The sequence below is a fragment of the Oncorhynchus mykiss genome, chromosome Y (genome assembly GCF_013265735.2).
Source record: "Oncorhynchus mykiss isolate Arlee chromosome Y, USDA_OmykA_1.1, whole genome shotgun sequence".
NCBI lineage: Eukaryota > Metazoa > Chordata > Actinopteri > Salmoniformes > Salmonidae > Oncorhynchus > Oncorhynchus mykiss.
The window spans coordinates 44,719,584-44,791,672 of NC_048593.1; positions in this window are offsets into that span (position 1 = coordinate 44,719,584).

Sequence of the window (72,089 nt, forward strand, 5' to 3'; positions counted from 1 at the left end):
TGATTTGCCACACAGTCATGAGTGAATAGGGAATACATGAGGGGACTAAGTACACACCCCTGAGGGGCCCCAGTGTTAAGGATCAGTGTGGCAGTGTGCCTACTCTTACCACCTGGGGGGGCATTCAGGAAGCCCCGGATCCAGTTGCAGAGGGAGATGTTTAGTCCCAGAGTCCCAGAGTAATTAGCTTAGTGATGAGCTTCGTGGGCACTATGGTGTTGAACGCTGAGCTACTGCATTCTCACATAGGTGTTCCTTTTGTCCAGGTGAGAAAGGGCAGTGTGGAGAGCAATTGAGATTGCGTCATCTGTGGATCTGTTGGGGTGGTATGTGAATTGGAGTGAGTCTAGGGTGTCCGGGAGGATGCTGTTGATGTGAGCCATGACCAGCCTTTCAAAGCACTTCATGGCCGCCGACGTGAGTACTACGGGGCGGTAATCAGTTAGGCATGTTACCTTCAATGAAGACACCAAACCAGTTGGTCCGCACATGACTTGGGTATACGTCTTGGTAATCCGTCTGGCCCATCGACTTTGTGAATGTTGACCTGTTTAACGTCTTGATACTCCGCATGCGGGAGCGTAACCATAGCCTCAAACTAATTAGCATAACGCAGCGGCCATAAATATCCCTAGAAAATGTTCCTATTCATAAAAATCACAAATGAAATATATTGAGACACAGCTTAGCCTGTTGTTAATCACACTGTCATCTCAGATTTTCCAAATATGCTTTACAGCCAACGCTAGACAAGCATTTGTGTGAGTTTATCATGGCATAATGCTATGGCTAGGCTCTGCTACCAGCAGGAAACATTTTCACGAAAATAAGAAAAGCAATCCAAATAAATAATTTACCTTTGAAGAACTTCGGATGTTTTCACTCAGGAGACTCCCAGTTAGATAGCAAATGTTCCTTTTTTCCAAAAATATTATTTTTGTAGGCGAAATAGCTCCGTTTGTTCTTCACGTTTGGCTGAGAAATCGACCGGAAAATGCAGTCACTACAACGGAAAACTTTTTTCCAAATTAGCTCCATAATATCGACAGAAACATGGCAAACGTTGTTTAGAATCAATCCTCAAGGTGTTTTTCACATATCTATTCAGTAAAATATCCACCGGGACAATTGGTTTCTCATAAGAAGCGATTGGAAAAATGGCTACTTGTGTACTTTACGCAAGGTTTTCTGCAGGAGCCATCATGTGACCACTTGCTCAATGTGGTCCCTTACGGCTATTCTTCAACATAAATGCGTAAAAAGACGTCACAATGCTGTAGACACCTTGGGGAATACGTAGAAAGTGTAAGCTCATTCGTAGCCAATTCACAGCCATATAAGGAGTCATTGGCATGCAGGGCTTTCAAAATATGGGGCACTTCCTGGTTGGATTTTTATCTGGGTTTCGCCTGTAACATCAGTTCTGTTGCACTCAGACAATATCTTTGCAGTTTTGGAAACGTCAGAGTGCTTTCTATCCAAAGCTGTCAATGATATGCATAGTCGAGCATCTTGTCGTGACAAAATATCCCGTTTAAAACGGGAACGTTTTTTATCCAAAAATGAAAATACTGCCCCCTAGTTACAAAAGGTTAAAGGTTTTGTTCACATCGGCTACTGAGAGCGTTATCACATAGTCATCCAGAACAGCTGGTGCTCTCGTGCATGATTCAGTGTTGCTTGCTTCGAAGCGAGAATAAAATACATTTAGTTTGTCTGGTAGGCTCGCGTCACTGGGCAGCTCGCGTCTGGGTTTCCCTTTGTAGTCCGTAATAGTTTTCAAGCCCTTGTAATGGTTTTCCTCCTCTTCGTCTGAAGAGGAGAGGCGAGAAGGATCGGAGGACCAATATGCGGCGTGGTAATTGTCCATGGTTATTTATTTAAACACATAAACTGAACACTCCATGCAAAAACAATAAACGTAACGTGAATAACCAAAAACAGTACCGTGTGGTGAACAAACACAGACACGGAAACAACCACCCACAAACCACCCACAAACACAAAACAAGCTACCTAAATATGGTTCTCAATCAGAGACAATGACTAACACCTGCCTCTGATTGAGAACCATATCAGGCCATACATAGAAACGGACAAACTAGACACACAACATTGAATGCCCACCCAGCTCACGTCCTGACCAACACTAAAACAAGGAAAACACAAAAGAACTATGGTCAGAACGTGACAGCCCTGCCACATCCAACGAGCATCAGAGCTGTAGTAGGATTCAGATTTCTTATAAGCATCCAGATTAGTCTCCCGCTCCTTGAAAGCGGCAGCTCTAGCCTTTAGCTCGATGCGGATGTTGCCTGTAATCCATGGCTTCTGGTTGTGATATGTACGTATGGTCACTGTGGGGACGACGTCATCGATGCACTTATTGATGAAGCCGATGACTGACGTGGTGTACTCCTCAATGCCATTGGCTAAATCCCATAACATATTCCAGTCTGTGTGCTAAAACAAGGTGAAGTGATGGTTCGGATGAGACTTGTGTTATTCTGTTTGCTACCCCTGTGCCTGTCTGAACATCGCATACTAAAATAAACTGCTGACATTGAATACATTGTAAAGACTGTTTGTACAAAATGTTTCTGTTAATTTAAAAATAAAACAATAAACAGTGGAGCCAGGTGGAGCCAGGTCAAACACTGACTGTTGCATTAATTGTAACTAGACATTCTACTGAAGTGTTCTGATCACACAAGGTTTGCACTGCAGGGAACGCTGTAGAAGGATCACATCCACGTGTTCACACACTTCAACGTTTTAAACATAACAATAGACCACTTAAACTGGTACAACACTTCCACTCACGGGTCGCCAAGAATAACTATGTGAAAGCCACGCCCACACTTAGCTACGCCTCCCATAGAATTTCCCACACTGGCTTTTCGAGTGAATTGTATAGTTACCACCCACAATTGTATTTCTTAGTGAACGAGAGATGGTAGTTTAATTTGTTTGTTATAAGTCCTGTGTGTCACGTTGTCTATTTCTATGTCTGGCCTGATATGGTTCTCAATCAGAGGCAGGTGTTAGTCATTGTCTCTGATTGGGAACCATATTTAGGTAGCTTGGGTTTCACTGTGTGTTTGTGGGTGATTGTTCCTGTCTCTGTGTTTGCACCAGATAGGACTGTTTAGGTTTTCACATTTCATTATTTTGTAGTTTATTCATGTATAGTTTTTTCCTTTTATTAAACAAACATGAATCATCACCACGCTGCGTTTTGGTCCGACTCTACTTCACCACAAGAGAACCGTTACACTGTGGGCTTGATCTAATGAGTTCTTACTGTAGGCAAATCTATCATTAACCTGACATGTTTAATGACAATACTTAAATCACTTGTCCTTTCTTTTGATGGCCTAGTTTCACCCTGTTAAAAAAAAATAATACAATGGTGTCTAAACCTCCTGGTTTACAAGCCACATCAGGTGTGCAAGTCAAACTATGCTGGTTGTTGGAATTTTTATTCACCCTCAACCTGCGTTCAGAATGACTGCCAGACTTGGGAACAAACATTTCAGTAATGGAGGCAGTAAATCTAACTAATTGATTGGATTAGTTTAGAAAAACGTATGTTATTCAGTTTTTGGTAGTATAATTTTAATCAATCAAATGTATATGTAAAAACAGATATTAAAAACAGTCCCCCAAACAGTCTAGCTGCAGTACAGCATTCTGGGATATCTGATAATGGTGGTGGTGGTGTTGATGGGAATGTTTAACTCTCCACAGAGTAAAATGTACACAATCACACTCTCATACTGGTTATTAACACCAAAACGGTGGTTCTTTTACACCACCGAGTGTTAATTTCACTACAACAGAGTGAATTAAACTCCTGCATCAACACTGAAAATGTTACACTGAAAAAAATCAACACTAGGTAACACTGGCCAATTTGCTGTGTACAATCAAAATGTGTGAATCAAAATGTGTGAATCTTTTGAACGTCTAACTCAATCGTTTGGCCATTTAAATAGTGTACACCCTATGGACAATCGTTTGGCCATTTAAACAGAGTGTACACCCTATGGACAATCGTTTGGCCATTTAAACAGAGTGTACACCCTATGGACAATCGTTTGGCCATTTAAACAGAGTGTACACCCTATGGACAATCGTTTGGCCATTTAAACAGTGTGTACACCCTATGGACAATCGTTTGGCCATTTAAACAGTGTGTACACCCTATGGACAATCGTTTGGCCATTTAAACAGAGTGTCCACCCTATGGACAATCGTTTGGCCATTTAAACAGTGTGTCCACCCTATGGACAATCGTTTGACCATTTAAACAGTGTCCACCCTATGGACAATCATTTGGCCATTTAAACAGTGTCCACCCTATGGACAATCGTTTGGCCATTTAAACAGAGTGTACACCCTATGGACAATCGTTTGGCCATTTAAACAGTGTGTCCACCCCACCCTATGGCCATTTGGACAAGGGGAGATGTGTTGGTTCTACCGATTTGCTCTTCTCCTAGAACAGTCATGTTATGTTGGTGTTGTAACTTTTAAAATGAAAATGAATGAAGTCATGTAAACATATTTATCAGTAACTACCAGTAAATATAATGCAGGCAATCGGGCACTGTAGTCATAAGAGTTTTGTAGTCCTCGCTCTGTTCCAAGTATCGCCTAAAAGGATGTCATTAAACCCAGCGTGAGTGACGATGGTGCCAAAATGAGATTAATTGCCCAGAACTGTGGGCAGGATGGATTTGGGGCTTCGAGCCAGGCTAGCCTGACTCCCCGCAGTGGATGGCATCCGGAGGTGTGCTAGGCTGGCGGTATGGACAGAGGTTGTGGCTAGTGTCCGGCTGCCGGCTATTTGTAAAATCCCAGGATCAAAGCTGACTCCCGGGGCTGGGTAGGTCTGCCTCCAGCAGGGCAAAACTGTTTGATAACCTGATCGGTTTTTCTAGGATAGATGGAGACCGACCAGACTGCCTTCTTCCCGACCTCCTGTGCTTGGCTAGTGACCAGTCTCCCAGGGGCATCTGTCCGCTGGACTGGAACAGATCAACGCCGCCCGACTCATTGACACCCTGGCTGTAGGAGGTGATGCAGCTATAGGTCGGTGAAGTTTGATAGCAGGTCCTGCTTCTGCCACAGCTGTGCTAACAACTGGAGAATCTGTTCCCGAAGCAACTAGATGCATTTGAAGCGTTTAGGGCAGATCAGTTTCACTCTTCCTCCTTCCTTCTGCGTGGAAATCATTTCGAAACCACCCACCGCATTTGTATAAAATAAAATAAAAGCCATTTATAAATGCATTGGTAGGCTAGCACTAGCCAGCGGGCTATGCTAATCCAAAATGCTAATCCAACATGCTAATCCAACATGCTAATCCAACATGCTAATCCAACATGCTAATCCAAAATGCTAATCCAACATGATAATCCAACATGCTAATCCAAGCACTAATGATATGAAGAAATAAAGGAGTCGTAGATTTAAAATGTAGACAAAATAAAACGGACTAAAACAAATAATTCACAAGGTAAATCAGGGCCGTCTAATACCTCCCTGTAATGAGATCTCCTCTCAGGTTTTATTAGCCTCTACTGGCCCCAAGTGTGTGTGTGTGTGTGTGTGTCCAGATATTTTGTGGTTTTCTGTTGGCCACACTGTCACTACAGCGAACACACATAAGCACACACACACACACACAAACACACACACACACACACACACACACACACACACACACACACACACACACACACACACACACACACACACACCAAAGAGATCACTCCAGATCCAAGGCTAAATTTGACGTTTGTGCAGGTCCTCAGGGCTTAGGGAGAGGGTGTCAAAACCGGCCATTCAGGGGCACGAAAAATAAACTGGGGTTGAACTCACAGATCTCAGATCCGGAGCTCGTGGCTTAGACCCCTCCGTCATCGATCCACAACAATTTAGCAAGACCAGTTGGAATTAATGACTAAAGCTTCTTCCCGTTCCCAATCCTTGACTTAACCAGTCAGAATTCATGTCTAGAGCTGTTTCTGTTTGCCTACATTTTGTGACGTTTGTCACAGAACCTCATGGGAGACTAAGTCAGTTTACTCGTCAAAAATATACGTTTGTCCACGGAGGTCGGGTCATGAAGTCAGACTGTAATATCTTGTTACCCACACACCACAAAAACTGTCACGTCACATCACAACAGAAAGATGGAAGGATAGTTTTTTTTCCTCAACAAATTTCATCTCAACAATCGATACCTTTATTTCCTCCAGCCACTGGTCATCATTTATTTCCTCCAGCCACTGGTCATCCCTTATTTTCTCCATCCACTGGTCATAATTTATTTCCTCCAGCCACTGGTCTTCCCTTATTTCCTCCATCCACTGGTCATCATTTATTTCCTCCAGCCACAGCTCATCCCTTATTTCCTCCAGCCACAGCTCATCCTTTATTTCCTCCAGCCACAGCTCATCCCTTATTTCCTCCAGCCACAGCTCATCCTTTATTTCCTCCAGCCACAGCTCATCCCTTATTTCCTCCAGCCACGGCTCATCCCTTATTTCCTCCAGCCACTACTCATCCCTTATTTCCTCCAGCCACTGCTCATCCCTTATTTCCTCCAGCCACTACTCATCCCTTATTTCCTCCAGCCACAGCTCATCCCTTATTTCCTCCAGCCACCATTCATCCCTTATTTCCTCCAGCCACAGCTCATCCCTTATTTCCTCCAGCCACTACTCATCCCTTATTTCCTCCAGCCACCACTCATCCCTTATTTCCTCCAGCCACAGCTCATCCTTTATTTCCTCCAGCCACAGCTCATCCCTTATTTCCTCCAGCCACAGCTCATCCCTTATTTTCTCCAGCCACAGCTCATCCCTTATATCCTCCAGCCACAGCTCATCCCTTATTTCCTCCAGCCACAACTCATCCCTTATTTCCTCCAGCCACAGCTCATCCCTTATATCCTCCAGCCACCATTCATCCCTTATTTCCTCCAGCCACAGCTCATCCCTTATTTCCTCCAGCCACAGCTCATCCCTTATATCCTCCAGCCACAGCTCATCCCTTATTTCCTCCAGCCACAGCTCATCCTTTATTTCCTCCAGCCACAGCTCATCCCTTATTTCCTCCAGCCACAGCTCATCCCTTATTTCCTCCAGCCACAGCTCATCCCTTATATCCTCCAGCCACAGCTCATCCCTTATTTCCTCCAGCCACTACTCATCCCTTATTTCCTCCAGCCACAGCTCATCCCTTATTTCCTCCAGCCACAGCTCATCCCTTATTTCCTCCAGCCACTGGTCATCCCTTATTTCCTCCAGCCACTGGTCATCATTTATTTCCTCCAGCCACAGCTCATCCCTTATTTCCTCCAGCCACAGCTCATCCCTTATTTCCTCCAGCCACAGCTCATCCCTTATTTCCTCCATCCACTACTCATCCCTTATTTCCTCCAGCCACAGATCATCCCTTATTTCCTCCAGCCACAGCTCATCCTTTATTTCCTCCAGCCACCACTCATCCCTTATTTCCTCCAGCCACAGATCATCCCTTATTTCCTCCAGCCACAGCTCATCCCTTATTTCCTCCAGCCACAGCTCATCCCTTATTTCCTCCAGCCACAGCTCATCCCTTATTTCCTCCAGCCACCACTCATCCCTTATTTCCTCCAGCCACAGCTCATCCCTTATTTCCTCCAGCCACAGCTCATCCCTTATTTCCTCCAGCCACCACTCATCCCTTATTTCCTCCAGCCACAGCTCATCCCTTATTTCCTCCAGCCACTGCTCATCCCTTATTTCCTCCAGCCACTGCTCAACATTGTCTGTCTCTTGCTTTCCTTTGTCAAGTTCATCCCCCTCTCTCTTCATCTCTTCATCTGTGAGGTAATCCATCCATTGTTGTCAAGTTCATCCCCTTCTCTTCATCTGTGAGGTAATCCATCCATTGTTGTTGTGATCAGGTCTATCTGTTTGTCTGTCTGTGTCTGTCTGACTGCCTGCCTGCCTGCTTTCCCACCTGTCTGTCTATCTGTCTGAGAGAAAGGAAGAGAGATAAAGAGAGAGCGAGAGAGAGAAAGAGAGGGGATTGACATGTCAATTGTAACCAATAAGCCATGTTTCCGGAAAGATGATTGTCCACAAAGAAAGAGAAGAAGAAATTTAGGAGAAGACGTAGAAAGTCTGAAAGGACCACAGCCCAAAGTGAATTGAGAGCTTAGCTTTGATCAGATTTGTGTGTGTGTGTGTGTGTGTTCTCTCTTGAACCCCGTGTGAATGTTTTTTACCCTTGTACCTCTCTACTTCTCATCACTTTTCAACTTTTAAACGGCCCTATCTCTCACCAGACAGCATTCAAATATATTTTCAAAGCCTTTTGACATTTTCTCATTCCGTGTAGCGTACTGGCTAAGCAAGATGGTCATCTTGTTTTGTCCATGGCGTTCTTTTGATGTAACCCTGAACTAACAATGAAACCATAATTGACAAAAGTCTAGACCTTCTCGATTGCACTTTGTTTTAAGTAAATTGAATTGTGTAAGACTTATTAATACCTAGAAAGACCTGGAGTCACGTCCTATTTCATAAATACACTGTCTAATTTCTTTCAAACTTTACATTTCTAGTTCGATTTTCTGGAGGGCTGTAGGTTTTCAGCTTGGGGACTCGATCCAGCAACCTTTCGGTTACTGGTCCAACGCTCTTACCCGCCAGACTGACACAGAAAGACTCACAGTCTTAGAGACTGATCCAGAAAGACTCACAGCTCGTAAAGACTGACCCAGAAAGACTCCCAGCTCTTAGAGACTGACCCAGAAAGACTCCCAGCTCTTAGAGACTGACCCAGAAAGACTCCCAGCTCTTAGAGACTGACCCAAAAAGACTCCCAGCTCTTAGAGACTGACCCAAAAAGACTCCCAGCTCTTAGAGACTGACCCAGAAAGACTCCCAGCTCTTAGAGACTGACCCAAAAAGACTCCCAGCTCTTAGAGACTGACCCAGAAAGACTCCCAGCTCTTAGAGACTGACCCAGAAAGACTCACAGCTCTTAGAGAGACTGACCCAGAAAGACTCCCAGCTCTTAGAGAGACTGACCCAGAAAGACTCCCAGCTCTTAGAGACTGACCCAGAAAGACTCCCAGCTCTTAGAGACTGACCCAGAAAGACTCCCAGCTCTTAGAGAGACTGACCCAGAAAGACTCCCAGCTCTTAGAGACTGACCCAGAAAGACTCCCAGCTCTTAGAGACTGACCCAGAAAGACTCCCAGCTCTTAGAGACTGACCGGGAAAGACTCCCTGCTCTTAGAGACTGACCCAGAAAGACTCGGGCGGTTTGGACTAGTAACTGAAAGGTTTCTGGATTGAATCCCTGAGCTGTCAAGGTAAAAATCTGTCATTCTGCCCCTGAACAGGCAGTTTAACCCACTGTTCCCCTGAACAAGGCAGTTTAACCCACTGTTCCCCTGAACAGGCTGTTTAACCCACTGTTCCCCTGAACAAGGCAGTTTAACCCACTGTTCCCCTGAACAAGGCAGTTTAACCCACTGTTCCCCTGAACAAGCAGTTTACCCACTGTTCCCCTGAACAAGGCAGTTTAACCCACTGTTCCCCTGAACAAGCAGTTTACCCACTGTTCCCCTGAACAAGGCAGTTTAACCCACTGTTCCCCTGAACAGGCTGTTTAACCCACTGTTCCCCTGAACAGGCAGTTTAACCCCCTGTTCCCCTGAACAGGCAGTTTAACCCCCTGTTCCCCTGAACAGGCAGTTTAACCCCCTGTTCCCCTGAACAGGCAGTTTACCCACTGTTCCCCTGAACAGGCAGTTTACCCACTGTTCCCCTGAACAGGCAGTTTAACCCACTGTTCCCCTGAACAGGCAGTTTACCCACTGTTCCCCTGAACAGGCAGTTTAACCCACTGTTCCCCTGAACAGGCAGTTTACCCACTGTTCCCCTGAACAAGGCAGTTAACCCCACTGTTCCCCTGAACAGGCAGTTTAACCCACTGTTCCCCTGAACAGGCAGTTTAACCCCCTGTTCCCCTGAACAGGCAGTTTAACCCACTGTTCCCCTGAACAAGGCAGTTAACCCACTGTTCCCCTGAACAAGGCAGTTTAACCCACTGTTCCCCTGAACAGGCAGTTTAACCCCCTGTTCCCCTGAACATGCAGTTTAACCCCCTGTTCCCCTGAACAGGCAGTATAACCCACTGTTCCCCTGAACAGGCAGTATAACCCACTGTTCCCCTGAACAGGCAGTTTACCCACTGTTCCCCTGAACAGGCAGTTTAACCCACTGTTCCCCGGTAGGCCGTCATTGAAAATAATAATTTGTTCTTAACTGACTTGCCTAGTTAAAATAAAGGTAAAAACAAAAATCTATTCTCCTAGTTATTATTTATGTATGTAAGTTCTCCAGGCTTCTATCATTGTTCTAGGATAAACATGATTGTTACACTGTTTTAAACACAAAAAACAGAAGAACAAATAAAATGCATTATAATATATATTAAATACCAAGAAAAGAATAAAGAAATCTAAGATCTGTTTTTCAGAAATGCTAATGATATTTCTCACTAATGCTGTGTGTGTGTGTGTTAGTGTGTGCGTGTGCTTGTGCGTGTGCGTGTATGTGTGTGTGTGTGTGTATATGTGTGTCTGTGTGTGTGTGTGTGTTAGTGTCTGCGTGTGTGTGTGTGTGTGTATGTGTATGTGTGTGTGTGAACAAATATTAACACACTGCGTAGATTTAATTGACTTCTCTATATACACACACTGCCCTACGAGATTCCACATTTATTTGCCACAGGATACAACAAGTGTAAAACAGTGAAATTCTTACCTGGAGACCTCTTTCCAATCCACCGTTATAGTACAGCTAAAGTAGAATCAAAACAAAATGACAGAAGAACAAAGATGTGAATTAAAGAAACATGGGAATGAAAGTACAGGTCAGTGTCAGTACCTTAGTCAATGTCCTCAAATAAATTAAATATTATAAACAGTTCATGTACAATAGCCATAAGAAATCGATAACACAAAGTACACATTGATCCTTATTGGCGAAAGAGAAAAACAAGTTAACGAAAGTCTTTTAAAATTCATAGTGCGGAGCAATTAGTCATTTTCTGTGGTTAGTTTCAGTTCGAGTATTGCAAAAATTATCACGGTTTATCACGGTTTTCGAAGAAAAAAAATTACATTAAATGCACTTTGCATTTTGTGACTTGAATCCTGTGACACAGAGAAAAACAATTACTAAAAGTCCCATGATGCTATGTGTCACGAACTTCATTCATACTCGTACCAACGTGCAGCGTGATCTGGGTTCCACATCTTATTTATTGAAGTAACAAAACAATAAAGAACGTGATGATGTGGTGCACAAAACAATAACTACTTAAACTAAACATAAACAAGATCCCACCAACACAGATGGGAACAATAACTACTTAAATATGATCCCCAATTAGAGACAACAATTACCAGCTGCCTCTAATTGGGAATCATACAAATCCCCAACACAGAAATGTTAAACTAGAACCCCACATAGAAATAATAAACTAGAATACCCACCAGTCACGCCCTGACCTACTACACCATAGAGAAACAATGTCTCTCTATGGTCAGGGCGTGACAGTACCCCCCCCCCCCCCCCCCCCCCTTAAACCAAATGGGGAGGGGAGGGGGGTGATTAGTGTCTGTGGCGGATCCGGTGCGGGGCGAAGTACCCACTCAGCTCGCGGATCCACCAGCATCGGGGGAGGCTCTGGTGCGGGACGAAGAACCCGCTCATCCCACAGATTCAGCCATGGACCTGGGCTGAACACTGTGCCTGGACCTCGGTGTCAAAGAAGGCTCCTGCCATAGAGCGGGACTGGACGCCGTGCCTGGACTGGGCATCGGCGTAGAGGAAGACTCCTGCCATGGAGTGGGACTGGATGCCGTGCCTGGACTGGGCATCGGCGCAGAAGAAGACTCCGGCCATTGAGTGGGACTGGACGCCGTGTCTGGACTGGGCATCAGCGCAGAGGAGAGCTCCTGCCCTGGATCGGGACTGTGGACCATCGCAGGAGGTCCCGGACTGTGGACCGTCGCAGGAGGTCCCGGACTGTGGACCGTCGCAAGAGGTCCCGGACTGTGGACCGACGCAGGAGGTCCCGGACTGTGGACCGACGCAGGAGGTCCCGGACTGTGGACCGACGCAGGAGGTCCCGGACTGTGGACCGACGCAGGAGGTCCCGGACTGTGGACCGACGCAGGAGGTCCCGGACTGTGGACCGTCGCAGGAGGTCCCGGACTGTGGACCGTCGCAGGAGGTCCCGGACTGTGGACCGACGCAGGAGGTCCCGGACTGTGGACCGTCGCAGGAGGTCCCGGACTGTGGACCGTCGCAGGAGGTCCCGGACTGTGGACCGGATGGAGGTTCTGGACTGGGAATCGTCGCCGGAAGCTCTGAACTGTGAACCCTCGCTGGCGGCTCTGGACTGTAAATACGCACTGGAGGCCTGGTGCATGGAGCCGGTACAGGTGGACTGGTGACACGCTCCTCCAGAGTTTGCCATTCGGGTCGACCGGACCACCCCTTGTGCCTGCCTCCAAAAATATTGGGATTGTCCTGGGGCTTTCTGTGGCCTCGAACCCCGGCGTCGTTGCTGTCCTCCATCCTTAACTTCCATCTGCCGCCAAGGAAGGGTTTTGCCTCCTCCCATGACTTCTTCCCATGTCCAAAACTCGTGGTGAACACGCTGCTTGGTCCTGGTTTGGTGGGATATTCTGTCACGATCGTAGTTAGAATCATCGGACCAAGGTGCAGCGTGATATGATTTCCACATATTTATTTAGTGAAACGCACAAAACAATAAATAAAGAAAGAAAGAACGAACGAACGAACGAAACGTAAAGTCAATGAAGTGGATACAAGTAACTAAACATAAACAAGATCCCACCAACACAGGTGGGAACAATAACTACTTAAATATGATCACCAATTAGAGACAACAATTACCAGCTGCCTCTAAGTGGGAACCATACAAATCACCAACATAGACATTTTAAACTAGAACCCCAGATAGAAATAATAAACTAGACTACCCCCCCAGTCACTCCCTGACCTACTACACCACAGAGAAACAATATCTCTCTATGGTCAGGGCGTGACAGGTAGCGACGGTCCATTACTGCTTATCATTTATTAATTAACTAACCTCTCATTTATTCACGTTACTTTAATAAAATATTAAAGTGATTGTGTATATTACATCTGTTTTCTTTGATTACTAATATTTAAGTCATCTCATCTCTGTGGAGCCTGTGTGCTGTCTGACAAAATCACTATTTTAGCAGTAATTCAAAGTAAATAAGGCTTTTACTTTTATGACTGTTGAATGACAACTATTAATCACTTAGATGATGTGTTTTCAGTCATTCCGTGTCCCATGTCTGCTCGACACCTAACCTAACATAGCAGGTGTAAAAGAGACACTGGCCCGCAAAGGATTATGGTCATTGTAGTTAATTACTACGTTTTCTGCACTAACTATGTAGACATTCTTTCTTGTTGGAAACTACAATTTGCTACTACATGGCACAGTTCAGGCTTGATCTGATTCATCTCTGAGAAACTATTCAATATGCTCACTGAGATCACAAAAAAAAAAAAGGAAATGGAATTCAAATTATTCGACTAATGTAAAAAAAAAAATAACCAAAAAATAACCAACATGTCGGGTTAATTGCTCAGCACTACAAATTCATGAACATTTAGTATGCTTGTTATCAAACCAGACCGTACTATTCAAACCCAGACCATGATGTCAGTGTACCAGCAGACCGTAGATCTGATACAACAAGCCAGCAGACTGTAGATCTGATACAACAAGCCAGCAGACTGTACTATTCAAACCCAGACCATGATGTCAGTGTACCAGCAGACCGTAGATCTGATACAACAAGACAGCAGACAGCAACTGTTAGCTGTCCACACACACACACACACACGCACGCACGCACAGTTTGGTTAGTGGGAAATCAAACCACTCAGTGAGTGAGCCTGTCCTTCTACCAAAGGTACTGGGACAAATTCACTTCTATGTGTATTAAAGTAATACAAAGTTACATATTTGGTCCCATATTCAGGGCAACGACTACATCAAGCTTTTGATTGCATGAAAGTCAGTTCAAATTCTTCCATTTGAAAAAGGCTTCAAAATGTAGAATTCATACCTGAATTGATACAAGACTGACAATGAGAGTCAATCTGTTATCTACAGTATATAAAGGTCACAACATACAATTAGAAAAACACTGAAAAACACTTTATTTAACCAGGTAGGCCAGTTGAGAACAAGTTCTCATTTACAATTGCGACCTGGCCAAGATAAAGCAAAGCAGTTCGACACATACAACAACAACAGAGTCACACAGGAGAAAAATAAGTCTATATACAATGTGAGCAAATGAGGTGAGATAAGGGAGGTAAAGGCAAAAAAAAAGGCCATGGTGGCAAAGTAAATACAATATAGCAAGTAAAACACTGGAATGGTAGATTTGCAGTGGAAGAATGTGCAAAGTAGAGATAGAAATAATGGGGTGCAAAGGAGCAAAATAAATAAATAAATAAATACAGTAGGGGGAGAGGTAGTTGTTTGGTATATATTATAGATGGGCTATGTACAGGTGCAGTAATATGTGAGCTGCTCTGACAACTGGTGCTTAAAGCTAGTGAGGGAGATAAGTGTTACCAGTTTCAGAGATTTTTGTAGTTCGTTCCAGTCATTGGCAGCAGAGAACTGGAAGGAGAGGCAGCCAAAGGAAGAATTGGTTTTGGGGGTGGCCAGAGAGATATACCTGCTGGAGCGCGTGCTACAGGTGGGTGCTGCTATGGTGACCAGTGAGCTGAGATAGGGGAAACTTTACCTAGCAGGGTCTTATCGACGAGTATGAAGCGAGGGCCAGCCAACGAGAGCGTACAGGTCGCAGTGGTGGGTAGTGTATGGGGCTTTGGGGACAAAACGGATGGCACTGTGATAGACTGCATCCAATGTATTGAGCAGAGTTTTGGAGGCTATTTTGTAAATGACATCGCCGAAGTCGAGGATCAGGTAGGATGGTCAGTTTTATGAGGGTATGTTTGGCAGCATGAGTGAAGGAGGCTTTGTTGCGAAATCAGGAGCCAATTCTAGATTTAACTTTGGATTGATGTTTGATGTGAGTCTGGAAGGAGAGTTTAGAGTCTAACCAGACACCTAGGTATTTGTAGTAGTCCACATATTCTAAGTCAGAACCGTCCAGAGTAGTGATGTTGGACAGGCGGGCAGGTGCAGGCAGCGATCGGTTGAAGAGCATGCATTTAGTTTTACTTGTATTTAAGAGCAATTGGAGGCCACGGAAGGAGAGTTGTATGGCATTGAAGCTCATTTGGAGGTTTGTTAACACAGTGTCCAAAGAAGGGCCAGAAGTATACAGAATGGTGTCGTCTGCGTATTGGTGGAGCAGAGACTCAGTGATGTATACAGAGAAAAGAGTCGACCCAAGGATTGAACCCTGTGGCATAGAGACTGCCAGAAGCCCAGACAACACGCCCTCCGATTTGACACACTGAACTCTATCAGAGAAGTAGTTGGTGAACCAGGCGAGGCAATCATTTCTGAAACCAAGGCTATCGAGTCTGCCGATGAGGATGTGGTGATTGACAGAGTCGAAAGCCTTGGCCAGATCAATGAATACGGCTGCACAGTAATGTTTCTTATAGATGGCAGTTAAGATATAGTTTAGGACCTTGAGCGTGGCTGAGGTGCACCCATGACCAGCTCTGAAACCAGATTGCATAGCGGAGAAGGTATGGTGTGATTCGAAATGGTCAGTAATCTGTTTGTTGACTTGGCTTTCGAAGACCTTAGAAAGGCAGGTTAGGATAGATATAGGTCTGTAGCACTTTGGGTAAAGAGTGTCCCCCCGTTTGAAGAGGGGGATGACCGCAGCTGCTTTCCAATCTTTGGGAATCTCAGACGACACGAAAGAGAGGTTGAACAGGCTAGTCATAGGGGTTGCATCAATGTCGGGAGATACTTTTAGAAAGAAAGGGTCCAGATTGTCTAGCCCGGCTGATTTGTAGGGGTCCAGATTTTGCAGCTCTTTCAGAACATCAGCTGACTGGATTTGGGAGAAGGAGAAATGGGGAAGGAAGGATATGCAGTTGAAGTTGGAAGTTTACATACACCTTAGCCAAATACATTTAAACTCAGTTTTTCACAGTTCCTGACATTTAATACTAGAGAAAATTCCCTGTCTTAGGTCAGTTAGGATCACCACTTTATTTTAAGAATGTGAAATGTCAGAATAATTTTAGAGAGAATGATTTATTTGAGCTTTTATTTCTTTAATCACATTCCCAGTGGGTCAGAAGTTTACATACACTCAATTAGTATTTGGTAGCATTGCCTTTAAATTGTTTAACTTGGGTCAAATGTTTTGGGTTGCCTTCCACAAGCTTCCCACAATAAGTTGGGTGAATTCTGGCCCATTCCTCCTGACAGAGCTGGTGTAACTGAGTCAGGTTTGTAGGCCTCCTTGCTCGCACACACTTTTTCAGTTCTGCCCATAAATGTTCTATAGGATTGAGGTCAGGGCTTTGTGATGGCCACTCCAATACCTTGACTTTGTTGTCCTTAAGCCAATTTGCCACAACTTTGGCCGTATGCTTGGGTTCATTGTTCATTTGGAAGACCCATTTGCGACCAAGCTTTAGCTTCCTGACTGATGTCTTGAGATGTTGCTTCAATATATCCACATAACCCCCCCCCCCCCCCCCCCCCCCTATTCTATTTGACATAACACAATAGGACAAGCATTTCTATTCTACATAACGCAATAGGACAAGCATTTCTATTTGACATAACGCAATAGGACAAGCATTTCTATTTGACATAACGCAATAGGACAAGCATTTCTATTTGACATAAAACTGTGCCTATCAATAACAACTCCACGAGTAAAGTTCTCGCGCTGCTCTCATCGAGCTCTGGTGGTTGTGTCTAAGGCATGGTACCCCAGGCCGAAACATACTGCTGCAATTTTGATAGGCCTGAAATAGCTGAAAATGAGCTGGACTCCTTTGCTGGGAACAAGATTTGGCGTATTGCAGCTCTATCCAGAAAATAACTTCAGTCTTTAGCAACTTGACTCTTTTCTCACACTTGACTCTTTTCTCACACTTGACTCTTTTCTCACACTTGACTCTATTCTCACACTTGACTCTATTCTCACACTTGACTCTTTTCTCACACTCGACTCTTTTCTCACACTTGACTCTTTTCTCATACTTGACTCTGTTCTCACACTTGACTCTGTTCTCACACTCGACTCTTTTCTCACACTTGACTCTATTCTCACACTTGACTCTATTCTCACACTTGACTCTTTTCTCACACTTGACTCTTTTCTCACACTTGACTCTTTTCTCACACTTGACTCTTTTCTCATACTTGACTCTATTCTCACACTTGACTCTTTTCTCATACTTGACTCTGTTCTCACACTTGACTCTGTTCTCACACTCGACTCTTTTCTCACACTTGACTCTTTTCTCATACTATTATTATGAACACAACAAATAAAAAAATAAAAAATAAAAAAATATACAAACAAGAATTCATAACAAACAGATTCATGTTCAATATGTTAAATAGTTTTATGTTTTAGGCTTTTTTTTTTTTTTTTTTTACATTTACTGATCATTTCTAAATAATATTTCAATTCTAACTTAAATCATGTGAAGAGGGGTTTGTTCTTTGTCCACTTCATTTCATGGATAAAGAATCTTCCGTGAAAGATAAACAAATTGAACAATGAAAGTTAAATGAGCATACATATCATTTGAATCAAAATAAAACATAATATCAGTCAGTCAGAGGACTGGTTTGGTGATAAGGCAGTAACTTCAAAAAATATTCAGCTGAACCCCCACAATGAAGTGGGAACCCAGATTATCCCCAATTATTACACTTTACGGTATCGTTGTACACATTTCCCTCAAAAGAAAAGGCCATTTGCCTCCAAGTCACACAGTCTATTTTCCAGACTAAGCGATACCAATTGTATTTACTCAACAGTGGAACTATTGTGTGGGTGTACATTTCCAAAAAGGAAGTAGATTGGACTTGGTGCTTTTGTTTGGCAGACCCAAGAGGATTTGCCACCTCAAAGGCATCATGAAAGAGCATCGCTTTCAGAGCGTGTGGCTCTGATGCTAATAATGGATTTCATCCAGAACATCACTGAGAATGCCCTCTTTAGTGGGACGAGGGTTCAACATCTGGTGACATAATGATAGTGTATTTTTTTCTCATCTTTTTTTTCCACAAATGTGATTTTCAACAGGCTCAGTATAGTTGAAGTGAGTCTTGCAATACTGCGTTCTTCGACAGTGTGGTGGGTGGGACACAATGCAGGTAACCCGTGTCGTGTCTTTGGCTATGCCAGATTAAGTGATATGACATACTATTCTATAAAATAATTTATCCGTAATTAACATCACCTGATTGAGCTAATCATTTAAATGTAATTAACTAGAGAGTCAGGCACCACTAAATAATATTTATAGAGCAGTTATCTTCTGAATAAACTCTTAAAGACCTAGTAATATTTTACATCAATAGCAGTCAATATCAATCGTCATCATACTTCAGTCTCATCTGAAAGTTGTAAATTCTTGGTTATCTGCAAGAACCCTGGCTAAGAATTTGAATCAGCAATACAAAATGGGGTTTCATTATTTATTTACTAAATACCTAAATAATCACACAGAATTAACTTGATTACAAATGACGTCATAAAGGAAATCGTTCCTAGCGAGCGGAACAGATATGACAGCTTGTTACACAAAAGAAAAGGGGCTGGGTTTGAGTGAAAGAGCGGGAAGACTGAGGAACAAAGGGAAGAAGCTGTGCTATCGTAAATACAGCATCTTATGCATTCTAAATTACCACCCATTTGGAAAAGGTAAATGCGATGAATATTTACTCTGAGCTGCGCTTCAGTAGGTTGGTGGTAGATGGAAGGCCGTGTTGCCAAACCAAGTCCTTTGTCCTTTGAAGAATGTCTCTGGTGGTCAATTGGATACGTTGTAGTAACGTCGTTGTGTGATAGACGGGACACTCTGTCTGTTCCTAAACCTCGTTGCATCTGCTGTTGCTAACTCAACGGCAAGGAGGTATCACTTCTGCAGTGAATAAGAGTTCAAAGTTCATACCATTCGCAACCAAAGCTCACGCTGATGTTGGCTTCGTTCTGTAGTTATTATCTGAACCGTTCTGACATAGGACCGTCGTCCTACATCACCGGAACAACTTTTGCTCGTAGACCCAGATAAAAAGTTTAATTTTTAATTTTTAATATTGTGGCATTTGTCACAACAACCTCTTCCTGCATTGTGTCACCTGATCATTGACGTTCATGAGACCTGTGTTCCATCGAGATGACTCTGCCACTTCACTACGGGAAGTTACGGCTAACACTTGACAACCACAGCTGACGTAACCTGTCATAAACGTTTCATACTATGGTCATAACACATATATTTATACCTGTTGGGACATATATTGCGTTATTTTATGGCTGGTTATGACACCTACATAAGAGTGTCAAAACCCACAACAGTTGTTATTGTATGGCTGGTTATGACACCTACATAAAAGTGTCAAAGCCCACAAAACCGACCACACGAGGCAAAACATTCCATTCCACCATAGCCTACAGTATATTTATATAATATATGTTTGTATATTTTCTTATTGACCATATTCAATTATCATTGTATATTTGCTCACACATTGATGTCAGACATGCACCTGCCCCAGTGCTCTGTTGCTGATGACTGGGATGAATGTCGGAGCAGATTTCAGGAGCAGGACAAGACACCCTCTATGTGACTGATGACTGGGATGAATGTAGCAGCAGATTTCAGGATCAGGACAAGACACCCTCTATGTGACTGATGACTGACATAAGGACATGTACGTGATAGGCCTATCTGGCTTATATGATTATGATGGTCATAAGGCTTCTTGGCATAGTTCTTCATGACAGAAAGCTTAAATTCTTGTTAATCTGCACTGTCGAATTCACAGTAGCTATTACAGTGAAATAATACCATACTATTGATTGAGGAGAGTGCACAATGTTGAACATGAGAAGTTATTAATAAACAAATTAGGCACATTTGGGCAGTCTTGATACAAAATTTGGAGCAGAAATGCAATGGTTCATTGGATCAGTCTAAACCTTTCCACATACACTGCTGCCATCTAGTGGCCAAAATCTAAATTGCAGCTGGTCTGGAATAATACATTATGGCATTTCTATTGCATTTCAAAGTTGATGGTACAAACAAATTACAAAAGAACGGTTGTTTTTTTCTTTGTATTATCTTTTACCAGATCTAATGTGTTACATTCTCCTACATTCCTTTCACATTTCCACGAACTTCAACGTGTTTCCTTTCAAATGGTACCAAGGATATGCATATCCTTGCTTCAGGTCCTGAGCTCCAGGCAGTTAGATTTGGGTATGTTGTTATAGGGGAAAATTGAAAAAAGGGGGGGGGGGGGGGGGGGCGGATCCCTTAAAGGGATAGCCAATACAAAATATGGAGGGTAGTGGCTAGGGTCAACTGTATGGATGTCCTGGGGGATAGACACTCTATTTACTGAACTAATTCCGTTTAGCTGCTAAGCAGACTCTCTTCAGTTTTCAGAGGAAGATGAAGAGACAGAGGAGGAGGAGGATGGTGAGGGGGAGGAAGAGGAGGAAGGTGAAAAGGAGGAGGATGGTGAAGAAGAAGAGGAGGAAGTTGAAGGGGCAGAGGAGGAAGGTGAAGAGACAGAGGAGAAGGAAAGACAAGAGGAGGAAGGTGAGGAGGAGAAAGTTTAAGAGACTGAAGAGGAGGAAGGTGTGGAGGAGGAGGAGGAGGAGGAGGTGAAGAGACAGAGGATGGGGGAATGTAGGGAGGAGGAGGAGAAAGATGAAGAGGAGGGGAGGAGGAAGGTGAAGAGGAGGTAGAGGAGCAAGATGAAGAGACAGGTGAGGAGGAGGAGGAGGAGGAGGAGGAGGGTGAAGTGACCAAGTAGAGGTAAGGTGAAGAAGAGGAGGAGTAGGAAGGTGATGTGACAGAGGAGGGGGAAGGTGAGGAGGAGGAGGGTGAGGAGACCGAGGAAGGTGAGGAGGTGGAGAAGGAAGAGGAGGAGGATGAGGAGGGTGAAGAGACCGAGGAGGAAGGTGAAGAGGAAGAGGAAGAAGGTGAGGAGGAGGAGAAGGAAGAGGAGGAGGATCAAGGTGATGAGACAGAGGAGGAGGAAGGTGAAGAGGAGGAGAAGGAAGAGGAGGAGGAGGATGAAGAGGATGAGGAGGAGGGTGAAGAGACCGAGGAGGAGGAAGGTGAAGAGGAGGAGGAGGAAGGTGGAGAGACAGAGGAGGAAGAAGGTAGAGAATCATGAATAACATGGTATCAGTAGAGACCGTGGGAGGGAGGAGTGGGTTGGCTATGTGAACTCCATGAGCAAGGTCTACTAGAAATCAATATGAAGAATACAAAGACAAGAGAACCTTAGAAGATCCTCAAAGAGAGAGAGAGAACATACGTGAGATAATCTCAATGTCAGCTCATATGGATTTTCCTCATCTCCCTCCTCTCTCTCTCTCTCTCGCTTCCTGTTTCTTTCACTTTCTCTTGTTCTGTTTCTTTCACTCTCTCTTGTTCTGTTTCTTTCTCTCTCTCTCTCTCTCTTTATCTTTCTGTCTCTTTATCTCTTTCTCTCTCTCTCATTCTGTCTCTCTCTCATTCTGTCTCTCTCTCTCATTCTGTCTCTCTCTCGTTCTGTCTCTCTCTCATTCTGTCTCTCTCTCATTCTGTCTCTCTCTCATTCTGTCTCTCTCTCGTTCTGTCTCTCTCTCATTCTGTCTCTCTCTCATTCTGTCTCTCTCTCATTCTGTCTCTCTCTCTCATTCTGTCTCTCTCTCTCATTCTGTCTCTCTCTCTCTCTGTCTCTCTCTCTCATTCTGTCTCTCTCTCAATTCAATTCATTTCGCTTTATTGGCATGACGTAACAATGTACAATGCACACTCTTTTCCTGTCTCTCTCTCTCTCTATTTCTCTCTCTATTTCTCTCAATTCAATTCAAGGGGCTTCATTGGCATGGGAAACGTGTTAACATTGCAAAAGTAAGTGAGATAGATAATATATAAGTGAAATAAACAATAAAAATTAACAGTAAACATTACACATACAGAAGTTTCAAAAGAATAAAGACATTACAAATGTCATATTATATCTATATACAGTGTTGTACCGATGTACAAATGGTTAAAGTACAAAAGGGAGAATAAATGAATATAAATATGGGTTGTATTTACAATGGTGTTTGTTCTTCACTAGTTGCTCTTTTCTTGTGGCAACAGGTCACAAATCTTGCTGCTGTGATGGCACACTGTGGAATTTCACCCAAAATCGGGTTTGTTTTCAAATTCTTTGTGGATCTGTGTAATCTGAGGGAAATATGTGTCTCTAATATGGTCATACATTGGGTAGGAGGTAAGGAAGTGCAGCTCAGTTTCCACCTCATTTTGTGGGCAGTGAGCACATAGCCTGTCTTCGCTTGAGAATCAGGTCTGCCTACGGCAGCCTATCTCAATAGCAGGGCTATGCTCACTGAGTCTGTACATAGTCAAAGCTTTCCTTAAGTTTGGGTCAGTCACAGTGGTCAGGTATTCACTGTTTAAGGCCAAATAGCATTCTAGTTTACTCTGTTTTTTTGTTAGTTCTTTCCAATGTGTCAAGTAATTATCTTTTTGTTTTCTCATAATTTGGTTGGGTCTAATTGTGCTGCTGCCCTGGGGCTCTGTGGGGTCTGTTTGTGTTTGTGAACAGAGCCCTAGGACCAGCTTGCTTAGGGGACTCTTCTCCAGGTTAATCTCTCTGTAGGTGATGGCTTTGTTATGGAAGGTTTGGGAATCACTTCCTTTTAGGTGGTTGTAGAATTGAATGGTTATTTTCTGGATTTTGATCTTTAGTGGGAATCGGCCTAATTCTGCTCTGCATGCATTATTCGGTGTTCTACGTTGTACACAGAGGATATTTTGCAGAATTCTGCATGCAGAGTCTCAATTTGGTGTTTGTCCCATTTTGTGAATTCTTGCTTGGTGAGCGGACCCCGGACCTCACAATCATGAAGGGCAATGGGCTCTATAACTGATTCAAGTACTATTAGCCAGATCCTAATTGGTATGTTGAATTATATGTTATGATGGCATAGATGGCATTGATGATGGCGTAGAATGCCCTTCTTGCCTTGTCTCTCATATCGTTCACAGCTATATGGAAGTTACCTGTAGCGCTGATGTTTAGGCCGAGGTATGTATAGTTTTTTGTGTGCTCTAGGGAAACGGTGTCTAAATGGAATTTGTATTTGTGGTCCTGGCGACTGGACCTTTTTTGGAACACCATTATTTTGGTCTTACTGAGATTTACTGTCAGGGCCCAGGTCTGGCAGAATCTGTGCAGAATATCTAGGTGCTGCTGTAGGCCCTCCTTGGTTGGTGACAGAAGCACCAGATCATCAGCAAACAGTAGACATTTGTCTTCAGATTCTAGTAGGTTGAGGCCGTGTGCTGCAGACTGTTCTAGTGCCCTTACCAATTCATTGATATCTATGTTGAAGAGGTTGGGGCTTAAGCTGCATCCCTGTCTCACCTCACGGCCCTGTGGGAAGAAATATGTGTCTTTTTTGCCGATTTTAACCGCACACTTGTTGTTTGTGTACATGGATTTATAATGTCGTATGTTTTACCCCCAACACCACTTTCCATCAATTTGTATAGCAGACCCTCATGCCAAATTGAGTCGAAGGCTTTTTTGAAATCAACAAAGCATGAGAAGACTTTGCCTTTGTTTTGGTTTGTGTCACACCCTGACCATAGAGAGCTGTTCATTCTCTATGTTGGTTGGGACGTGATAATGACTAGGGTGGGTCATCTAGTTGATTCATGGTTTATGTTGGCCTGGTATGTTTCCCAATCAGAGACAGCTGTTTATCGTTGTCTCTGATTTTGGATCATATTTAGGTAGCCATTTGCCCCGTTGTGATTTGTGGGATCTTGTCTACAGATAGTTGCCTGTGTGTACACCAGTAGCGTCACGTTTCGGTTGGGTGTTCATATAAAATAAAGAAAATGTACGCCTACCAGGCTGCACCTTGGTCCAATCCTTTTGACAAGCGTGACAGTTTGTTAGGTTGTCAATTAGGATGTGCAGGATGAATACGTGGTCTGTTGTACGGTAATTTTGTAAATTGCCAATTTGACATTTGCTCAGTACATTGTTTTCACTGAGGAAATGTACGAGTCTGCTGTTAATGATAATGCAGAGGATTTTCCTAAGGTTGCTGTTGGGGTCAAATTTGTCTCCAATTTTGTGGATTGGGGTGATCAGTCCTTGGTTCCAAATATTGGGGAAGATGCCAGAGCTAAAGATGATGTTAAAGAGTTTTAGTATAGCTCTCTCTCTCTCTCTCGCAGTGCATGCTGGGAGTTTTTTGGAGTTGGAGTTTGATGTAGAGGGCTCTGTCCTTTATTTTTTTCTTGATTCTGTTCTTGGTCTTTTCTTTCTATTTTATTTTCTATGGTGGAGGGTTAATGCACTGTTTATGCATCTGTTTTAGCGGTATCCGCACGTTTTTTGAAAGTTAGGATGGAAAAGGACAGAGTTAATTTCCTGGGGTTTGGAAAGTGTGGTGTGCCCGATGGCTTCTCAGCCTAGGGTGGAGGAGGGGCTGTCAATACGGCATGGTTTCAGGTGTGTTTCTGAGAATGGAGTTAAGGTGGAGGAGGTTCTTCTCGCAGTCGGTGAACAGGTAGGAGCTGAATTTATACATTCTGCTTCCAGAATGAACAAAGCTGTGGTTGTGTTCATGAAAAGAGCAAATTTGGTTGGTAGGCTAATTGCTAGTGGAATATTTGTAAGGGGTGTGTTGGTGCCAATTTCGACTCTTTCTACCCCTTCAACAAGTTGTCGCAAATTTGCTTCCATTTATTATGGATGATCAAATCAGGAAAGAGCTGAGTCGTTTTTATAAGTTTGCTAGCGGTTTTCGTGTACCGTCGGCAGGTTTTCAGGCAGATGCCGTTAAGCACATTGTTTCGTTCCGGAGGCAAGTGTTTGTTTCTGAATAACAGTGAGCAACAGCTAAAAGTGCATTTTGAAGGGGGGCTCTACGCAGGGTTTGCCAGCACAGGTAGTCTACTGTGTGGGGATTTGGGGCATAAGAGCTTTGCGTACCCACATAAAGGCCGTAGACAAGGTGAGGGCACAAGCGCCAGTGGGGGAAATTGAGGTCAACATGCAAGGGGCAATGAGATGCAGACAGCAAAGGCTAGGCCTAGTCATGCCAGGGATGGTGGTGTAGATGAGGCTGGGCCTAGTCATGCCAGCGATGATGGTGTAGATGAGGCTGAGCCTAGTCAGGCTAGAGATGGTGGTGTAGATGAGGCTGGGCCTAGTCAGGCTAGAGATGGTGGTGTAGATGAGGCTGGGTCTAGTCAGGCTAGAGATGGTGGTGTAGATGAGGCTGGGTCTAGTCATGCCAGGTATGGTGGTGTAGATGAGGCTGGGCCTAGTCAGGCTAGAGATGGTGGTGTAGATGAGGCTGGGCCTAGTCAGGCTAGAGATGGTGGTGTAGATGAGGCTGGGTCTAGTCAGGCTAGAGGTGGTGGTGTAGATGAGGCTGGGTCTAGTCATGCCAGGTATGGTGGTGTAGATGAGGCTGGGTCTAGTCATGCTATGGATGGTGGTGTAGATGAGGCTGGGTCTAGTCATGCTATAGATGGTGTTGTAGATGAGGCTGGGTCTAGTCAGGTTATGCTAGTGGATGAGGAGAGTTTAGTGGGGAAGCAGCTAGGGACGGTGGAGGAGGGTGTCAAGCAGAAAAGGAAGAAGGGGGAGAAGAAAGGAGGTGGGAGGGGAGAGGCTGGTTTAGTTAAAGGCACCAAGGAACCTTTGCCAGGTGCTGGAGGGGGAGGAACTGACTAGAGAGGAAGGGCAGTTGGTCAGGATGGGAGATGGAGATGAGTAAGAAAGCGAGGAAGAAGCGAGGAAGAGGATGACAAGGTTTTTTTTTCAGCCTCCTCTTCAATGGGTCCGGAGCTGACAGCCAGTCAGGCAGAGGGGTCTAAGTACTCGTTGAGAGAATTGACAAGGTTCCTGAATGAGACCAAGCGGGGAAAAAAGTTCATCTTGGGGCCTTTTTTCTGATCTGAGACAGTTTGTAAGATCAGTACAACATGCTATGCAAAATAAGGGTATGGTGTCCTCTAACCAAGCAACTGGTTGAGGAAGTGGGTCACAACAGTGCGTAAGGGTCAACCTTCAGACGATGTTTAGATGAATAGTTTCTTTCTGGCACTGGGGCTTTTTGAGCTTTGCTATTGGTCTCTTTCTTTGCTGGCTTTTCTCCCACTTCTTATGGAGACTCTCAGGTAGGCTCGCTCAATATAAATGGCGGGAAAGAGGAGTGTGTTGGGTGAATATGTAAAACAAAAAAAAGTACAGGTGTTTCTGCAGGAGACGCATAGTGATGTGTTGAATGAAGTCGATTGGGGGCTCTGGTGGGAAGGGGCAAGTGTGTTGAGCCATGGGACAGATCTTAGTGCAGGGGTGGCAGTCCTTTTTGAACCGGGGCTGTCTGTGTGTTGATCCATGGGACAGATCTTAGTGCAGGGGTGGCAGGCCTTTAACACTGGGGCTGTCTGTGTGTTGAGCCATGGGACAGATCTTAGTGCAGGGGTGGCAGGCCTTTTTGAACCGGGGCTGTCTGTAAAACGTTGCTCCTCAAAGAAGGTGTGTAAAGGGAGGCTGCTTGTTGTAAAAGCAGAAATTAACAACATAGGTTTTGTCTTGTAAATGTGTATGCGCCTAACACAGGGAGAGAAAGAGGAGTTCTATTTGGGTGTCCTAGACAGGAACTCTCACAGGTAGCGCCTGAGGAGACTCTGGTGGTCGGAGGGGACTGGAACTCTCACAGGTAGCGCCTGAGGAGACGCTGGTGGTCGGCGGGGACTGGAACTGTACCATGGATTTTTACGAAAGACAGAAATGGGGAAGAGCCTCATTCAGTGTCAGTGGGACTGTTGAGGGACATCATTAATCAGTTCGACCTAGTGGATGTTTGGAGAACTAAACATCCCAACACAAGACAGTATACATGGGTGAAGGTTCTTGGGGCTAGGCTGAGTGCAGCCCGACTTGATCGGTTTTACATGTCCAGGATTCGGAGCAGTAGGCTGTTGGGCTCTACCATTCTCCCGGTGGGGTTTTCGGATCACCACATAACCATGGCTCGGCTGTATATTTCACCAGGGCCCCGGCAGGCGTCCTATTGGAAGTTTAATGTAAAGCTCGTACAAGATGCCACTTTTTGCTCAGGTTTCCAGACCTTTTGGGAAAGGTGGGGGAACGAAGAGAGGAGTATGAGTCTCTGAGTCAATGGTGGGATGTGGGGAAAGTCCAAATTCAGATTTTCTGTCAACAGTATACAGCTCTCTCATCCTCAGAGGCTAGGAGTGTATTGGGGGAACTAGAGCGTTGTATTAGTGAGATGAAGGTAGTGATGGTGAGGCAAGTGGAGGCACGCCTCCAGGCTAATTTAGCTGAATTACGTAGGGACCTGGGCAGTTTTTTTCAGGTTAAAGCAAAGGGAGCACTTGTAAGAGCTAGGTTCTCCATGATCAAGGAGATGGTCGCATCCAGCTCCTTATTCTTTGGTTTGGAAAGACAGAGCGGTGAAGCCAAGGGTATGCATTGTCTACGGCTGTCTGATGGGCGGGTGACCTCTGTGGTGGGGGAGATGTGGCAGCGGACTGTGGAGTTTTATACTGAGTTGTATAGGACAGAAGTGTGTGATCCTATGTGTGCTCAGGTCTTGTTCGCAGGACTCTCTAAGCTCTCTCTGGCACAGAGGGATGAAATGGACATTCCTCTGTTGTCCTGTGAACTGGCAGAGAACATAACCCAGATGCCCCCCGGTCGTGCACCGGGGGTCGATGGACTCCCAGTGGAGTTTTATTAAAAATTCTGGGGAATAATTGGACTGGACTTCTTTTGCATGTTGCCGTCGGGCAGCTCTGATTCTCCTGCTCAAAAAAGGGGACTTGTGTGAACTTAAAGAACTGGAGGCCTGTGGTATTGCTCTGTGCAGACGACAAGATATTTGCCAAAGTCCTCTCTAACAGACTGAAGTTCCATCTGGACTCGATAGTACATAAGGACTAAACATATTGTGTACCGGGACGCTCAATCATGGACAACTTGTTCTTAATTAGGGACATGTTGGACTTGTAGAGAGGTTCTATTGTGAACTTTGGACTGGTCTCTTTAGATCAAGAGAAGGATTTTGATAGAGTGGACCATGAGTATCTGTTTAATGTGATCCCTTTGAGACCGGTTCAGTCGGCCACCCTGCAGAGGCGACTGATGGAAGCGGGTTTACTAAGGCTGGGTGACCTGCGACCTCTGGGAGAGGAGAGGTGGAAAACCCAGGAAGTCCTGGCACAACAAACAGGAATAACGTCTCTTAGGCTGCTGGTGAGAATCCTGGAGTAGGTCCAGGAGGCACTGTCTGAGCCGGTAAGGGGGGTGTCTGAGCCGATACGGGGGTGTTTGAGCGGACAAAGTGGGAGGGGCCACCAATGTTTCCGCCACTGCAGGTGACGGCAGAGACTGGGGACTGGCGGACTTGTTAGATTTTAACACTCCGAGCCTGGGGGAGTTTGAGGATGTGGGAGGTAAAGCCCTCTACAACCTCTGCGTTAAGGTGAGGAACATTAGAAGCCTAACAGGAGTGAAGGCACATCAGTGGCAGGAGGTATGTGGGGAGGAGAGTATGGTGTGTTTTAGATGGAGGGGGCTTTACAAACCCCCAGTACCAAAGAGGTCAGGGGACCTCCAGTGGAATGTTCTTCATGGAGCCCTGGCCACTAACAGCTGGTTTGTACAGGTTGAACCGGGAGTCGGGCAAGGGTGTCTTTTCTGTGTCATGAGAGAAACTGTGATTCACTTTGGTGTTTTATTTTAAGGGGGGGGGGGGGGGGGGTGAAGTTTTAATGAAATGAGAATGTTTCATTAAAGAAAGATCAAGTTTTTAAAAAAACGTGTCTCTCTCTCTCTGTCTCTGTCTCTGGCTCTGGCTCTGTCTCTGTATCTGTCTCTCTCTCTGTCTCTGTCTCTCTCTCTCTCGCTCTCTCTCTCGCTCTCTCTCTCTCGCTCTCTCGCTCTCTCTCTCTCTCTCTCTCTCTCTCTCTCTGTCTCTCTCTCTGTCTCTCTCTCTGTCTCTCTCTCTGTCTCTCTCTGTCTCTCTCTGTCTCTCTCTGTCTCTCTCTCTGTCTCTCTCTCTGTCTCTCTCTCTCTCTCTCTCTCTCAATTCAGTTCAATTTGCTTTATTGGCAAATTAGCACTGCCTGTTAGCACTGCCAGTTAGCACTGCCAGTTATCACTGCCTGTTAGCACTGCCAGTTAGCACTGTGAGCACTGTGCTTGTGTTTCCCAATAAGCAATGTCGTTTTGTTGTAGTTTCTCTCTCTCTCTTCATATGATCAGATTAGAATTGCTATCAATTGAATAGCCTCTCTCATGAATGGGAACAACAATCAGACAATTATTGTGTGTGTGTGTGTGTGTGTGTGTGTGCGTGCAAGTGTGTGTGCTCACTGCTCAATGATTGTCTATATTGTAATTGTTTTTAATAACCTGCCCAGGGACTGCGGTTGAAAATTAGCCGGCTGGCTAAAACCGGCACTTTTACTGAAACGTTGATTAATGTGCACTGTCCCTGTAAAAAATAAAATAAAATCAAATAAAATCAAGTGTGTGTGATTAGTAATAAAGACAGTTTGACTAATTATAGATACTAATTATAGAAACTAATTAACCTGTTTCATCCACACTCCTTAACGACACGAATTAAAAGGCAAAACCCCAGCAGGTGTTCCATTTCTCTCTTTCCACTGTCTCCACACCTTTCCCTCTCTTTCCACTGTCTCCACACCTTCTTCTTTTCACTGTCTCCACACCTTCTTTTCACTGTCTCCACACCTTCTTCTTTTCACTGTCTCCACACCTTCTTCTTTTCACTGTCTCCACACCTTCTTCTTTTCACTGTCTCCACAACTTCTTCTTTTCACTGTCTCCACACCTTCTTCTTTTCACTGTCTCCACAACTTCTTCTTTTCACTGTCTCCACACCTTTCCCTCTCTTTTTCACTGTCTCCACACCTTTCCCTCTTCTTTCCACTGTCTCCACACCTTTCCATCTCTTTCCACTGTCTCCACACCTTTCCCTCTCTTTTCACTGTCTCCACCCCTTTCCCTCTCTTTTCACTGTCTCCACACCTTTCCCTCTCTTTTCACTGTCTCCACACCTTTCCCTCTCGTTTCACTGTCTCCACACCTTTCCCTCTCTTTTCACTGTCTCCACACCTTTCCCCCTCTTTTCACTGTCTCCACACCTTTCCCTCTCTTTTCATTGTCTCCACACCTTTCCCTCTCTTTTCACTGTCTCCACACCTTTCCTTCTTCTTTTCACTGTCTCCACAACTTTCCCTCTCTTTTCACTGTCTCCACACCTTTCCCTCTCTTTTCACTGTCTCCACACCTTTCCCTCTCTTTCACTGTCTCCACACCTTTCCCTCTCTTTTCACTGTCTCCACACCTTTCCCTCTCTTTTCACTGTCTCCACACCTTTCCTTCTTATTTTTACCGTCTCCACACCTCTCCTTCTTCTTTTCACCGTCTCCACACCTTTCCCTCTCTTTTCACTGTCTCCACACCTTTCCCTCTCTTTTCACTGTCTCCACACCTTTCCCTCTCTTTTCACTGTCTCCACACCTTTCCCTCTCTTTTCACTGTCTCCACACCTTTCCTTCTTCTTTCCACTGTCTCCACACCTTTCCCTCTCTTCCCACTGTCTCCACACCTTTCCCTCTCTTTTCTTTTCACTGTCTCCACACCTTTCCCTCTCTTTTCAATGTCTCCACCCCTTTCCCTCTCTTTTCACTGTCTCCACACCTTCTTCTTTTCACTGTCTCCACACCTTTCCCTCTCTTTCCACTGTCTCCACACCTTTCCTTCTTCTTTCCACTGTCTCCACACCTTTCCCTCTCTTTTCACTGTCTCCACACCTTTCCCTCTGTTTTCACTGTCTCCACACCTTTCCCTCTCTTTTCACTGTCTCCACACCTTTCCCTCTCTTTTCACTGTCTCCACACATTTCCTTCTTCTTTTCACTGTCTCCACACCTTTCCCTCTCTTTTCACTGTCTCCACACCTTTCCCTCTCTTTTCACTGTCTCCACACCTTTCCTTCTTCTTTTCACTGTCTCCACACCTTTCCCTCTCTTTTCACTGTCTCCACACCTTTCCTTCTTCTTTTCACTGTCTCCACACCTTTCCCTCTCTTTTCACTGTCTCCACACCTTTCCCTCTCTTTTCACTGTCTCCACACCTTTCCTTCTTCTTTTCACTGTCTCCACACCTTCTTCTTTTCACTGTCTCCACACCTTTCCTTCTTCTTTCCACTGTCTCCACACCTTTCCCTCTCTTTTCACTGTCTCCACACCTTTCCCTCTCTTTTCACTGTCTCCACACCTTTCCCTCTCTTTCCACTGTCTCCACACCTTTCCTTCTTCTTTCCACTGTCTCCACACCTTTCCCTCTCTTTTCACTGTCTCCACACCTTTCCCTCTCTTTTCACTTTCTCCACACCTTTCCCTCTCTTTTCTTTTCACTGTCTCCACACCTTTCCTTCTTCTTTTTACTGTCTCCACACCTTTCCCCCTCTTTTCACTGTCTCCACACCTTTCCCTCTCTTTTCACTGTCTCCACACCTTTCCCTCTCTTTTCACTGTCTCCACACCTTTCCTTCTTCTTTTCACTGTCTCCACACCTTTCCTTCTTCTTTTCACTGTCTCCACACCTTTCCCTCTCTTTTCACTGTCTCCACACCTTTCCCTCTCTTTTCACTGTCTCCACACGTTTCCCTCTCTTTTCACTGTCTCCACACCTTTCCCTCTCTTTTCACTGTCTCCACACCTTTCCCTCTCTTTTCACTGTCTCCACACCTTTCCCTCTCTTTTCACTGTCTCCACACCTTTCCCTCTCGTTTCACTGTCTCCACACCTTTCCCTCTCTTTTCACTGTCTCCACACCTTTCCCCCTCTTTTCACTGTCTCCACACCTTTCCCTCTCTTTTTACTGTCTCCACCCCTTTCCCTCTCTTTTCACTGTCTCCACACCTTTCCCTCTCTTTTCACTGTCTCCACACCTTTCCCTCTCGTTTCACTGTCTCCACACCTTTCCCTCTCTTTTCACTGTCTCCACACCTTTCCCCCTCTTTTCACTGTCTCCACACCTTTCCCTCTCTTTTCACTGTCTCCACACCTTTCCTTCTTCTTTCCATTGTCTCCACACCTTTCCCTCTCTTTTCACTGTCTCCACACCTTTCCTTCTTCTTTCCATTGTCTCCACACCTTTCCTCTCTTTTCACTGTCTCCACACCTTTCCCTCTCTTTTCACTGTCTCCACACCTTTCCCTCTCTTTTCACTGTCTCCACACCTTTCCCTCTCTTTTCACTGTCTCCACACCTTTCTCTCTCTTTTCACTGTCTCCACCCCTTTCCCTCTCTTTTCACTGTCTCCACACCTTTCCATCTTCTTTCCATTGTCTCCACACCTTTCCCTCTCTTTTCACTGTCTCCACACCTTACCCTCTCTTTCCACTGTCTCCACACCTTTCCCTCTCTTTCCACTGTCTCCACCCCTTTCCCTCTATTTCCACTGTCTCCACCCCTTTCCCTCTCTTTCCACTGTCTCCACAACTTTCCCTCTCTTTCCACTGTCTCCACACCTTTCCCTCTCTTTCCACTGTCTCCACACCTTTCCCTCTCTTTCCACTGTCTCCACACATTTCCCTCTCTTTTCACTGTCTCCACACCTTTCCCTCTCTTTTCACTGTCTCCACACCTTTCCCTCTCTTTTCACTGTCTCCACACCTTTCCCTCTCTTTCCACTGTCTCCACCCCTTTCCCTCTCTTTCCACTGTCTCCACCCCTTTCCCTCTCTTTCCACTGTCTCCACAACTTTCCCTCTCTTTCCACTGTCTCCACCCCTTTCCCTCTCTTTCCACTGTCTCCACCCCTTTCCCTCTCTTTCCACTGTCTCCACACCTTTCCCTCTTTTTCCACTGTCTCCACACCTTTCCCTCTCTTTCCACTGTCTCCACCCCTTTCCCTCTCTTTCCACTGTCTCCACACCTTTCCTTCTCTTTCCACTGTCTCCACACCTTTCCCTCTCTTTCCACTGTCTCCACCCCTTTCCTTCTTCTTTCCACTGTCTCCACACCTTTCCCTCTCTTTCCACTGTCTCCACACCTTTCCCTCTCTTTCCACTGTCTCCACCCCTTTCCTTCTTCTTTCCACTGTCTCCACCCCTTTCCTTCTTCTTTCCACTGTCTCCACACCTTTCCCTCTCTTTCCACTGTCTCCACACCTTTCCAGCTTGTTCTGATCTCAAACCAGACTTTTTCTTCAGTTATTTTATTTTGTTCTGTCGTTCTGCTGGGAGGGGGAGGGGGGGGGGGGGGTAGGGGGGGGGGTAGTCTGGAGACAGAGAGGAGTCACTAGAAGGCAGTGAGTCAGGCATGCAGGCTGTGGTCAGGAAGTGAGTCAGATATGCAGGCTGTTATCAAGAAGTGAGTCCGATGTAGGCTGTGGTCAGGAAGTGAGTCTGATGTAGGCTGTGGTCAAGAAGTGAGTCCGATGTAGGCTGTGGTCAGGAAGTGAGTCCGATGTAGGCTGTGGTCAGGAAGTGAGTCTGATGTAGGCTGTGGTCAGGAAGTGAGTCTGATGTAGGCTGTGGTCAGGAAGTGAGTCTGATGTAGGCTGTGGTCAGGAAGTGAGTCTGATGTAGGCTGTGGTCAGGAAGTGAGTGATGTAGGCTGTGGTCAGGAAGTGAGTCTGATGTAGGCTGTGGTCAGGAAGTGAGTCTGATGTAGGCTGTGGTCAGGAAGTGAGTCTGATGTAGGCTGTGGTCAAGGGATTGTGGGTTAGTTGCCGCAGGATGCAGCAAAGGATTGTGGTTAGTTTGATGTCAACTCGAGTCAATCATCCTCAGGGCGGCCAACTGTGTGTGTGTGTGTGTGTGTGTGTGTGTGTGTGAAGAGGCAGACAGTCTGTCAGGTGGAGGGTGTACATGCGTGGTTAACGACTTTTTAGCGAAGGGTGAAATGGCTGTGAGCTTTTAGTGCGTGTTCATTACCACCCATTCTCAGCTTAAACACACTCACACACACAAACAAACAAACACACAAACACACACACACACACGGCGGGTGACCCAACGACAGCTGTGGTTCTCACACCCCACTGCATGGAGAATGGACATCATTTACTGCTTGAATTAGCCCCCGTAAACACCATCCTCTCTCCTCCTCCTCCTCTCTTCTACTCATCCTTCTCCACGCATTTTCTATGCAATCACTGTCTCTCCCTTTCTCCCCTCATCTCACCTTCTCTATCCTCTCCCTCCTCTCTTCCTCAACCCCTCTATCTTCCTCCTCTCCCCTCATCTCACCTTCTCTATCCTCTCCCTCCTCTCTTCCTGCACCCCTCTTCTCTCTTTTCTCCACCCCTCCTCCACCCCTCCTCTCTCTCTTCTCCACCCCTCCTCTCTTCCTACACCACTCCTCTCTCTCTTCCTCCACCCCTCCTCTCCCTCTTCCTCCACCTCTCCTCTCGTTCTCCCTCCTCTCTCTTCTTCCACCCCTCCTCTCCCCTCCTCTCTCCTCCTCCACCTCTCCCCTCATCTCCTCCTCTCTCTCTTACTCCACCCGTCATCTCCTACACCACCCCGACTCTCCTTCTCCACCCCTCCTCTCCTCCTCTCTCTCCTCCTCCACCCCACCTCTCCTCCTCCACTCATCCTCTCCTCCTCCACCCCTCCTCTCCTCCTCTCTCTCCCACTCCACCCCTCCTCTCCTCCTCGATCTCCCACTCCACCCCTCCTCTCCTCCTCTCTCTCCCACTCCACCCCTCCTCTCTCTCCTCCTCTCCTCCTCTCTCTCCTCCTCCAACCCTCCTCTCTTCCTCCACCCCTCCTCTCCACCCCTCCCCTCCTCCTCCTCTCCACCCCTCCTCTCCTCTCCTTCCTCTCTCTCCACCCCTCCTCTCCTCCTCCACCCCTCCTCTACTCCTCCACCTCTCCTCTCAACCCCTCCTCTCCTCCTCCACCCCTCCACCACCCCTACTCCTCCAACCCTCCTCTCCTCCTGCACCCCTCCACTCCACCCCTCCCATCCTACTCCACCCCTCCTCTCCTCCTCCACCCCTCCACCACCCCTACTCCTCCAACCCTCCTCTCCTCCTGCAACCCTCCTCTCCACCCCTCCCCTCCTCCTCCACCCCTCCTCTCCCCTCTCCTCCTCCACCCCTCCTCTCTCTCCACTCCTCCTCTCTCTCCTCCTCCACCCCTCCTCTCCCCTCTCCTCCTCCACCCCTCCTCCTCTCCTCCTCCACCCCTCCTCTCCTCCTCCACCACTCCTCTCCTCCTCCACCCCTCCTCTCCTCCTCCTCTCCTCCTCCACCCCCTCTCCTCCACCACCCCTCCTCTCCTCCACCACCCCTCATCTCCTCCTCTCCTCCTCCACCCCTCCTCTCCTCCTCCACCCCTCCTCTCCTCCTCTCCACCCCTCCTCTCCTCCTCTCCACCCCTCCTCTTCTCCTCCACCCCTCCTCTCCTCCTCCACCCCTCCTCTCCTCCACCCCTCCTCTCCTCCTCCACCCATTCTCTCCTCCTGCACCCCTCCTCTCCTCCTCCACCCCTCCTCTCCTCCACCCCTCCTCTCCTCCTCCACCCCTCCTCTCCTCCACCCCTCCTCTCCTCCTTCACCCCTCCATCCCTCCTCTCCTCCTCCACCCCTTCTCTCCTCCTCCACCCCTCCACCACCCACGTCCTAAAGTACAGATTGATACGTGTCAAATGGCACCCTATACCCCTCCTCTCCTCCTCCACCCCCTCTTCTCTTCCTCCACCCCTCCACCCCTTCTCTCCTCCTCCACCCCTCCTCTCCTCCACCCCTCCTCTCCTCCTCCACCCCTCCTCTCCTCCTCCACCCCTCCTCTCCTCTTCCACCCCTCCTCTCCTCCTCCACCCCTCCTCTCCAACTCCACCCCTCCTCTCCTCCTCCACCCCTCCACCACCCACGTGTCAAATGGCACCCTATTCACTATATGGCGCACTACTTCTGAACAGAACATTATGAGCCCTGGTCAAAAGTATGGCACTATATAGGCAATATGGTTTGATTTGGGACGTAGATGATGTTTGTTTTCTATGTGGAGAGGGGTTATGCCAAGATTCACAAACAGGGATTTTGTGCTTTTAATGATTTCCAGTTTCTACCGTTTCAAGGCAATAAAAACCCCAAACTGTGTTCTTTCCTTTAGCATGTCAACATTCCTGACCTGTGTCTGACTCGCTGACGACTTGTCAACATTCCTGACCTGTGTCTGACTCGCTGACTCCCTATACTACTGGGTTCTACCTGTCTCTGTCTGGTCCCTATACTACTGGGTTCTACCTGTCTCTGTCTGGTCCCTATACTACTGGGTTCTACCTGTCTCTGTCTGGTCCCTATACTACTGGGTTCTACCTGTCTCTGTCTGGCCCCTATACTACTGGGTTCTACCTGTCTCTGCCTGGTCCCTATACTACTGGGTTCTACCTGTCTCTGCCTGGTCCCTATTCTACTGGGTTCTCCCTCTCTCTCCCAGGTCCACATACTACTGGGTTCTACCTGTTTCTGCCTGGTCCCTATACTACTGGGTTCCCCCTCTCTCTGCCGGGTCCCTATACTACTGGTTCTAAATGTCTCTGCCTGGTCCCTATACTACTGGGTTCTACCTGTCTCTGTCTGGTCCCTATACTACTGGGTTCTACCTGTCTCTGCCTGGTCCCTATTCTACTGGGTTCTACCTGTCTCTGTCTGGTCCCTATACTACTGGGTTCTACATGTCTCTGTCTGGTCCCTATACTACTGGGTTCCCCCTCTCTCTGCCGGGTCCCTATACTATTGGTTCTAAATGTCTCTGCCTGGTCCCTATACTACTGGGTTCCACCTGTCTCTGACTGGTCCCTATACTACTGGGTTCTACCTGTCTCTGCCTGGTCCCTATACTACTGGGTTCTACCTGTCTCTGCCTGGTCCATATTCTACTGGGTTCTACCTGTCTATGTCTGGTCCCTATACTACTGGGTTCTACCTGTCTCTGATTAGTCACTATACTACTGGGTTCTACCTGTCTCTGTCTGGTCCACATACTACTGGGTTCTACCTGTCTCTGCCTGGTCCCAATACTACTGGGTTCTACCTGTCTCTGCCTGGTCCCTATTCTACTGGGTTCTCCCTCTCTCTCCCAGGTCCACATACTACTGGGTTCTACCTGTTTCTGCCTGGTCCCTATACTACTGGGTTCCCCCTCTCTCTCCCTGGTCCACATACTACTGGGTTCTACCTGTCTGTGCCTGTTCCACATACTACTGGGTTCTACCTCTCTCTCCCTGGTCCACATACTACCGGGTTCTACCTGTCTCTGCCTGGTCCACATACTACTGGGTTCTACCTGTCTCTGTTAGGTCCCTATACTACTGGTTCTAAATGTCTCTGCCTGTTCCCTATACTACTGGGTTCTACCTGTTTCTGTCTGGTCCCTATACTACTGGGTTCTACCGGTCTCTGTCTGGTCCCTATACCACTGGGTTCTACCTGTCTCTGCCTGGTCCCTATACTACTGGGTTCTACCTGTCTCTGCCTAGTCCCTATACTACTGGGTTCTACCTGTCTCTGATTAGTCCCTATACTACTGGGTTCTACCTGTCTCTGCCTGGTCCCTATTCTACTGGGTTCTACATGTCTCTGTCTGGTCCCTATACTACTGGGTTCTACCTGTCTCTGATTAGTCACTATACTACTGGGTTCTACCTGTCTCTGCCTGGTCCCAATACTACTGGGTTCTACCTGTCTCTGCCTGGTCCCAATACTACTGGGTTCTACCTGTCTCTGCCTGGTCCCTATTCTACTGGGTTCTCCCTCTCTCTCCCAGGTCCACATACGACTTGGTTCTACCTCTTTCTGCCTGGTCCCTATACTACTGGGTTCCCCCTCTCTCTCCCTGGTCCACATACTACTGGGTTCTACCTGTCTCTGCCTGGTCCCTACACTACTGGGTTCTACCTGTCTCTGCCTGGTCCCTACACTACTGGGTTCTACCTGTCTCTCCCTGGTCCGTATACTACTGGGTTCTACCTGCATCTGCCTCATATTGGCTGCAAGCCAAAACATGGTGCCCTAATGATTATCATGGAGATACCATCTTCTTCTCTCCTTTCATCCTCCTCTTCCTCTCTCCTCCCCTACAGGACAGTATCTTCTCTCACTAGCCTGCAGACCTAGGCAATTACTATAGTCCAAGAATACAGAGAGGGGATCTCTCTTTCGCTCTCTCTCTCTCTGCCTCTCTCTCTATTTCTCTCTCTCTCTTTGTCTCTCTCTCTCTCTCTCTCTCTCTCTCTCTCTCTCTCTCTCTCTCTCTCTCTCTCTCTCTCTCTCTCTCTTTCTTTGTCTTTATTTCTCTCTCTCTCTCTCTCTCTCTCTCTCTCTCTCTCTCTCTCTCTCTCTCTCTCTCTCTCTCTTTCTTTGTCTTTATTTCTCTCTCGCTCTCTCTCTCTCTCTCTCTCTCTCTCTCTCTCTCTCTCTCATAAATAAACACATAAACACACCCCATCTCATCTCTTCTTTGAAGGCAGAACACTGTAAGACACATTGTGATTCTCATTAGAATATTAAGAGGGAAATGCATACAACCGCACTCTCAAAAAATGTTGGTTTAAAAACAACCCAATTTGAGTCCTTTTGGTAACCCAGAGTTGATTACATACTGGGAAGAACATATGCTGGGTTATTTTGACTCAGCCAATTAGGTTGCCAGAATAACCCAGCAAGTTTGGTTGTTAGCATTGCCAAAAACATTATAATATGTATTATAAACAATATTTAACCATAAGTTGGGTGTTTTATATTCATGGTTGGTTGACCTAGAAGGTATTTTTTAATGTAATCTTTAGGTTATTTTCAGGAGGCGAAGCTTATCATGGAAGTGGCTTTCAACTAGATCTAATTGGCCACCCGTGAGTGTAAATGTCATTGCTGTTCATGTTAAATGTCATGTTAAATGTTAAATGTATATGCTGCACATTATTTTTGTAATATGACATAACATGACATTACATGTTATAATTACGTATGCCACTTCATTGTTTGACATTAATGGCTTTTAGAGAGCTCATGCACTTCCTTAAGCCCAACATGCTGCTACCATGTTGTGTTGCTACCATGTTGTCATGTTGTGTTGCTACCATGCTGTGTTGCTACCATGTTGTGTTGCTACCATGTTGTTGTTGTGATGTTGCTACCATGCTGTGTTGTTGTGTTGCTACCATGCTGTGTTGTCATGTGTTGCTGCCTTGCTGTGTTCTTGTCTTAGGTCTCTCTTCATGTAGTGTTGTGTTGTCTCTCTTGTCGTGATGTGTGTTTTGTACTAAATGTATATATTTAAATGTTTAATCCCAGCAGGAAGCCTTTTCCCTTTTGGTAGGCCGTCATTGTAAATAAGAATTTGTTCTTAACGGACTTGCCTAGTTAAATACAAATAATTTAAAAATAAAATAACGACTACATCTCCTCTGCCCAGACCCGCATCCTCACGCCCCCATCACTACTGCCTGCTTGGCCTGAAACTGCTCCATTTTGTTTTCTCTCCGAGGCCCACACACTTTCAATATTTAAATAGTAAATTGTTATATTTTTCCATTGTGTTAATGATGGTGGCTGATTGATTTCCAAGAATCGTCAAACCCCATCGAGTATCTTACTACACCCCCATGTGCCTCGTCTAGAAATATGCAGGCGGACGGATCCAAAGTAAGTTGACATTTGTTATACTTTTGACAGCCAACTGCCTATCTCCGCCCACAATCCCAGACTGTATCCCTGAAAAGCATGGATTATTGAGTCGTTCTTAGTTTCACACTTAAGACATGACTCTGTTGTTGTGCTACAACATTTGGTGAATTTTGTCTCTTGTATAATACATTCTATACATTAGCTAATACTGGATTAAAGGGACATTATGTAATTTTTGTTAGTTATGCTGCAACTTTCCCTCCGTCTTGTGCCAACATCAGTTATTTTTAAGTCTTGGTTCCAAAAGTTTATAGTTATATATTTTTTTCTAATAAATTGTCAGTTGGATAGACTTTCTGCAAGGGGTTTTATACACTATCAGTCAAACGTTTTCGACACACCTACGCATTCCAGGGTTTTTCTTTATTTTTTACTATTTTCTACATTGTAGAATAATATTGAAGACATCAAAACTATGAAATAACACATATGGAATCATGTAGTAATCCCCCAAAAATTGAAACAAATATTTTATATTTGAGATTCTTCAAAGTAGCCACCCTTTGCCTTGATGACAGCTTTGCACACTAATGGCATTCTCTCAACAAGCTTCACCTTTAATGCTTTTCCAACAGTCTTGAAAGACTTCCCACATATGCTGAGCACTTGTTGGCTGCTTTTCTTTCACTTTCACCATCTCAATTGAGTTGAGGTCGGGTGATTGTGGAGGCCAGGTCATCTGATGCAGTACTCCATCACTATCCTTCTTGGTCAAATAGCCCTTACACAGCCTGGAGGTGTTGGGTCATTGTCCTGTTGAAAAACAAATGATAGTCCCACTAAGAGCAAACCACATGGGATGGCGTATCGCTGCAGAATGCTGTAGTAGCCATACTGGTTAAGTGTGTCTTGAATTCTAAGTAAAACACTTACAGTTTCACCAGCAAAGCACCATCACACCTCCTCCTCCATGCTTCACGGTGGGAACTACACATGCCTAGTTCATCCATTCACCTACTCTGAGTCTCACAAAGACACGGCGATTGTAACCAAAAGGACAGATTTCCACCGGTCTAATGTCCGTTGTTCGTGTTTCTTGGACCAAGCAAGTCTCTTCTGATTATTGGTGTCCTTTAGCAGTGGTTTCTTTGCTGCAATTCGACCACGAAGGTCTGATTCCCACAGTCTTCTCTGAACAGTTGATGTTGAGATGTGTCTGTGAAGCATTTATTTGGGCTGCAATCTGAGGCTGGTAACTCAGCAGAGGATTATTCTATTTCTAAAATTGATTAAAAAAAAAAAATCCCGCATCAATTTATACATAATACCCCATAATGACAAAGCAAAAAACAGTTTTTAGAGATGTTTGTAAATGTATTCAAATTTTTAAAAAACATTATTATAAATTACACATTTACATAAGTATTCTGACCCTTTATTCAGTACTTTGTTGAAGCACATTTGGCAGTGTTTACAGCCTCTAGTCTTCTTGGGTATGACGCTTCAAGCTTGGCACACCTGTATTTGGGGAGTTTCTCCCATTTCTTTCTCCCAGATCCTCTCAAGCTCTGATAGGTTGGATGGGTCGATCCAGAGATGTTAGATTGGGTTCTGGCTGGCTGGATGGGCCAATCAAGGACATTCAGAGACTTGTCTTAAAGTCACTTCTGCGTTGTTTTGTTGTTTTGGCTGTGCTTAGGGTCGTTGTCCTGTTGGAAGGTGGACCTTTGCCCCAGTCTGAGGTCCTGAGCGCTCTGGAGCAGGTTTTCATCAAGGATTTGCTCCGTTCATCTTTCCCTCGATCCTGACTAGTCTCCCAGTCCCTGTTGCTGAAAAACATCCCTACAGCCACGACCATGTTTCACCTTAGAGATGGTGCTAGGTTTCCTCCAGACGTGAAGCTTGGCAATCAGGCCAAAGAGTTCAGTCTTGGTTTCATCATACCAGAGAATCTTGTTTCTCATGGGCTGAGTCTTTAGGTGCCTTTTGGCAAACTCCAAGCGGGCTGTCATGTGCCTTTAACTGAGGAGTGGCTTCCGTCTGGCCACTCTACCATAAAGGCCTGATTGGTGGAGTGCTGCAGAGCTGGTTGTCTTTCTGGAAGGTTCTCCCATCTCCACAAAGGTACTCTGGAGCTCTGTCAGAGTGACCATCAGGTTCTTGGTCACCTCCCAGACCCACGATTCCTCAGTTTGGCTGGGCGACCAGCTGTAGTAAAAGTCTTGGTGTTTCCAAACTTCCTCCATTTCAGAATGATGGAGGTCACTGTGTTCTTGGGGACCTTCAATGCTGCAGGAATGTTTTGGTACCCTTCCCCAGATCTGTGCCTCGACACAATCCTGTCTCGGAGCTCTACAGACAATTCCTTCAACAATATGGCTTGGTTTTTGCTCTGACATGCACTGTTAACTGTGGGACAGGTGTGTGCCTTTCCAAATCATGTCCAATCAATTGAATTGACCACAAGTGGACTCCAATCAAGTTGTAGAAACATCCCAAGGATGATCAATGGAAACAGGATGCACCTGAGCTTAATAGCAAGTTTCGTAGCAAAGGGTCTGAATACTTATGTAAATAAGTCATTTCTGTTTTTTTATTTTTAATACATTTGCAAAAATTTCCAAAACCTGTTTTTTGCTTTGTCATTATGGGGTATTGTGTGTAGATTGATGAGGAAAAAGTCAAGTGATCTGAAAACTTTCCTAAAGCCTGTAACTCTCAATCCACGTTAAGGCAGAAAACGCAAATCCATAAAACCTAATTTTATCAGCAATAGGTTATGATCAATGACATTAAATGCTGCACTGAAGTCTAACAGTACAGTTCCCTCCATCTTCCTATTATCAATTTCTTTCAACCAATCATCAGTCATTTTTGTCAGTGCAGAGCAAAGCTTGTTGAGCAAGCTGAACGTCTGTTAATTTGTTTTCTGTAAAATAACTTTGTATCTGATCAACAACAAAAAGATTTCTTCAAAAAGTTTGCTAAGCACCGGTAACAGTCTGATTGGTCGGCTGTTTGAACGATTAACGGCTGCTCTGCTATTCTTAGGTAGCGGAAGAAAAAAAAAAAAGTTTGCTAAGCACCTGATTTTGTTTCTGTTTGAACGATTAACGGCTGTTCTTAGGTAGCGGAATGACCTTCGCATCCCTCGATGTCTGAGGGCGCACAGCGTCTTCTAGGCTTAAATTGAAGATGTGGCAAATGTACCATCCAGGTTTAGTGGTTTGTCCTTATTTATAGATAGTAACAATATTGTCACCTCTTCCACACCCACTTGTGGAACTCAAAACGGCAATGCTTGTGTGTCATTATTTGGTCCGCTATGCATGACTATAAAGGCTCAGCATGTGTTATTTGCATGTCATGCCTAAATGTGCTAATCTTGTCAACATAAAAGTGATTAAAGTGGTTGACAATATCAAAGGCTTTTGTTATGAACAAATCATCTGCCTCGGTTTGATTTTTTTTGCCTAGATTTTCATATTTGCTATTCCCTTTGCCTCATCCCTCTCAGCCATACAGTCTTTTTTTCAATTGATCATCTATCCATGGGGATTTGGCAGTTCTAACAGTCAGTTTCTTGATGGGTGCATGCCTATCAGTTAGCGGATTCGTAAATGCGTCAAGTGACAGAGTCAGGATGTTCCTCTTTACACATATCAGACCAACAAATATCTTTCAACATAGGAATCATTGCAACACTTCTTGTATGATCTCTTATACAAAATTCTAGATCCAGTCTTTGGAACTTTTGTTTTTTTCTAGATATGTTGGGGTGGCAGGTAGCCTAGTGGTTAGAGTTTTGGACTAGTAACCGAAAGGTTGCAAGATAGAATTTCCTGAGCTGACAAGGTAAAAATCTGTCGTTCTGCCCCTGAACAAGGCAGTTAACCCACTGTTCCTAGGCCGTCATTGAAAATAAGAATTTGTTCTTAACTGACTTGCCTAGTAAAATAAAGGTCAATTAAATAATATTATGATCACTTCATCTGATGGGTAGATGGGATCTGCTTTAGAGCAGATTTGTGCAACATTAGTAAAGATGTAATTAATACAACAGCCCTTTGGAGGCTGAAGAAATGTGTCATGGTCACTAGAACACAACATTTTACAGATGCACAATTGAGAGCATCCTGCCAAAAAGATCAACAAGGACAACAACCACCCGAGCCACTGCCTGTTCACCCCGCTATCATCCAGAAGGCGAGGTCAGTACAGGTGCATCAAAGCTGGGACCGAGAGACTGAAAAACACCTTCTATCTCAAGGCCATCAGACTGTTAACTAGTCATCACTAGCTGACTACCTACCACCCAGTTACTCAACCCTGCACCTTAGAGGCTGCTGCCCTATATACATAGACATGGAATCACTGGTCACTTGAATAATGTAACACTAGTCACTTGAATAATGTTTACATTATGTTTTACTCATCTGTACATGCTGTATTCTATTCTACTGTATTTTAGTCAATGCCACTCTGACATTACTCGTCCTAATTTTTATATATTTCTTAATTCCATTATTTTACTTTTAGATTTGTGTGCATTGTTGTGAATTGTTAGATACTACTGCACTGTTGGAGCTAGACACACAAGCATTTAGTTAGATACTACTGCACTATTGGAGCTAGGAACACAAGCATTTAGTTAGATACTACTGCACTGTTGGAGCTGGGAACACAAGCATTTAGTTAGATATTACTGTACTGTTGGAGTTAGAAACACAAGCATTTAGTTAGATACTACTGCACTGTTGGAGCTAGAAACACAAGCATTTAGTTAGATACTACTGCACTGTTGGAGCTAGGAACACAAGCATTTAGTTAGATACTACTGCACTGTTGGAGCTAGAAACACAAGCATTTAGTTAGATACTACTGCACTGTTGGAGCTAGGAACACAAGCATTTAGTTAGATATTACTGCAGTGTTGGAGCTAGGAACACAAGCATTTAGTTAGATACTACTGCACTGTAAGAGCTAGAAACACAAGCATTTAGTTAGATACTACTGTACTGTTGGAGCTGGGAACACAAGTATTTAGTTAGATATTACTGCACTGTTGGAGCTAGAAATACAAAAACTTAGTTAGATATTACTGAACTTCTGGAGCTAGAAACACAAGCATTTAGTTAGATGCTACTGCACTGTTGGAGCTAGAAACAAAAGCATTTAGTTAGATACTACTGTACTGTTGGAGCTAGCATTTAGTTAGATACTACTGTACTGTTGGAGCTAGGAACACAAGCATTTAGTTAGATACTACTGTACTGTTGGAGCTAGATACACAAGTATTTAGTTAGATATTACTGCACTGTTGGAGCTAGAAACACAAGCATTTAGTTAGATATTACTGTACTGTTGGAGCTAGGAACACAAGCATTTAGTTAGATATTACTGCACTGTTGGAGCTAGAAACACAAGCATTTAGTTAGATACTACTGCACTGTTGGAGCTAGGAACACAAGCATTTAGTTAGATACTACTGCACTGTTGGAGCTAGGAACACAAGCATTTAGTTAGATACTACTGCACTGTTGGAGCTAGAAACGCAAGCATTTAGTTAGATACTACTGCACTGTTGGAGCTAGGAACACAAGCATTTATCTAGATATTACTGCACTGTTGGAGCTAGAAACACAAGCATTTAGTTAGATACTACTGCACTGTTGGAGCTAGAAACACAAGCATTTAGTTAGATACTACTGCACTGTTGGAGCTAGGAACACAAGCATTTAGTTAGATACTACTGCACTGTTGGAGCTAGAAACACAAGCATTTATTTAGATACTACTGCACTGTTGGAGCTAGAAACACAAGCATTTAGTTAGATACTACTGCACTGTTGGAGCTAGGAACACAAGCATTTAGTTAGATATTACTGCAGTGTTGGAGCTAGGAACACAAGCCTTTAGTTAGATACTACTGCACTGTAGGAGCTAGGAACACAAGCATTTAGTTAGATACTACTGTACTGTTGGAGCTGGGAACACAAGTATTTAGTTAGATATTACTGCACTGTTGGAGCTAGAAATACAAACATTTAGTTAGATATTACTGCACTGCTGGAGCTAGAAACACAAGCATTTAGTTAGATACTACTGCACTGTTGGAGCTAGAAACACAAGCATTTAGTTAGACACTACTGTACTGTTGGAGCTAGAAACACAAGCATTTAGTTAGATACTACTGTACTGTTGGAGCTAGCATTTAGTTAGATACTACTGTACTGTTGGAGCTAGGAACACAAGCATTTAGTTAGATACTACTGTACTGTTGGAGCTGGGAACACAAGTATTTAGTTAGATATTACTGCACTGTTGGAGCTAGAAACAAAAGCATTTAGTTAGATACTACTGTACTGTTGGAGCTAGCATTTAGTTAGATACTACTGTACTGTTGGAGCTAGGAACACAAGCATTTAGTTAGATACTACTGTACTGTTGGAGCTAGGAACACAAGTATTTAGTTAGATATTACTGCACTGTTGGAGCTAGAAACACAAGCATTTAGTTAGATATTACTGTACTGTTGGAGCTAGGAACACAAGCATTTAGTTAGATATTACTGCACTGTTGGAGCTAGAAACACAAGCATTTCGTTAGATACTACTGCACTGTTGGAGCTAGGAACACAAGCATTTAGTTAGATACTACTGCACTGTTGGAGCTAGGAACACAAGCATTTAGTTAGATATTACTGCACTGTTGGAGCTAGGAACACAAGCATTTAGTTAGATACTACTGCACTGTTGGAGCTAGAAACACAAGCATTTAGTTAGATACTACTGCACTGTTGGAGCTAGAAACACAAGCATTTAGTTAGATACTACTGCACTGTTGGAGCTAGAAACACAAGCATTTATTTAGATACTACTGCACTGTTGGAGCTAGAAACACAAGCATTTAGTTAGATACTACTGCACTGTTGGAGCTAGGAACACAAGCATTTAGTTAGATATTACTGCAGTGTTGGAGCTAGGAACACAAGCCTTTAGTTAGATACTACTGCACTGTAGGAGCTAGGAACACAAGCATTTAGTTAGATACTACTGTACTGTTGGAGCTGGGAACACAAGTATTTAGTTAGATATTACTGCACTGTTGGAGCTAGAAATACAAACATTTAGTTAGATATTACTGCACTGCTGGAGCTAGAAACACAAGCATTTAGTTAGATACTACTGCACTGTTGGAGCTAGAAACACAAGCATTTAGTTAGACACTACTGTACTGTTGGAGCTAGAAACACAAGCATTTAGTTAGATACTACTGTACTGTTGGAGCTAGGAACACAAGCATTTAGTTAGATACTACTGTACTGTTGGAGCTGGGAACACAAGTATTTAGTTAGATATTACTGCACTGTTGGAGCTAGAAACACAAGCATTTAGTTAGATATTACTGCACTGTTGGAGCTAGGAACACAAGCATTTAGTTAGATACTACTGCACTGTTGGAGCTAGGAACACAAGCATTTAGTTAGATACTACTGTACTGTTGGAGCTGGGAACACAAGTATTTAGTTAGATATTACTGCACTATTGGAGCTAGAAACACAAACATTTAGTTAGATATTACTGTACTGTTGGAGCTAGGAACACAAGCATTTAGTTAGATATTACTGCACTGTTGGAGCTAGGAACACAAGCATTTAGTTAGATATTACTGCACTGTTGGAGCTAGAAACACAAGCATTTAGTTAGATATTACTGTACTGTTGGAGCTAGGAACACAAGCATTTAGTTAGATATTACTGCACTGTTGGAGCTAGAAACACAAGCATTTAGTTAGATACTACTGCACTGTTGGAGCTAGGAACACAAGCATTTAGTTAGATACTACTGTACTGTTGGAGCTAGGAACACAAGTATTTAGTTAGATATTACTGCACTGTTGGAGCTAGGAACACAAGCATTTAGTTAGATATTACTGCACTGTTGGAGCTAGAAACACAAGCATTTAGTTAGATACTACTGTACTGTTGGAGCTAGGCACACAAGCATTTAGTTAGATACTACTGTACTGTTGGAGCTAGGAACACAAGCATTTAGTTAGATATTACTGCACTGTTGGAGCTAGAAACACAAGCATTTAGTTAGATACTACTGCACTGTAGGAGCTAGGAACACAAGCATTTAGTTAGATACTACTGTACTGTTGGAGCTGGGAACACAAGTATTTAGTTAGATATTACTGCACTGTTGGAGCTAGAAATACAACAATGTAGTTAGATATTACTGAACTTCTGGAGCTAGAAACACAAGCATTTAGTTAGATACTACTGCACTGTTGGAGCTAGAAACAAAAGCATTTAGTTAGATACTACTGTACTGTTGGAGCTAGAAACACAAGCATTTAGTTAGATACTACTGTACTGTTGGAGCTAGCATTTAGTTAGATACTACTGTACTGTTGGAGCTAGGAACACAAGCATTTAGTTAGATACTACTGTACTGTTGGAGCTAGGAACACAAGTATTTAGTTAGATATTACTGCACTGTTGGAGCTAGAAACACAAGCATTTAGTTAGATATTACTGTACTGTTGGAGCTAGGAACACAAGCATTTAGTTAGATATTACTGCACTGTTGGAGCTAGAAACACAAGCATTTAGTTAGATACTACTGCACTGTTGGACCTAGGAACACAAGCATTTAGTTAGATACTACTGCACTGTTGGAGCTAGGAACACAAGCATTTAGTTAGATACTACTGCACTATTGGAGCTAGAAACACAAGCATTTAGTTAGATATTACTGCACTGTTGGAGCTAGAAACACAAGCATTTAGTTAGATACTACTGCACTGTTGGAGCTAGAAACACAAGCATTTAGTTAGATACTACTGCACTGTTGGACCTAGGAACACAAGCATTTAGTTAGATACTACTGCACTGTTGGAGCTAGGAACACAAGCATTTAGTTAGATACTACTGCACTGTTGGAGCTAGAAACACAAGCATTTAGTTAGATACTACTGCACTGTTGGAGCTAGAAACACAAGCATTTAGTTAGATACTACTGCACTGTTGGAGCTAGGAACACAAGCATTTAGTTAGATATTACTGCACTGTTGGAGCTAGGAACACAAGCATTTAGTTAGATACTACTGCACTGTAGGAGCTAGGAACACAAGCATTTAGTTAGATACTACTGTACTGTTGGAGCTGGGAACACAAGTATTTAGTTAGATATTACTGCACTGTTGGAGCTAGAAATACAAACATTTAGTTAGATATTACTGCACTGCTGGAGCTAGAAACACAAGCATTTAGTTAGATACTACTGCACTGTTGGAGCTAGAAACACAAGCATTTAGTTAGATACTACTGTACTGTTGGAGCTAGAAACACAAGCATTTAGTTAGATACTACTGTACTGTTGGAGCTAGCATTTAGTTAGATACTACTGTACTGTTGGAGCTAGGAACACAAGCATTTAGTTAGATACTACTGTACTGTTGGAGCTAGGCACACAAGCATTTAGTTAGATACTACTGTACTGTTGGAGCTAGGAACACAAGCATTTAGTTAGATATTACTGTTGGAGCTGGGAACACAAGCATTTAGTTAGACACCACTGCACTGTTGGAGCTGGGAACACAAGCATTTAGTTAGATACTACTGCAGTTGGAGCTAGAAACACAAGCATTTAGTTAGATACTACTGCACTGTTGGAGCTAGAAACACAAGCATTTAGTTAGATATTACTGCACTGTTGGCGCTACGAACACAAGCATTTAGTTAGATATTACTGCACTGTTGGCGCTACGAACACAAGCATTTTACTACACCCACAATAACATCTGTGAGAACAGACACTGGAAGACGAGAAGCAAGTACAGGGAGTGAATATTTACTAAATAACGGACATGAAACAAAACCAGGACAGTGTCTGGACAGGGGGAACAAAATGACATTAATGGTGGCACAGGGATCAAACTGAGGAACAGACAGATATAGAGGAGGCCGTCAACAAAGTGAAGGAGTCCAGGTGAAACATAACAACATTAATGGTGACACGGGGATCAAACTGAGGAACAGACAGATATAGAGGAGGCCGTCAACAAAGTGAAGGAGTCCAGGTGAAACATAACAACATTAATGGTGACACGGGGATCAAACTGAGGAACAGACAGATATAGAGGAGGCCGTCAACAAAGTGAAGGAGTCCAGGTGAAACATAACAACATTAATGGTGACACGGGGATCAAACTGAGGAACAGACAGATATAGAGGAGGCCGTCAACAAAGTGAAGGAGTCCAGGTGAAACATAACAACATTAATGGTGGCACAGGGATCAAACTGAGGAACAGACAGATATAGAGGAGGCCGTCAACAAAGTGAAGGAGTCCATGTGAATCCAATGAAGCGGTGATGCGCGTAACGATGGTGACAGGTGTGCGTAATGATGGGCAGGCAGGCGCCCTCGAGCGCCAGAGAGGGGGAGCAGGGAGCAGGCGTGACAACATCTGCTTAATATGTGTATGTGACCAATACAATTTGATTTGATTACACCTGGATTATTTCGTTCCGGGGACTACCGGTTGACTGGTAACTTGATCCAGATTGCAGGTTCTAGTTACAGCTTGATGACAACCAGTCAATTACTTAGGTCACCCAAAAAGATAGACCTCACATACATTATCCAACATATAGTCCAAATACAGCCTTTTAGCACTCGGTCTATAGCAACTTCCTACAAGAATAGGCTTTAGTTGAGTTAGATGAACCTGTAGCCATGTGACTTCCACATTCTCATTTACAGCAACAACCTGGGTAACTTCCTACAACCTGGGTAACTTCCTACAACCTGGGTAATAGTTACAGGAGAGCGGAATGAGCCTGTAAGCTGGGGATGATGTTATGAGGGCCAGATGGGAATTTAGCCAGGACACCAGGGTTCCACCCCCCCTACTCTTATGATAAGTGCCATGGGCTCTTTAGTGACCACAGAGAGTCAGGACATCCCTTTTACATCCCATCGAAAGACAGCACCCTACACAGGGCAATGTCCCCAATCACTGCCCTGGGGCATTGATATTTAAAAAAAAAATTAGACTAGAGGAAAGAGTGCCTCCTACTATTGGCCCTCCAACACCACTTCCAGCAGCATCTGGTCTCCCATCCAGGGACTGACCAGGACCAACCCTGCTTAGCCTCAGAGGAAAGAGTGCCTCCTACTGGCCCTCCAACACCACTTCCAGCAGCATCTGGTCTCCCATCTAGGGACTGACCAGGACCAACCCTGCTTAGCCTCAGAGGAAAGAGTGCCTCCTACTGGCCCTCCAACACCACTTCCAGCAGCATCTGGTCTCCCATCCAGGGACTGACCAGGACCAACCCTGCTTTAACTTCAGAGGCAAGCCAGCAATGGATTCCACTGATACTACTGTGTCAAAGGAATTACCCACCTTTCCTGTATATTCTTTAACCTTGTATAGCTTACTGCTGAAATCATCAAAGGAATAATCGAACTGTGTTTCTGAGATGGCCAGTTTATGAATGTTTTATGATGTTGATAAGTTGTTGATTTTTATGATTTTTTTTTTCTTCCAGGCTACATATGATAAGGAGGGGCTATTTTTAGTCCTCATTTTGGGTTGCTTGTTTGTTTTTACTGCTAGTCTGAGAGGCTGATCCGAGGTAGACATATCCGTGACATTTACATTTGAGTCAATGGTACTGAGTGGGCTGCCCACAGTGGGCTTCTTCCTAATGCAGACTGTTTCAGTACAAACATTGGAATTCAATTCTATGTGCATATGATTATTGTAGACAACACCCTCAGAGTTAACAGTTACAGGAACATAGATTAGGTTACTTATTGTAGACAACACCCTCAGAGCTAACAGTTACAGGAACATAGAATAGGTTACTTATTGTAGACAACACCCTCAGAGCTAACAGTTAAAGGAACATAGATTAGGTTACTTATTGTAGACAACACCCTCAGAGCTAACAGTTACAGGAACGTAGATTAGGTTACTTATTGTAGACAACACCCTCAGAGCTAACAGTTACAGGAACATAGATTAGGTTACTTATTGTAGACAACACCCTCAGAGCTAACAGTTACAGGAACGTAGATTAGGTTACTTATTGTAGACAACACCCTCAGAGCTAACAGTTACAGGAACGTAGATTAGGTTACTTATTGTAGACAACACCCTCAGAGCTAACAGTTACAGGAACATAGATTAGGTTACTTATTGTAGACAACACCCTCAGAGCTAACAGTTACAGGAACATAGATTAGGTATCTGATATTTAGGGCACTTCTATTTCTCTGGTGTAAAATACAATTTTCCACGTCTTCTGTTTTTATTTTTAGTTTTTTTCTTGAATGTAAAAAAAACATACAATATGCTTTCAGGGAAGCTTCTCAACAACTATATCAGATTAGTCATCTAACAGACTCCCATCCAAAGCGCCACACAACTAGGGCCAACGCCCTGCTCAAGAGCACGTCTACAATTCTCACACAAAGTCAAAAAACAAGGGACCCGAACCAATGACCCGAGCCTTCCAAGATCCCCCCCCCCCACACACACACACACACACAGTTCCCCAGGTGCTACTCCTCAACCATCCAAGACCCTCCCCACAGTCCCCCCAAGAACATTTTTAAATAAAAATAATTTGAAAAAATTATACGATTCCCCATCCCCAAGACCCCCCCCCCCCCCCCACCCCCCCTCCATGCACCAACAACTAACAGAATGGAACAAAAGAGAGAGAAAGACAAAGGAAAACAGAACACAACAAAGACATCAAGGACAACAAAAATCACAACAGCAAGGCCGACTGAATATGTTTGAGTGAATGTGCGGCACCATTTACCTGTGTGTGTGTCCGTGTCCTGCATGTGTACATGTGTGCATTTGAATGAGTGTGTGTTGCATGGGTACAAACACCTGCACGCCATCGGCCTCAGGCAAACCGGCATTAGCTGTAACAACACTGCCCCTCAGTGTCATTCCAAACTTACTTTTTGTTATGTTTTATTTACTATTTACTATTTTTTTTATACTTTTATCTTATCATTCTATCCCCCGCCCAGTAACTCCACTCCCACTTGTCTCCAATGCCACATACCAACCCTCAGCTTCCCTCAGTCCATCCCATTAATCTCTGCTGGCCACCCTCTTCGGAATTCTACACACCATACAGTGGCTTGTTAAAAGTATTCATTTCCATTGTCAGTTTTCCTATTTTGTTGCCTTACAACCTGGAATTAAAATGTATTTGGGGGGGGTGTGTATCATTTGATTTTCACAACATGCCTACCACTTTGAAGATGCAAAATATTTGTTATTGTGAAACAAACAATAAATAATAAAAATAAAAAACTGAAACCTTGAGTGTGCATAACTATTCACCCCCCCCAAAGTCAATACTTTGTAGAGCCACATTTTGCAGCAATTACAGCTGCAAGCCTCTTGGGGTATGTCTCTATAAGCTTGGCACATCTAGGCACTTTGACTAGGCCACTCCAAGACATTGAAATGTTTCCCCTTAAACCACTCCAGGGTTGCTTTAGCAGTATGCTTAGGGTCATAGTCCTGCTGGAAGGTGAACCTCTGTCACAGTCTCAAATCTCTGGAAGACTGAAACAGGTTTCCCTCGAGAATTTCCCTGTATTACGCACCATCCACCATTCCTTCAATTCTGACCAGTTTCCCAGTCCCTGCCAATGAATAACATCCCCACAGCATTATGCTGCCACCACCATGCTTCACTGTGGGGATGGTGTTCTCGGGGTGATGAGAGGTGTTGGTTTTGCACCAGACATATCCTTTTACTTGATGGATAAAAAGCTCAATTTTAGTCTCATCGTTCAGGGAGTCTCCCACATGCCTTTTGGTGAAAAGCAATGGCTTTTTTTCTGGCCACTCTTCCGTAAATCCCAGCTCTGTGGACTGTACGGCTTGAAGTGGTCCTATGGACAGATACTCCAATCTCCACTGTGGAGCTTTGCAGCTCCTTCAGGGTTATCTTTGGTCTCTTTGTTGCCCCTCTGATTAATGTCCTCCTTGCCTGGTCCGTGAGTTTTGGTGGGCGGCCCTCTCTTGGCAGGTTTGTTGTGGTGCCATATTCTTTCCATTTGTTAAAATAATGGATTTAATGGTGCTCCGTGGAATGTTCAAAGTTTCAGATGTTTTTTTATAACCCAACCCTGATCTGTACTTCTCCAGAACTTTGTCCCTGACCTGTTTGGAGCGCTCCTTGGTCTTCATGGTGCTGCTTTCTTGATGATACTCCTTGATTAGTGGTGTTGCAGACTCTGGGGCCTTTCAGAACAGGTGTATACATACTGAGATCATGTGACAGATCATGTGACACTTAGATTTCACACAGGTGGACTTTAGTTTTAATTATGTGACTTCAGAAGGTAATTGGTTGCACCAGATCTTTTTTTTTTCACTTCATCAATTTGGATTCATTGTGTATGTCAATTACATGAAATCCAAATAAAAATCTATTTAAATTACGTGTTGTAATGCAACAAAATAGGAAAAATGCCAAGAGGGATGAATACTTTTGCAGGGCACTGTATATCTTTCAACTATGCTGTGATGTTTAGCATACAATTTCAATCTATCTAATTAAATAGAATCCAACAGATTGTCGAAGATGAATACTTTTACTAAGAGTATTAGTATATTAGTAATTGACTGTCCCGGTCTCTCTAGATCACCAAACAATACTTTTTCTAGGGTCAATTGTACATCAATGTTTTGCATTTTCAGCCATTCCTGAACCTGAGACCAGAAACAGGCTACCTTCAGGGCAATACCTAAGTAAATGGTCTATTGATTCTGTATCCTCACAACAAAATCTGCAGAGCTTCTTGAATGACCCAAGTATTTATCATTTTGTTGGAGGAAAGAATTCTATACGATCATTTTAGCTGAAAAGCATGAAGTCTTGAATCTTGCATCGTTTAATATATCAACTCATACACCGTGTACCATGGAATCGGTACATCAAAAATCTCTTCCTAACTATTAACTATTGCAATCTGTATGGCACGGCTGTCAAATGAAAGTGGTATACTTTCCTATTTATGCTATTCTTTTCCTCTGCCAGTTTTGACCCTTTATATTGGGCTGACAGACCAGTTCCCGACTTCCTCCTACCTCCTCCCGCTGCCACATGCCTCCTCCATGCTGTAATCAATTGGTTGCACTCTTGGATTGAGCAGACCTTCCCATACAATTCTGATAACTCCATGAAAGACATAACTCTACCATTCCAATTTACAATATCATTTAAGAACAAAATATCCTTTTCAAACATCTTTCCCAGAAATACAGGTATTTTATCAACCAGCATATTTGAGTTCAGCCGTAATATTTGTTGTGATATTTGTTCTATAATATCTGTTCTATCTTTTCAGGTGGATGACATTTACATTGTAGCCAGCTCTGCAATGCTTTTTGAAAAAAAGAGATACTTTGAAAATGAGACATGGCAATCTGCATAAAAATAAAAAATACATTTTAAACAATGGATTCACTTTTATTAGTAATCTACTGAAGAACTATTTAAGGTTCAAGTTTAATGCTTTTATATTTAAGAATCTCAATCCGATTCATATTCATTATATAAATGTGCAAGCTTTGGCTCTCGTTCCAGGGAGGACTGGAGCATTACCAAACCCAGACTGTCAGTCTCTGTTGGTTGTTATGACAGGGAGGACTGGAGCATTACCAAACCCAGACTGTCAGTCTCTGTTGGTTGTTATGACAGGGAGGACTGGAGCGTTACCAAACCCAGACTGTCAGTCTCTGTTGGTTATTATGACAGGGAGGACTGGAGCGTTACCAAACCCAGACTGTCAGTCTCTGTTGGTTGTTATGACAGGGAGGACTGGAGCGTTACCAAACCCAGACTGTCAGTCTCTGTTAGTTGTAATGACAGGGAGGACTGGAGCGTTACCAAACCCAGACTGTCAGTCTCTAAAACAGTCTCTATGTTGATGATCCTGGAACTGCTGCTGTTAGGGTGAATCCCATGTCTTTTAAAGAGTGTTGGTTGCTCCCTCAGCAAGTCAAAATTGTCACAAAATAAGCCATTCTCGTCTTCGCAGAGGTTCTTTCAGGAAGGGCAGTTGGGCAACTGTAACATTCTGAACCCCTTCTAGGGGTTAGGGTTCATGGCTGAGGGCCAGAGATGATTATTCTTTCCCCTGTGCCAGCAAGTGTTGTAAACCTTCTTCAGATTGCCGAAAGCAAATGTTGTTAAAACCTTAAGTGAATTACAATGGTGCCAATATTAGAGTAGTTGGCTAGATCTGTGGACAGGAAGGAGTTGATGTCTTGGATACAGACGCCTGAGTGACAATGGACCTTGGTCGGCCCACAGGCCATAGGCAGGCCAAAATCTCTCACCATCAAGCTGCCCACGACAACGGCGGTCATGACGGAATCCGATGGGGAGGGAAGAAGTGGAACAGAACGGGCCTGCCTCGGGAAGTTGGGAGGAGGTGTGCTTTGACTCATGTCAGCCTGACTCCCCGCACATTTACCAGTAGCAGCGGATGTGGAGGAAGGCCCAAGACTTCCATACCTTAAGGGAACATTTCGGCATTTCGTGTATGATCAGTGAGAAAGTCCATATTGCAAATGTACGGTCCCTTACCCGACGTCCGAAATCGTTTGTAAAATTCGCGGTCGGCGTCGGGCCGTGCGGTAGGGCCGGACCTACCGGGAAGTCATCGAATGAACTTTGTCGGACTTTCGGTTCCCGTTTAAAAAAAAAAACAAGTTTCGGACCGTTTTTTCCGCCGTCCCGGACACTCCCACCAGATGGCATACAAAATCATATGGCAATTTGGCAAAACATCACGAATCGCGACGGGGCCTTATCTCAAAAACTGAAAATATTTCGAAGCCGAAACTTGGCGAGCGTAGGTTTGGCTCAAGGGGCAGTTGGCCCCGAACGGGATGGCGTCTAGGCCTCGACGGTTTTTGAGCTACGGCCATTTTTCTGGGATTAAAGGCTTAAAATGGAAGTAGAGAAATTATTTTTCCACTTCGGGTCAAAGCCAAGGAGCCTCCGGTGTCAATAAAAAAAGAACCAGCCATTTATCTATCGTCATTTAAGAGAAACGGAACAATGACAAATTGGTGATGGTCACAAATAGGCATTTTTTTTTTTCAACGGTTACAGATCCAGTTGCAGGGTGTTCATACGAATCTTTTTAAAGTGTGCTGCGGAGCTCTGCGACATTTCTGTGATTTTCTATGATTTTCTGAAATAACACAATAACCGACCATTAGAATAGTAGGCCCAAAATGAAGCCTGCCCCACAATGTCATTTGCTTTTGAGTGACAGTGAGAGAACCGTTAGGGTGAGAAGAAAAATTCCACCACATGAATGTTCCTAAGGTCCTCCCGATCTCAACAAGCCTAACCTTGACCGTGTGGCATTAACCCTTCACAGTAAAACAGTGTTTTTTGATCTCACAGATTACAGTGTCATCTCTCCCCATAGGAATACATTGCCTGCACCCCTAATTTCAACCTGAGGCCTATGTGGGTTATGAATGCCGTATGAACCTGTCTTCGGTACCAGTCCATCAGGCCACTATGAGGTCTACCTGTGTCGATTCTAAGCTTCCTGGACCAACCGGAAGTGGTTCAAATGCCCCTAAAAGTGTTTACCCATACACTGCATGCAGTTTGATAGACATAGTGCATTCAACCCTGTGTAGATCAGTCAATTCTTAACGTAAGGACTTAAAACTCAGGATTCTGTAACAGCATACCCCAATGAGGATATGTGGTGACTTATAGCTTCCTGTGCCAACCGGAAGTGCCATAATTGGTGTCTCAGGGGCTGTTTCAAAGGGTTAAAAAATTCAGATCTGTCCAAAACTTCATATATGTGATTAGGCAACCCCCATGAACTGTAAATCAGTCATTTTTCCCCAAAAAAATCAAAGGAAAAAAAAATTGCACTAAAACACAACTTGGATGGAGGGACGTATTGGGGTGCGTAGAGACAGACAGTGGCCGCAATAGTTAGCTTTGTTCGAGCTAAAAAAGAACGGTCGGACCTAGAGTTCCGAAACTTTAGAAACCTGTTCTAGACCTCCGGGCCATGGTGCGTGGCGAGTTACGTGGCTCTAGATGGTTCTCGGACCGAGAAACAGCCTCGTACATTCGCAATAACTTCAATTCATTTTTGCATCACGAAAATGACGACGTTTAGAAAAGTCTCAGAGACGCAAGGCTAGGTGCGTTGAAACCGGCTCGGCCCATAGAGACGGACCCCAAAGTTTCTGTCCGATAGCTCGTTCAAGGACCCCGTAGCAAGGCATGGAAATAAGTGGATTTTCAGCACCAATTAGGGTTTTTCTCGGACACCAAATGACCTATCGAGCCGAAACTCGGGATTCGGGGTCGCCTCACATAGGACTTCGCATAATGTCCGAACTGGACCCGCAGCTAGAACGTAACTATGTGTTTTACCTTTTTATTGTGTTTTAAACTAGAGGCGCTGTGAATTATGGGACTGCTCTGACATATATGATAGTTGGCATCTAAATGAGTAGGAAACAGTGGGTTTGGTGTCATAATGACATCTAATTGACTGATGGACACTGACTTGCTAGTTGACTTTTGTACATTTGCAATATGTTTAAACAGAGAGGGACCATCACCAAAATGGCATTCTGAAATCAACACAAAAAATGGCATCACCATAGTCTCCAGACTGTGCTGAGTTCAACGAGCTATCCCGCTTGACCGTAGCTCGCTCGGTATAGGCGCAGCAACCATTAGAATATTAGGCCCAAAATGAAGCCTGCCCCACAATGTCATTTGCTTTTGAGTGACAGTGAGAGAACCGTTAGAGTGAGAAGAAAAATTCCACCACATGAATGTTCCTAAGGTCCTCCCGATCTGAACAAGCCTAACCTTGACCGTGTGGCATTAACCCTTCACAGTAAAACAGTGTTTTTTGATCTCACAGATTACAGTGTCATCTCTCCCCATAGGAATACATTGCCTGCACCCCTAATTTCAACCTGAGGCCTATGTGGGTTATGAATGCCGTATGAACCTGTCTTCGGTACCAGTCCATCAGGCCACTATGAGGTCTACCTGTGTTGATTCTAAGCTTCCTGGACCAACCGGAAGTGGTTAAAATGCCCCTAAAAGTGTTTACCCATACACTGCATGCAGTTTGATAGACATAGTGCATTCAACCCTGTGTAGATCAGTCAATTCTTAACGTAAGGACTTAAAACTCAGGATTCTGTAACAGCATACCCCAATGAGGATATGTGTTGATTTATAACTTCCTGTGCCAACCGGAAGTGCCATAATTGGTGTCTCAGGGGCTGTTTCGAAGGGTTAAAAAAGTCTGATCTTTCCAAAACTTCATATGTGTGATTAGGCAACCCCCATGAACTGTAAATCAGTCATTTTTCCCAAAAAAAATCAAAGGAAAAAAAAATTGCACTAAAACACAACTTGGATGGAGGGACGTATTGGGGTGCGTAGAGACAGACAGTGGCTCCAATAGTTAGCTTTGTTGGAGCTAAAAAAGAACCGTCGGACCTAGAGTTCCGAAACTTTAGAAACCTGTTCTAGACCTCCCGTAGATGGTGCGTGGTGAGTTACGTGGCTCTAGAAGGTTCTCGGACCGAGAAACAGCCTCGTACATTTGAAATAACTTCAATTCATTTTTGCATCACGAAAATGACGACATTTAGAAATGTCCCAGAGTCGCAAGACTAGGTGCATTGCGAACGTCTCGGCCCATATAGACAGACCCCAACGTTTCTGTCCGATATCTCATTCAAGGACCCCGTAGCAAGTCATGGAAAATAGTGGATTTTCAGCACCAATTAGGGTTTTTCTCGGACACCAAATGACCTATCGAGCCGAAACTTGGGATTCGGGGTCGCCTCAGCTAGGCCAACACATAACATAAGAAATGGACCCGCAGCTAGAACGTAACTACGTGTTTTATGGTTTTTTTATGGTTTGTACCGAAGGCGTTGGGAATTTTGGGCCAGCTCTGAAGTATGTAATAGTTGGCTACTAAACGAGTTGGAAAAAGTGGGTTTGGTGTCAGTTTGTATCAGTTTGGTGGTCAGAATGATATCTAATTGACTGATGGACTCATGTCCACTTGACTCTTGTACATTTGCAATATGATTCTATAGTGAAAAAACATCACCAAAAGCGACATTCTGAAATCAACCCAAACGAGCGATTGAGATGACCCAGAATCCCTGCAAAGCCATCCCGAGTTCATCGGGCCAGTCAATTTCACATTCCTGCAGGATTTTTATAGCATGACAAATTCGTGATGGTACCTGCCCATTAAAACATATTGCAAATGCACAGTGACTTTGAAAAAGTAAGAAACAAAAAAAAATACATCTAAAATTTTTTGAGCATGACAAATTCGTGATGGTACCTGCCCATTGAAACATATTCCAAATGCACAGTGACTTTGAAAAAGTAAGGAAACAAAAAAAAATACATCTAAAATTTTTTGAGCATGACAAATTCGTGATGGTACCTGCCCATTGAAACATATTGCAAATGCACAGTGACTTTGAAAAAGTAAGGAAACATAAACAAATTCGATAAACAAATTCGTGATGGTACCTGCCCATTGAAACATATTGCAAATGCACAGTGACTTTGAAAAAGTAAGGAAACATAAACAAATTCGATAAACAAATTCGTGATGGTACCTGCCCATTGAAACATATTGCAAATGCACAGTGACTTTGAAAAAGTAAGGAAACATAAACAAATTCGATAAACAAATTCGTGATGGTACCTGCCCATTGAAACATATTGCAAATGCACAGTGACTTTGAAAAAGTAAGGAAACATAAACAAATTCGATAAACAAATTCATGATGGTACCTGCCCATTAAAACATATTCCAAATGCACAGTGACTTTGAAAAAGTAAGGAAACAAAAAAAAATACATCTAAAAAATTTTGAGCATGACAAATTCGTGATGGTACTTGCCCATTGAAACATATTGCAAATGCACAGTGACTTTGAAAAAGTAAGGAAACATAAACAAATTCGATAAACAAATTCGTGATGGTACCTGCCCATTGAAACATATTGCAAATGCACAGTGACTTTGAAAAAGTAAGGAAACATAAACAAATTCGATAAACAAATTCGTGATGGTACCTGCCCATTAAAACATATTCCAAATGCACAGTGACTTTGAAAAAGTAAGAAACAAAAAAAAATACATCTAAAAAATTTTGAGCATGACAAATTCGTGATGGTACCTGCCCATTGAAACATATTGCAAATGCACAGTGACTTTGAAAAAGTAAGGAAACATAAACAAATTCGATAAACAAATTCGTGATGGTACCTGCCCATTAAAACATATTCCAAATGCACAGTGACTTTGAAAAAGTAAGAAACAAAAAAAAATACATCTAAAAAATTTTGAGCATGACAAATTCGTGATGGTACCTGCCCATTGAAACATATTGCAAATGCACAGTGACTTTGAAAAAGTAAGGAAACATAAACAAATTCGATAAACAAATTCGTGATGGTACCTGCCCATTAAAACATATTCCAAATGCACAGTGACTTTGAAAAAGTAAGAAACAAAAAAAAATACATCTAAAAAATTTTGAGCATGACAAATTCGTGATGGTACCTGCCCATTGAAACATATTGCAAATGCACAGTGACTTTGAAAAAGTAAGGAAACATAAACAAATTCGATAAACAAATTCGTGATGGTACCTGCCCATTGAAACATATTGCAAATGCACAGTGACTTTGAAAAAGTAAGGAAACATAAACAAATTCGATAAACAAATTCGTGATGGTACCTGCCCATTAAAACATATTCCAAATGCACAGTGACTTTGAAAAAGTAAGGAAACAAAAAAAAATACATCTAAAAAATTTTGAGCATGACAAATTCGTGATGGTACCTGCCCATTGAAACATATTGCAAATGCACAGTGACTTTGAAAAAGTAAGGAAACATAAACAAATTCGATAAACAAATTCGTGATGGTACCTGCCCATTAAAACATATTCCAAATGCACAGTGACTTTGAAAAAGTAAGAAACAAAAAAAAATACATCTAAAATTTTTTGAGCATGACAAATTCGTGATGGTACCTGCCCATTGAAACATATTGCAAATGCACAGTGACTTTGAAAAAGTAAGGAAACATAAACAAATTCGATAAACAAATTCGTGATGGTACCTGCCCATTAAAACATATTCCAAATGCACAGTGACTTTGAAAAAGTAAGAAACAAAAAAAAATACATCTAAAAAATTTTGAGCATGACAAATTCGTGATGGTACCTGCCCATTGAAACATATTGCAAATGCACAGTGACTTTGAAAAAGTAAGGAAACATAAACAAATTCGATAAACAAATTCGTGATGGTACCTGCCCATTGAAACATATTGCAAATGCACAGTGACTTTGAAAAAGTAAGGAAACATAAACAAATTCGATAAACAAATTCGTGATGGTACCTGCCCATTGAAACATATTGCAAATGCACAGTGACTTTGAAAAAGTAAGGAAACATAAACAAATTCGATAAACAAATTCGTGATGGTACCTGCCCATTAAAACATATTCCAAATGCACAGTGACTTTGAAAAAGTAAGAAACAAAAAAAAATACATCTAAAATTTTTTGAGCATGACAAATTCGTGATGGTACCTGCCCATTGAAACATATTGCAAATGCACAGTGACTTTGAAAAAGTAAGGAAACATAAACAAATTCGATAAACAAATTCGTGATGGTACCTGCCCATTAAAACATATTCCAAATGCACAGTGACTTTGAAAAAGTAAGGAAACAAAAAAAAATACATCTAAAAAATTTTGAGCATGACAAATTCGTGATGGTACCTGCCCATTGAAACATATTGCAAATGCACAGTGACTTTGAAAAAGTAAGGAAACATAAACAAATTCGATAAACAAATTCGTGATGGTACCTGCCCATTGAAACATATTGCAAATGCACAGTGACTTTGAAAAAGTAAGGAAACATAAACAAATTTGATAAACAAATTCGTGATGGTACCTGCCCATTAAAACATATTCCAAATGCACAGTGACTTTGAAAAAGTAAGAAACAAAAAAAAATACATCTAAAAAATTTTGAGCATGACAAATTCGTGATGGTACCTGCCCATTGAAACATATTGCAAATGCACAGTGACTTTGAAAAAGTAAGGAAACATAAACAAATTCGATAAACAAATTCGTGATGGTACCTGCCCATTAAAACATATTCCAAATGCACAGTGACTTTGAAAAAGTAAGGAAACAAAAAAAATACATCTAAAAAATTTTGAGCATGACAAATTCGTGATGGTACCTGCCCATTGAAACATATTGCAAATGCACAGTGACTTTGAAAAAGTAAGGAAACATAAACAAATTCGATAAACAAATTCGTGATGGTACCTGCCCATTAAAACATATTCCAAATGCACAGTGACTTTGAAAAAGTAAGGAAACAAAAAAAAATAAATCTAAAATTTTTTGAGCATGACAAATTCGTGATGGTACCTGCCCATTGAAACATATTGCAAATGCACAGTGACTTTGAAAAAGTAAGGAAACATAAACAAATTCGATAAACAAATTCGTGATGGTACCTGCCCATTAAAACATATTCCAAATGCACAGTGACTTTGAAAAAGTAAGAAACAAAAAAAATACATCTAAAATTTTTTGAGCATGACAAATTCGTGATGGTACCTGCCCATTGAAACATATTGCAAATGCACAGTGACTTTGAAAAAGTAAGGAAACATAAACAAATTCGATAAACAAATTCGTGATGGTACCTGCCCATTAAAACATATTCCAAATGCACAGTGACTTTGAAAAAGTAAGGAAACAAAAAAAAATACATCTAAAAAATTTTGAGCATGACAAATTCGTGATGGTACCTGCCCATTGAAACATATTGCAAATGCACAGTGACTTTGAAAAAGTAAGGAAACATAAACAAATTCGATAAACAAATTCGTGATGGTACCTGCCCATTAAAACATATTCCAAATGCACAGTGACTTTGAAAAAGTAAGGAAACAAAAAAAAATACATCTAAAAAATTTTGAGCATGACAAATTCGTGATGGTACCTGCCCATTGAAACATATTGCAAATGCACAGTGACTTTGAAAAAGTAAGGAAACATAAACAAATTCGATAAACAAATTCGTGATGGTACCTGCCCATTAAAACATATTCCAAATGCACAGTGACTTTGAAAAAGTAAGGAAACAAAAAAAAAATACATCTAAAAAATTTTGAGCATGACAAATTCGTGATGGTACCTGCCCATTGAAACATATTGCAAATGCACAGTGACTTTGAAAAAGTAAGGAAACATAAACAAATTCGATAAACAAATTCGTGATGGTACCTGCCCATTAAAACATATTCCAAATGCACAGTGACTTTGAATAAGTAAGGAAACAAAAAAAAATACATCTAAAAAATTTTGAGCATGACAAATTCGTGATGGTACCTGCCCATTGAAACATATTGCAAATGCACAGTGACTTTGAAAAAGTAAGGAAACATAAACAAATTCGATAAACAAATTCGTGATGGTACCTGCCCATTAAAACATATTCCAAATGCACAGTGACTTTGAAAAAGTAAGGAAACAAAAAAAAATACATCTAAAATTTTTTGAGCATGACAAATTCGTGATGGTACCTGCCCATTGAAACATATTGCAAATGCACAGTGACTTTGAAAAAGTAAGGAAACATAAACAAATTCGATAAACAAATTCGTGATGGTACCTGCCCATTAAAACATATTCCAAATGCACAGTGACTTTGAAAAAGTAAGAAACAAAAAAAAATACATCTAAAATTTTTTGAGCATGACAAATTCGTGATGGTACCTGCCCATTGAAACATATTGCAAATGCACAGTGACTTTGAAAAAGTAAGGAAACATAAACAAATTCGATAAACAAATTCGTGATGGTACCTGCCCATTAAAACATATTCCAAATGCACAGTGACTTTGAAAAAGTAAGGAAACAAAAAAAAATACATCTAAAAAATTTTGAGCATGACAAATTCGTGATGGTACGTGCCCATTGAAACATATTGCAAATGCACAGTGACTTTGAAAAAGTAAGGAAACATAAACAAATTCAATAAACAAATTCGTGATGGTACCTGCCCATTAAAACATATTCCAAATGCACAGTGACTTTGAAAAAGTAAGGAAACAAAAAAAAATACATCTAAAAAATTTTGAGCATGACAAATTCGTGATGGTACCTGCCCATTGAAACATATTGCAAATGCACAGTGACTTTGAAAAAGTAAGGAAACATAAACAAATTCGATAAACAAATTCGTGATGGTACCTGCCCATTAAAACATATTCCAAATGCACAGTGACTTTGAAAAAGTAAGGAAACAAAAAAAAATACATCTAAAAAATTTTGAGCATGACAAATTCGTGATGGTACCTGCCCATTGAAACATATTGCAAATGCACAGTGACTTTGAAAAAGTAAGGAAACATAAACAAATTCGATAAACAAATTCGTGATGGTACCTGCCCATTAAAACATATTCCAAATGCACAGTGACTTTGAAAAAGTAAGAAACAAAAAAAAATACATCTAAAAAATTTTGAGCATGACAAATTCGTGATGGTACCTGCCCATTGAAACATATTGCAAATGCACAGTGACTTTGAAAAAGTAAGGAAACATAAACAAATTCGATAAACAAATTCGTGATGGTACCTGCCCATTAAAACATATTGCAAATGCACAGTGACTTTGAAAAAGTAAGGAAACATAAACAAAAAAACATCCCAAAAAATGTTGGGTAACCAGCTGCATATTTTAGATCACAAGCTTGAATTTTGAGCATGACAAATTCGTGATGGTACCTGCCCATTAAAACATATTGCAAATGCACAGTGACTTTGAAAAAGTAAGGAAACATAAACAAAAAAACATCCCAAAAATGTTTTTTTGGGTTACCAGTTGCATATTTTAGATCACCAGGTGCACATTTCAGGTCACCAGGTGCACATTTCAGATCACCAGGTGCACGGAGGAAAATATTTACTTTTGACTTTGACTTTTGACTTCCTATGACATCATATTGCAAATGGAGAAAACATATGCCTTATGCACAAGTAAAACAAAAATAAATATGTAATACAAGTTGACCAAGGTATAGTTTGAGCAAAGTAAAGTTTGAATTTTGAGCATGACAAATTCGTGATGGTACCTGCCCATTAAAACATATTGCAAATGTACAGTGACTTTGAAAAAGTAAGGAAACATAAACAAAAAAACATCCCAAATTTTTTTTTTTGGGTTACCAGTTGCATATTTTAGATCACCAGGTGCACATTTCAGGTCACCAGGTGCACATTTCAGATCACCAGGTGCACGGAGGAAAATATTTACTTTTGACTTTGACTTTTGACTTCCTATGACATCATATTGCAAATGGAGAAAACATATGCCTTATGCACAAGTAAAACAAAAAGAAATATGTAATACAAGTTGACCAAGGTATAGTTTGAGCAAAGTAAAGTTTGAATTTTGAGCATGACAAATTCGTGATGGTATCTGCCCATTAAAACATATTGCAAATGCACAGTGACTTTGAAAAAGTAAGGAAACATAAACAAAAAAAATCAAAAAAATGTTGTTGCACATTTTAGATCATCAGTTGCACGGAGGAAAATATTTACTTTTGACTTAGACTTTTGACTTCCTATGACATCATATTGCAAATGGAGAAAACATATGCCTTATGCACAAGTAAAAAAAATATGATAATAAAGCATGACTAAAGTATGTTGATAAAGTTCTTATACATGTGTTATTGACACAAAAATCGAAAGAATTTTGAAAAAAGGTCAAGAAAGCACTTTTTTAAGGATGTATGAAGTTTTTTACCAAATTTTGACATTTTTGACTTTTGACTTTTGACTTCCTATGAAATCATATTCCAAATGGAGAAAACATATGCCTTATGCACAAGTAAAAAAATATATATATATATGATAATAAAGTATGACTAAAGTATGTTGATAAAGTTCTTATACATGTGTAATTGACACAAAAATCGAAAGAATTTTGAAAAAAGGTCCAGAAAGCACTTTTTTAAGGATGTGTGAAGTTTTTTACCAAATTTTGACATTTTTGACTTTTGACTTTTGACTTCCTATGAAATCATATTGCAAATGGACAAAACATATGCCTTATGCGCATGTACTTAAAAAATATATATATATGATGACAAAAGTATACTCATACAGTACTTACCCATGTGTAATTGACAAAAAACTCGAAAGAATTTCGAAAAAAGGTCCAGAAAGCACTTTTTTAAGGGTTTTTAAGTTTTTTTTTAAAAATGTCATTTTTCAAAATTTGGCTTTTGGATGTTGACTTGGGTGCCATTTGCAATATGAAATGCCCCGGTGGAACGCACACGCCCCCTATTGGAATTTTGAAGTGTTACAATTGGCAATTGCCATATGGCATTTGCAATATACTTTGCATGAATCAACGCCAAATTGGGTGGTATTGACCATCGTGTATATGGTTTGTCCAATGCCAATATACCGCCATTTGTTTTTGTCCAAATCAGGGGGGTATTCCCTTACTTTGGTCAGCGACTGGCTGAGCTGTGGAGTGGTGCCTCTGGACGGCTTGTGGCTGTTGGTGTACTCCCAGGATCAGAGCTGACTCCCGGGTCCAGTACGTCTGCCTCCAGCGAGGCAAAGCTGTTTAATAGCTGGATCTGATCTTATAGGACTAGACTGCCTCCCACCCGACAACCTGCGCCTTGCCGATGTGCAGTCTCCACTGGCCGCGGAGTTGAGCTTACCATCTGTCCAGTAGATTGGAGCAGGTCAGTACCGCCAGACTCATCGACCCCTTGGCTGTACTGAACTGAAATTCTGTGTGCCCTAGCTGCACCAATGTACTTGCAAAGCATAAATACGTATAACCGCTAACCATTGTGCTTATTTTTGCTGGAATCTGGGACACAAATTTGCGGTCAAAAAAGCAAACCATGTCGCAAAACCCTTAGCCATCAGAACTTGAACTTTGATTAAAACCTCTTTGGGGTAGGGGGCAGCATTTTCACTTTTGGATAAATAGCATGCCCAATTTCAATTTCCTGCTACTCATGCCAAGAATATAAGATATGCATATTATTAGTGGATAGAAAACACTCTGAAGTTTCTAAAACTGTTTGAATCATGTCTGTGAGTATAACAGAACTTATGTAGCAGGCAAAACCCAGAGGACTAACCATTCAGAAAAAAAAACAAATTGAGGCCACTGTCTATTCAATGGGTTTCCACTGGGGAACTGGATTTCTAAGGCACTTGTTTGCAGTTCCTACGGCTTCCACTGGATGTCACCAGTCTTTGGAAAATGGTTGAGGTTATTCCTTTGTGAAATGAAGAAGTACGGCCATCTTGAAACAGTGTAACACTGTTAAGAGTTGGGCAAGACTAGAAAAGTAGCGTCAGTTTGTTGTTGTCCTGTATTGAATTATTATTAAAGTTTAAAATACCTAAAGTTGTATTACAAAAGTACTTTGAAATGTTTTGGCAAAGTTTACAGGTAACTTTTGAGATATTTTGTAGTGACGTTGCGCAAATTGGATGCTGTTTATTTCTGGATCAAACGCGACAAATAAATTGACATTTTGGATATATATCGACGGAATTAATCAAACAAAAGGACCATTTGTGATGTTTATGGGACATATTGGAGTGCCAACAAAAGAAGCTTGTCAAAGGTAATGCATGTTTTATATTTTATTTCTGCGTTTTGTGTAGCGCCTGCAGGGTTGAAATATTATTTCTCTCGTTGTTTACTATTGTGCTATCATCAGATAATAGCATCTTATGCTTTCGCCGAAAAGCCTTTTTGAAATCTGACATGTTGGCTGGATTCACAACGAGTGTAGCTTTAATTTGCTATCTTACATGTGTGATTTAATGAAAGTTAGATTTTTCTAGTATTTTATTTGAATCTGGCGCTCTGCATTTTCCCTGGCTATTGGCCAAGTGGGACATTTGCGTCCCAGAGAGGTTTTAAAGCCTTTATTAAAGGTAAATAGTTTCCCATTTACCGTGGAATAAAAACATTCATCATGGTAATTTGTTGATGTAAAAAAAGAGCTGTATAAATAAACCTCTTTTGATGTGTGTGTCTGTTGACTGAACTATTTCATTATGTTGTTTTTCTATCTTTTTGTGAGACAACAACCAACAATACAGTGTTAATCAGAGAACACACACACACACACACCAGGCAGATTGCTCAAGAGCGACATCGAAATCGGACATCTATCCATGTCTTGAGGATGTCGGGAAATGCCTTGAAAAGTCCAATTCTGCAGTGAGACAGTACTTGCTGGCAAAACTCTTGTTGGCAATCACAGAGGTCAGACGTTTCTTGTAGTTGGCCACCAGGTTTGCACACATCTCAGGGGGGATTTTGTCCCACTCCTCTTTGCAGATCTTCTCCAAGTCATTAATGTTTCGAGGCTGACATTTGGCAACTCGAACCTTCAGCTCCCTCCACAGATTTTCTATGGGATTAAGGTCTGGAGACTGGCTAGGCCACTCCAGGACTTTAATTAAAGATAGGGCTGACTACTGCCCCCTTTGGAGGAATTGCGTGCCCATAGTAAACTGAAAAAAAATCTGTCAAAAATTGCTAATATATGCATATAATAATTATTATTGGATAGAAAACACTCGAAAGCTTCTAAAACCGTTGGAATTATGTCTGTAAGTATAGCAGAACTCTTCCAAACTAGTTTTGTTGTCATGAAAGTTGGGGCAAATTTGACGTCATCGCCCCCACCCTTCCCAACCAGCTATGGATCTGGGGACACTTTCTATGTCTTCCACTAGATGTCCTCATTCAGTAGAGCATTTAATCGTTCAAATCGCGCGAGAATTGGCCCAATGGGAGTGAATTGAGTGAGTGCCGCGAGAAAATACCTGTGCGTTGGGGCGCGAATTGGTCCCAGCCATTCCTTTGTTCCAGCACTCCGGGGGAGAGCTAACAATGACCGATTGAATAGAAAATTGTTTTGTATGTTTATAACATCCTAAAGCTTGATTCTGCACTTAGTTTGACCTGTTTAGTCGACATATAATATGTAATTTTGAAGTTTTGATGCGCAACTTTTCCGGACCAGAGGACATTTTGGGTGCATTTCAGCTGATATTGTTGGCAGTAGCTAATACAAAGACACAAGACTTGAAACCAAACGATGTTTTGGGTAAGTATGAACCCTTCCAGTACATTCTGAACGAAGACCATCAAAGGTAAGGGAATATTTATGCTGAAATCTGTGTTTCTGTTGACTCCAACATAGCGTAGAAATATAGCTTATATCTGAGCGCCGTCTCAGAATATTGAATAGTGAGCGATTTCTGTAATGTTAAAAAGAAATGTAACAAAGCGATTGCATTAAGAAGCAGTGTATCTTTCTAACTATATGTAGACCATGTATATTTAGTTAAAGTTTATGATGTCTATTTACGTTATCTTGCAGCGCTACCTATCTTTTCTGCTGACATTTTTGAGTATTTTCTGAACATGAATTCAATGTAAATGGACATTTATGGATATAAATGACATATTATTGAAAAAAAAATGTACTGTGTAACATGTCCTATTACTGTCATCTGATGAAGATTTTCAAAAGGTTAGTGAATGATTTATTTTTTAATCCTGCTTTTATAATTTTATATTTTCTGGGACAAAATCGCTGCCTCTTGTCTTCGTTTCGGTGGTGGTCTAATATAAATATGTGGTGTGTTTTCGTCGTAAAACATTTAAAAAATCTGACATGCTGGGTAGATGAACAAGGTGTTTATCTTTCATTTGAGCTATTGGACTTGTTAATGTGTGGAGGTTAAATATTTCTAAGAATATTTTTGCGTTCCATGCGCCACGTTCCAGCTGAACGTGGGAGGGGATGTTCCCAAAAGGGATCCCTAACTCCTCATCAGGTTTCTGCTTCTTCTTGAGCCACTCTTTTGTTGCCTTGGCCGTCTGTTTTGGGTCATTGTCACGCTGGAAAACCCATCCACGACCCATTTTCAATGCCCTGGATGAGGGAAGGAGGTTCTCACCCAAGATGTGACGGTACATCGTCCCTTTGCGGTGAAGTCCTACACAATACCTGGCCCTAAGGTAATCTACCACAGGTCCTACAGAGGATTCAATCAGGACTCACTCACTAGTAAAACTACAATACCAAAGGCTGGCCCTAAGGTAATCTATCGCAAGTCCTACAGAGGATTCAATCAGGACTCACTCACTAGTAAAACTACAATACCAAAGGCTGGCCCTAAGGTAATCTATCGCAAGTCCTACAGAGGATTCAATCAGGACTCACTCACTAGTAAAACTACAATACCAAAGGCTGGCCCTAAGGTAATCGATCGCAAGTCCTACAGAGGATTCAATCAGGACTCACTCACTAGGAAAGCTACAATACCAAAACTGGCCCTGGTTTTAAGTCTGCAGCTCTATCCTGGATGGAAAGCAATCTGAAGTGCTATTTTAATGGTAGCTTTCCAAACAGTAAAACACTGTGGTGTTCCTCAAGGAATTTCCCTAGGATCACTTCTCTATCTTTACTAATGATTAACCTTCAGGAATGAACAAAGGAACGGTGGGTATGTATGCTGATGACTCTACAACGCACAGCGCAGCATCAGAATGTTAATGAGCTAACAGATGTACTGAGCAGTGAACTAAGAATGGTGTCTGAGTGGGGTTGATGTGAACAAATTGGTGTTGAACATTTCTAAAACTAAATGTATTCTATTTGCTTCAAGATATATGAACCAAATCCAATACATTTAGTTATAGAAATGTTCAACATCAATTTGTTCATACAAATTACGGTTATGTGGTCAATCCCTGGTCCCATCACACTTAGAGTACTGTCCCTGGTCCCATC